Source organism: Anopheles cruzii, chromosome 2 (assembly GCF_943734635.1).
Source record: "Anopheles cruzii chromosome 2, idAnoCruzAS_RS32_06, whole genome shotgun sequence".
NCBI lineage: Eukaryota > Metazoa > Arthropoda > Insecta > Diptera > Culicidae > Anopheles > Anopheles cruzii.
Window position 1 is genome coordinate 2,973,715 of NC_069144.1, and position 67,355 is coordinate 3,041,069.

The following is a 67,355-nucleotide window of genomic DNA, read 5'->3' on the forward strand; positions in this document are numbered from 1 at the left end:
GTAAAAACCTTCAACAAGGTCATGTTGTGGCCATTGGTGGCACAGGACAAGAAATTTTAACCGAAATACTTCTGTTCCCTTTTCCTACGATGAATAATTGAACTCCTTACGTGGCTCCAGTGGTTGCTATGGGACGTTGAACCACTGACAGCAGATATTTTGTCCGAAACCTACTACGATTAGCGTGTAAGTTCGTTCTCCGGACTTTTCCCATCATCGACCGAATATAGAAATCGAAATTAAATCTAAACCATTGCATAGAATAACAAATCATGACATGGCGCTGAACTGATGAACACAATCAACAGGGACCGTCTCCATCATCCACGCGAAACTCGCCCCATAAAACGGTCGTCCCCTGGCTGAACGAACAATGAATGTCGATGGATGAAAAACAAGCGAAAATCACGATCCACCACACACACGCACACAACCGTTGCTTTAAAATTCTAAATCCGTTCCAAAAATATTCATCATCTTTGGCTCACGATTCTGGGCGGCCGTGGGCCGTGGGTGTACCGAGATGGTACGCCATCGCCCGACCCGGGCTCCGGGTTGTTCCGTGCCGGACCCTTTTTTCACTCGCCCGCTTCTTTTCGAGAGTCCCGTGAGGCGTGCGTGTCGGTGTGTTTGTGTACGATTTTCCCTCTTTTAGTTACTCCACTTTTTCCCCGATTTCGCTTCATTCGCGCTGCTCCGGATTCGCGGACTAATGAAAACGATCAATTCCGGAACCCGGTGGAATGATGGCGGACCCCGCCGTGCTGCCTCAGCTCCTGCCCTGCCGCCACCTGGCCTTTACGTATGCCCCGCACGACCTCGACTCGCTTGTAAAATGAGCGCGATTTTCGTTAACCACTTTCTGTCAAAATATTCTTATCACACCAAGCCCGGGAAGCTGGTAAACCCTTGCCCCGGAAAAAGCCCCGGCTCGGGCTCGGGCTCACGGAATGAAACAATGGCCCCGAGCACCGGGATGAATGATTTAAAATCGTTCGCGGCTGCCGAGATTTCCCTTCCAGGCATCCAGCGGCGGACGAACGGACGGACCCGGGACCAATTGAAATGCATCGAGACGGTCGGCCCGGCAGGCCGGTGTGTAAAAACCCCCCGCTTGTCCGTTTGCTACAATCTGCAATAAATCCTGTGGAAGGTTTTTCTTCACTCACGCACCGGGAACCAGCGGAACACGCGCGCGTGCTCGCGAGAAAAACCCAACCCCAGCTTCCCAGCTTTTTCCAGCCATAAATAAAAACTCGGCACGTCGTCGACGTTCGCCTCGCACAGTTGCAGATCGCAAACTTACACGCCACATGCATCACGATGGCGTCGGTGGCCGGCCCAGGCCTCCACGACCAGGATGTCACTTTTCCTGCACGGCCACAGCAAGAGCCGGGTCCGGTCCAGGCCGGGTAAACCGAGCAGCAAGGCGCGCTCTGCCTTTTGTTGTTCATTACAATTTTTGTTCACAGCTTCAGCAGCCGCCGCGTCGGACGACACGAACAGGCAGGAACTGCAACGGCCGCGCTTCCGGTTCGGCCACCCCCCCGAAACGCCCCAAAAACAACGCTCCCGGTCCCGGTCCGGAAATCGGAAAAGAAAATGGATCCTGCGGCCCGACCTCACCGGATCCGTTTGATGCGAAAACTTGGCCCATCCTGGCTTGGCCGCGCGCGCGGTTTGGTCGTTTGGGATTTGCATTTTGCGATCCCACCAGATTGCCAGCAACGGGGCGTGTGTGTGTGTGTGCGTGTTTTGGGTGGTGGCAAAAAGTCAATCCAACAACGACGACGACGGCGACGGCGACGACTACAGCTGCAACCGGCCGGCCGCCACCTCCGGCGGCGAGTGGTGCATAAATCGCGCCGTTACTCTCGGAACCCAGCACTTTGGCCGGCCGGTCTGTCCGTAGCAGTTGGTTTTAATATTTATTTCTTGTGTAAGCCCAGTCCGTGGCCATTATCTGGCCGTCGGGCGCACCACAAGCGGCCGCACGAAACGGGACGCGCGTTGCACTAGATACGCCCTGGCTACGCCATGGCCCGGGCGCGGTAAGTTGAATTTATTTTACATAAAATTAGGAGAAACACAATTTGTCATCTTTCCGCAGCCGGCCTCCCGGTGACCCGGCGAGATGCCCAGGACCCGCACCACGCACACCGACGACAACTGTCGAAGCCGGTTGTAACAACGCAACAACCGGAAGGACCGGACACCGGGAAATAGGAGGCCAACCCAAACCGACCCAAACCGTTCCGTTTTCCAATTTCGGTATATTTCGCGCTTCAACGAGTGTGCTGTGGAATTAATCCGGTTTACCTTAGCACCGGACGGACGGACACACGGGGACTGGGGCTTAGTTTGGAGTTTTGCCTTCGTTATCTGGACCCTCCCCATCTTCTTCGACATCTCAGCAGCAGCAGCAGCAACAAACGGTTCAGTGGTAGCAGTAAAACGTTGCCGGGCTGTTGACCATAATCCAGTCCAGGAACTCGGTGACCCTGGTATTAACGCTCGGTTTGTCGGTGGCACAGGCGAACCCGAAGCTTACCAAGCCCACGTTGTACAGCAGCCCGGTCGACGGGTTCGTGTAGAACAATGGCCCCCCGGAGTCGGCCTGTTACGGAGGGTAGCAAAAGGGTACCTTGTAGTCGCGGCCTCGATCGAACGGTATCCCCGGTTCCGGGGACCCGAACTTCCGGCGCACTCACCTGACACGTGTCCCGGGCGGGTGCGAAGGTGCACAGCAGCTGATACGGGACCGTGGTCGAGAGCCGCTGCGAGCACTGGCTGTTGCTGATGACCGTCAGGTTCACTTTCTGAAGCGTGTCCGTCCGGGGTCCCCCGAAGTCTAGGTCTCCCCAGCCAGTGGCCTCAACGATTGCACCGTCAAACGACTGACTCGTGTAGCGCCACGGAAGACACGCCGGACCGACCGCTACGTTGTACTGAATCGGCTGCTCGGTGCGCACCAGCGCCACGTCGTTCCGGGACGGATTCATGGTGAACCCGGGGTGGCCCAGCAATTGCGCGACGACGTAGACCTGCGCGTACGGTGTGTCGGCCCCGGTTTTGATATTATGATCGCCCACCAGCAGCACCGTGTCGTTGGTGGTACGCTGCAGCAAACAGTGCGCCGCCGTAAGGGCATAATTATTGGCAACTTCGCCGCGACAAAGAGAAAAAGAAAGAGAGAGAGAGACCATAACACTTCCTGGGGGTGGGGGGCCGCGGGTCTACTTACTGATAGTGGCACCACAAATGATGGTTTTCGTTTTGACATCGATCAGGGCGGCCATCATCGGGAACTCGTTCACCGCCGTTTCCACGCCGTTCACGATGCGTCGCTAGAAAAGGGTGGAGAGGGCGGTTGAGTGTCGGGTGGTCGGAACCGGAATCGGCTTACCATTTTCTTCCGGCCACACTCGCAGCTCTGCTCTGGGATGCTGAGCGTACAGGCGTACTTGCCGCCGTAGCTGGTCGCGGCCGACGTCAGCCGAACCGTCATCTTGTTGGCGACCGATTTCTCCTGCAGCGTGCCCAGTCCACAGTAGGTGTATGCATCGCCCAGGTCCATCTGACCGGTGCGCGAAATCTTCAGCGAGTCCAGCTGGCAATTGGTGCTCTGTGGGCGGGTAACGTAACTTCTTGTGAGACACCCCTTGCAGACCTGCCTAAGTCCGATGCAATCTTAGTAGTCCGTTCCGAGAGCCTGTGACAACTTCTCCACGGTCTGCACGTATCTTAGCAACACACTTTGATCCGAACCATCGAACTGTCAAAATAGCACTCCTCGGAACGGACTCCTTCGATTGCTGCAGTCCAATAAGTAATTGTTCCGGGTTGTAAAAGCCCCATTCTAACCACCAGCACCACTAGTAACGCCAAAGGTAGACCTTACGCTCGGGATCTGAAACGTGGGACAGTCGAGGGTGATCCGGTAGCCGTACGGGGCACGGATCACGTACGTGCACTGAACGTTCGGTGGGTAGTTGGACGGATAGCCCGGTGACACCATCTGGTACGTGGAGCCAAACTTCATGTCGAGCGTAAACGAACACTGACCGCGGACCCGGCTGACCACCACGACGACGAAGCACACCAATTTAAGAATCATCGCGTTTCGACCCATCACACGACTAACGTGGCGCCCTCGTATTTTGCACACTTAAATACAATCCAATTTGTGCGCCGAACACACGACGGAGGTCTCAGCACCACCGGCATATATAGGGGACAGCCCCGTCCGTGACTCGCGCCCGGAAGCATAAATATTCGCCACGCCAAACCGGGGTCGGTTGGTGGCACTCGATTACACACTGTAGCACTGCGTGGATACCTGTTTTTGGTGGTTTTTTGATTAGTTTTTGATTGACGTACTCGAAAATTGAACCCCGCCTTATCGCACGCCCGTTCCCTGGTGCCAACACCCCGGGAACGGCTGACATTGTCAGGCGGGCCCCGTAAGTTTGGGGCTTAGAACTGAAACTTTCGGTTCGACTTTCGGTGCAGCTAAGCCTATCGCTTCACGGCGTTGACAGTGGCCGTTCTTTTTGCCTTCCGCCCCCCTCAAATAGTGTCAGCATTTTTTAACCTCGGGCAGCGGCTTTTGTGGTTCGCGCGGTGAATTAATCGTACGGCATCGGCCGTTTAAAGCGAGGAAGGGCCGTGCTGCACTCGATGCAACCATTTCCGGTGCCCCGCTCCAGGAAGCCCCGGGCGATGAAAATGGCCGTGCGGGCCATTTCATAAATCATGACCACGTCCAATGGCGTAATGCGACGGGTTTTACGCAACAATAAGGGGCGAGATTTTTATTGCACCGCCATCATTTACGCTCCACAACGCAGCAGTAACCGAAACATTTAAAAACGCTATTAATTAGCATTCGTCCAGCCCATTGGGTCGGTTGGTGGCTTCCCACACACGCACAGTTGCCGATCCTTTTCCGGCATCCCATTCCCCGGGTCGGGGTTTAAAATTGATCATGACAAAACACCAGATCTTCGGTGTTGTTGCCTACCTTCTGCGGACTTTTATGACGCGGGCTCCTACATTAAATCCAATATTTGTGGTCTCGTACAATTCAATCATTGCCGGCCAATTTCACTCAGCGCTTCAATACTTTATTTCCATGACGGGCGACTAGTATCGAACACAATTTTGAAAATGGTCCACAATGCTTCTATCGGTTCCAATTGTGGATTGCCTATCGTTGGCCCCATCGTTGAAGTTTCAAATTTAACCCACTTTGGATTGCGCCTAAAAGTATGCAGCACGCACTGTGTATGCGTTGACCTATATAACGCGCCGAATGGCCCTTAACTGGCTTCGAAACAAAAAGTGCTTTTCAATGGTTGCTGTGGCAACGCAAGGCACGGCACGATATGGGCGGTACTTTCGGCGAAGCGTAAAGCAAAAACAAATGGAAAACTTACTAAACAAACAACGGCATTGTAACGCCCGGGTGGGTGAACACTAAACAATCAGCTGCTAAAACCACACACCACGTACGTACGATGATATGCAAAACGGGCCAATCCCGAACCCTACTGGGCACCTGGCCGGTGTCAGAAATTTTAAGAAACGCCTTATCTGTTTACGAACATGTCCCATTTGTTTACGATGCACACACTCACACACACCTACCAGTACCCTGTTCTACTTCATTACGAAGTCCAGCTCGACCGTTGTTTTTCCGCTCGATTGGTTCGCTACTAAACACTGACCCTCCCGAAGCCGAAACGAAACTAAACCGTTAGGAGCCAACGAGTGCTTAACGGGTGAATAAAAATAAAACCAAATGGCGATCGCATCCCTCCAAAGTTCAAGGTAACCAAAGTTTCCGGGTCGGGTAAAATTATCTCACCCTCACCCGGGGGTCCCGAACGTGATAATTTATTTTGTGGAATGTGAGCGCGTGTGAGTGTGCGAATGGGGCACCCACTCGGCCTTCTCGACAACACGAGGACAAAGTTTCAATCCCTGACCAGCAAAAAAGGGAAGCTCAAGCTCACCTTCTACGCCCGATATCAATTTGCTCGTTTTATCACTGGGCAGGAAGCGGTGCTACTGGCCGGCCGTCAGCAACCTGCATCCGATCTGTACCGCCGATCCGGACCTTATCTGACCCGTTATCTTCCAGGAACGCTCTTCGTTGCGCAACAGAACACATATAAACGCAAAAGAACGCATCTCGCGCTCGCCAGTGTGGACACAACGGATTGCCTGAGAGGAAAGCTAATAAAAATGCAATTAAAGATGACCCTCGGTAAGCTGTTGGTCGATCGGTCACCACGGGGCGTTCCATTCACCTGTTTCGGTTCATTTCTGCGGACGCGACAGCTGCCACGTGTTTGCTGCTGAGCGCAGCACTTCGGACAACCGCGGGACAGTACGGTGCGTGCGACTACTCTCTCGAGCTGGCGGCCAGCGGTGTGTCGTACTCGATCTACTCTCCAAACTACGGTGGCTCATATGTCGGCCACACCCAGTGCCGGTGGACACTAAGCAGCACGCAAGGTTCCCGCATAGCGCTGTCCTGCAGCGACGTGACGCTCCCCTGGGTAAATGCCCGGCAACCCGGCCCAGCGAGCTAGCACTCTGAACACTGCTGTTTTCCTTTCCGCTCATGTCTAGAGTCCCTCGTGCAACACCGATCGGTTGGTGGTGTCCAGAGGCGGCCACGCTGAGCTGGCCGATGGACAAGCTTACTGCGGAACCGGAGCGCTCGAGGTCGAATCGTCCTCCAGCAGGCTGGTGCTAGCGCTACTCGTGCCCGGTGCGACGTATGGCGGGCGGTTCTACTGTATGGCCACCAAAATCGACTGCCAGTGCGGCATGCGTCGCAAGGTCCGTCCGAGTCGCACGGGTCTTCGCAATCCAAGCTTAACAATCGCGTTGTCCGTCCTCTACCCATCCAGAAAAAGATCGTCAATGGCGCCGAAACGCTGGTCAACGAGTTCCCGATGATGGCCGCGCTGGTGGACGGAACCAGCGGGGAAGGAATCTTCTGCGGTGCTACCGTCAGTAAGTAGCCGTCCGGTCGGCCCCTGGCCTCTTTCGGAAGATCAACTTCTCTACCATCGACAGTCACGAACTATCACGCCCTCACGGCTGCGCACTGCTACATGGGCCGATCACTGCCTAACCTGGGCCTGTTGGTCGGTGACCACAACATCAGCACCGGCGGCGATACGCCCTACTCGGCGCTCCTGCTGCTGGCATCGATCAAAATCCACGAACACTACGATCCCGCCAGCGGATCGAACGACATCGCGATCGTACGCACGCGCTCGGAGATCCTGTTCAACGCTGGGGTCGGACCTGTCTGCTTGCCGCTGAAGTACGCCGGAGCCTCGTTCGTGGGCATCGAGCTGGAAGCGGTTGGCTGGGGCACCCTGGACTACGGAGCTCCAAAGTCGAACGTTCCGATGAAGGTCGGTCTCACGGTGGTCGGTGCGGCACAGTGCGCTGCTCTTTATCCCAACTTTTCGGTCACCGAGCAACTGTGCACACTGACGCCGAACAAGGACACCTGCCAGAGCGACTCCGGCGGCCCTCTGTTCTATACGGACGCCAACAGCGGCGGCGGTCGGGTGTATCTGGTCGCCACGATTGGATACGGCATCGCGTGCGCCACCAACCGACCGAGTGTCAACACGAACGTACTTCGCTACCTAACCTGGATTCAAACGAGTACACCCGAGTGGAGTTACTGTTATCAGTAAATAAAAACAAAATAAAAACCAACCAAGCGAAAGCGGGGTCTTTTATTTGGCGCAGTATGCAGTGTCTGGCGTTTGTCGGCGAATCCAGTTCAGCTGGTTCGTTACGCGCGTGTTCACGGATGGTGTCGTGCCGCCGCAAGCCGATCCGTAGCTGATGATACCGATTGTGTACATCCTCTGCGCCCCCCGCAGATACAATGGTCCCCCCGAATCGTACTGGCACGAGTCCCGCCCCGCGGCAAACGTGCAAAGTTTCAGATCGTTCAGGTACGGCGCGGAGCAGTCGGTATTTGCCAGAACCTGCACGGTGGCCTTCCGGAGCACCGTGCTCATCGGCCCTCCGAAACTGGTCGTGCCCCACCCCGCCAGGTCCACCGACAGGCCGGCGAAACTGTAAGTGTCGTAAAGGATCGGCAAACAGACGGGTCCAACGGCCCGATTCCAGTCGATTCCGGATGCCGTTCGCAGCAGCGATACGTCGTTATCGCGCGTCCGCTCGTCATACCCCTCGTGGACGATGATCTGTTCGATATTGTAGATCGCCGAGTAGGGTGTTTCCAACCCGTTACGATAATCGTGGTCACCAACCAGCGCCGAAACACGGCTGACATCCGGAACGGGTTGAACGCAGTGCGCCGCACTCAGAATGTACCGGGAGCTGACTGTGGAAACGAGAGCGCCAGAAATCATGATCGTCTTTCGGGTTTGGGAGCAAGGAGATGGGTCCCGCACTCCCTCCTCTATCTCCCTCTCTACCTACCGATAACACCGGAGCAAAAAACGTTCGCTGTCGCCGGGTCTAGAAGGCCCACCATAGACGTAAACTCGTTCACTGCGGCTTCCACACCACCGACAATCTTGGCGGTTCTGGACCATCCACAATCACACGACGCCTGTTGCACGACGAGCCGGCACGTGAAGGAGCCCGAATCGGTCGACCCGGCCGAAATGTACGAGATGGTCAATTTGTTGAACAGTGACCGACGGGCGACGGAACCGCGGCCACAGAAAAACTCGCTTCCCACCGGTGACATGAAGCCTTCGGTGGAGACGTACAGGAAATCTGTGGAGCAAGAACCGCCCCCGGGCATGCTGACGGTGCACGTCGCCTGAATAACGTAGCCTTCCGGGGCACGCACAACGAACCGGCAGGAGCTGCCCGGTGGATAGTTGGCCGGATAGAACGGGGAATTCAGCGTTACGTCAGCCACACTGGTGAGCTGAAACTCGCGATCGCACGAATCGAACCAATCGGCCTCGGCCAAGCCCCAAACGATCAACGTTAATACCACCCGCAGCTGCATCGTTATGACTGGGGACCGGTGGAGGGAACTGTTTTTTCCCAGCAAAAGCGGAGCATCGCAATTCAGCCATTACTAGGTGCGGTGGTCCAGCTGAGTCAACAAGTTCGACCGATAAAAAAAGTCCATCCTAAACTGGAGCAAGTTCATCGCGGGACCTAAAATTATACAACCAAATGCTCGTTTGAAATGCTTAAAGCATATTTTGCATCCGACAATGTTTGCATTTACGACGTCGGCTGCTTCTCCGACATTCTCAGAATGGAGAATTGGTTGGCATCTCTTCGTACAGTTCAAAACATTCGTACTCCAGTTCAACAGTTCCGTCGCTTACCCATTAAACACCGGCAACTGTTTAACAAAATCGGGTATTTTTCCCATGTTCCTCCTGCTGAATATGTTTCGGAAATAGGCGTCGTGATTCTTTGAGCCGGTTACTATTTAAACTTACAGCAAACATTTGCAATGCTGTCAGCAATACATCTGTCAGCTGTCAGTTTTTTTCCTTCAACTGTCAAAAGCGCCGCGTTCGTGTTTACACACAGAGCTTAGAAGGCTTGGCGTTCAACTTCTCTGCTTTGTTAAAAAAAAGTTAGTTTTGGCTGCAATAAGGCCCTTCGAAAATGGGTGACCGCTACAACATACACAGCCAGTTGGAGCATCTTCAGAGCAAATACATCGGGACGGGCCATGCGGACACCACGAAGTACGAGTGGCTAACGAACCAACACCGGGACTCGCTCGCAACCTACCTGGGTCACTACGACATGCTGAGCTATTTTGCGGTGGCCGAAAACGAATCCAAAGCACGCATTCGCTTTAACATTATGGAGAAAATGTTACAACCGTGCGGCCCTCCGCCGGAAAAGCCCGAAGATTAAAATAAACTCGTCGTCCGATAGACTCCGATCGCTTGCGAACGTGTTCGTTGCATTTATTCTCCATCATCGCTCCTCCTTCACTGAAACGCCACCAAGCGGTTCCTCATTTGGCTTCTCTGTCTCTAGCTCGTTCTCCTCATCGCTCGCGATATCGATTTCCTGCAGCCTGTTCTTTACCTTACTAACCAAAACGTACTTCACTATCGGAATCAGCTCACCACAGGCCCCACTCAGCTGCCGACACGCTTCCCACAGCGTCCCAACCGAAACGTTACCATGCTGCCGAATTTCCGACACTTGGTCAAGCGTCGGTAGCTTCGCAAGCAGCACGAGCCCGTGGTTGTCCAGCGCAGATCCTTCCTCACAGAGGCGCTCTTCTTCCGCCGTCGGATCGACCAAAACACGGTCGCCCACAATGCCGGCATTAGTGGCTACCACTATGTCGAACATAGGAACGCACGCATCGGCCAGCGCCAACCCGGCTGCCGTTATTGCCACCGCCAGTGCTGACCCGTCGTCCTCCAGCACGTTTGCAAACACATCAATCTGCAGGTTCGGAAACAGATGCCGGCAAACGGCCGGATTCAAAGCACTGGCCAGGGCCGTGGCCATGCTACGCTCCCGGGAATCCGGCTGTGGTGCTTTCCGTTGCAGTGACGCGAATGGAGAAAACCGGAAATCGCAGTACAGCTCGCCGACCCCACAGAATTTGCTTTGCTTCGGTATTTCCCGCGGATCAAATACCGACACGATGACTTTCGTGTTGCCCAGCTCGATGTACGCCGAGCCTTTTGCAGTGGACACAACGCCGATCTTTGCAACTACAAAAGGCACTCTCATCAGTAAACATAACAGGAAAGAGCAATTGCCCCGCGAGCTTACAATATTTACGGCTTCCGCTTACGCTGCGCCCATCTTTGCGTGAGCCGCCTTTACCGATGGCTTGCTTTAATCGTTCTTCGAAGCATTGCGCTGCGTTATCCTTGCAGAAAGCTACATACGACGTGGAACTGTCCGGCCCATTTATCCGTTTCGTATCCTGTGGCATTATTGTGTGTGCGTTCCGAATTTTCGTGGCAAACTCTAGCTCTTAACACAGCACCTTTCTGCCGCACATGTTTACGGCCAAGTTTGACAAATTGAAAACAAACGCGCCGGCTACGATAGAGATCCTGAGACTGAAAATGAGCAAAATGTTCGAATTCAATGCAGCTGTCAACGTTCGCACCGAACGGAACAAACCGAAAATACAATCTAAAACAAATGGATCAAGAAATCAATAGCAAATGAACACAACACAATGCGCTCAAATGTTTCGATATATCTGAATGATGCGATCACGAAAGAAATGATCGATGCATTAAATCTTGCCCATTTTTTTGGAGAAGGACCCGCCAAGTAACTGGCGATCCTTGCCCTTCTGTGTACACTAATTTACATTATTTAATCCAAACTAAAGTACCTATGCACAAGCATTACATACTAAGTAGCGTTACATTTGACCAGCAGTTGTAATAGAATGCTGTTGTTATGAACAAAACATTGATTTTTATGTCGCCCGACCGTGTTCACTAGCTAATGATCCCTTCGCCAATGCAATTGAGACCCCCGGGTCTTACCAAAATAAGGAGGGTGTCCAAGAGCAAAAAAGGAGGTTCGTATTGCAATAAACATTCAAAAACGGATTTATACTCTTGGAAAAACGCAGTTTTACTGGAGTATTAAATTTATTGATCTGATTCAGGTTACAGCTGCTTGTGAAGTTAAGAATGCTTACTCCTTGTCCTTGTCGTGAATTTGCATATGTTGGCGCAAGTAGCGTGCCGCATGGAACGCTTTGCCGCATACTTTACACATGAACGGCTTTTCGCCGGTATGAGTCCGAATGTGATCCTGAAGACGGGTGTACACTGCGAATTTGCCAGAGCAATGAGGGCACTGGTGTTGGTCCTTGTCGTGAGTTTGCATATGGACGCTCAGGATGCGTGCTGCATGGAACGCCGTGCTACAGACTTTACAGACGAATGGCTTTTCGCCGGTATGAGTCCGGATGTGATCCTTAAGACGGGATTGCAGTGTGAATTTGCCAGGACAATGAGGACATTTAAGTTGCTCTTCGTCGTGAGTTTTCATATGTATGCGCAGAGTTTGTGCTGCATGGAACGCTTTGCTACAGACATCACAGATGAATGGCTTTTCACCAGTATGAGTCCGAATGTGATCCTGAAGTTGGGATTGCCGTGCGAATTCGCCTGGGCAGTGGGGACATTGAAGTTTGTCGTGAATTTGCATATGGCCGCGCAGGTTGTTTAGCGAATGGAACGTTTTGCTGCAGACTTTACATTGGAATGGGTTTTCGCCGGTGTGAGTGCAAACGTGAATATTCAGCTTGGATGCGTTTGCACAAGTGACGGAACAATGAGGACACTGGTGTTCTTGCTTGTTTCTATGCACATTACGAGTAACTTTTGGGCTCTGGATTGTAGACACTGAGGACTCTGCAGCGGTGATATCCTTTTGGGAACTTCGTCGCTTATTCGATCTCAACAGTAGCTTCTCCCAGACTGCGGATTGATTAGCAGGGTGTTCTGATTTTTCTTCACCATTAGTATCCATTTGATTCAATTTATGGCCTGCGATGGCATGCTTGATACCCAAATTGTTTAGATCGGAAATTGTTGCTGGGTCGTCAGGATCCGTGATGCTCTTCACTGCCATCAAAACTTCTTGAATCAGATCTGCTTCCGATGACTGAGGCTGCTGCTGGTCGTCCATTGGTTCAAGTTTCAAAGGTGTTTTCAGCGATCCTCCCGCTGCCTCAAACAAACGGTCACGATGATCATAGTCGTATGTACTACTCATCTTTTGTAAATTAGAAACCATTTGACTCGATTGATAATCCTCTTCCGAGTCTTCTGCGACAACCTCTGTTTTGACCACCGATTCAACGCCTTCGGTTTGCTGCGTGTCACCGTCAGACTGCGCTACAATTGTTTCGGAACCGGTCAAATGGGTGGTGTCCATTTCTTCCTTAAACCGTTCGAGTTTTGCATTGTTTAGAATCCATATCGAGCGCAACTTATCCCGAAAATCAAACCGCGATTTGCACGCCGAACACAAATACGTCGGAAATTCTGGCAATAGTTTCATCTGCAAAAAGATGAGGAGCATGCTATTACGAAAGCATGGGAAAATTCAATTTTGGAAAGTCATATTACCTGAACATTTGTACAGGAAAACGTTTGTTGTAAAAGATATTCGCCCCGTTCGTCGGAAGTGACCGTCTCCAACGCGCCTTCAGTCGACAGGCAGTTTCGACACATAGGCGTGGTTCTAGAAAGAAATGCGCTATTAAATATATTCACTCTTGTTTACCGTCAACGTACTCGGATAATTTTGAAGCTTTAGACCGTTTCGAAGGTGCCATTTTTACTCCAAGTGTTTATTACAGACGAAAGTAAAATTGTCCGCGTTCGCGTTGTGATTGCTAGATCGCGCTAAAACTGTTTGTCAATTGTCAATAGGCTATTTTTGACAGCTTCTCGAAGGAGCAAAAATACGGTAACTCACTGATGCTGTGAGTTAATGAAGGCTGTCGATTTGTTATTCGACCTTTTTTTTAGTAAACAATCAGACACAGACAATTTTGCTTTCCTCATCTTCTAATCCTTGGAGTCGGAATGGAATCTTCTCATCCTTCTAAAGATTCCTCATCAGTCGAGTGAGTTGACGGTGAACAAGAATAAATATGTGTAAAAGCGCATTTCTTTCTAGCACCTCGGCTATGTGTGCAATGCGACAGTCGGCTAATGGTGTTTTGGAGCCGCCGGCTTACGACCAGTCGGTGGCCCCTGTTGGCGATATACAGCAAACCGATGGCATAGAATCGGTGTGGATTAAAACGGAGATTTACACAGAAGATCGAGAGAATGTTCATCAATCGAATCAAACGGTTTTCAATTCTCATAAGATAAGCAGCACATACGATTATAATCATCATGACGACTTGTTTGAGGCAGTGGAAGAACCGCTGGAAACCCGTATGAAACGTGAACCAATGGACGACCAGCAGCAGCCTCAGTCATCATCGGAAGCAGATCTGAAACATGAGCATAATGTTCTCAAACCCAATCCTTTCGATTTCAACCGTAAGGACCAAGACGGCGGGGACCGAACGACAGGGAACACCATCACGGGTCCTGACGAACCGGCCTCAATTTTTGATCAAAACAAACCTTGTATCAGAAGCCCTACGTTGAATCAAATGGATCCTCGTGGTGAAGAAAATGTAGAACACACTGTTATTCAACCTGAGTCCGTAGTTGACGAGCAGCGACTGCAGTGTCCAAAAGGTAAGGGTGTCCGAAAGAACACCAGTGAAAAGCAATTCAAGTGTAAAGTGTGTGACAACGCGTTTCGTTCGGCAGTCAAACTGCATATACATATGAAAATGACTCACAAGGACAAATACTATCAATATCAGTGTCCTTACTGTCCTGCCCGGTTTGCGACGGCATTGCAGAAAAAGTTTCACATCCACACGCACACCGGCGAAAAGCCTTATGTGTGTAAAATTTGCAACAAAGCGTTCCACGCAGCTACCACTCTGACGCAGCACAAACGAATTCACAACGAGGACAAACATCACCAGTGCCCCCACTGCCCGTCCAAGTTCCCACAACCATCTCAACTAAAGATTCACATTCGCACGCACACCGGCGAGCGGCCGTTTGTGTGCAAAACCTGCAACAAAGCATTTCACGATGACAACATTCTGAGATATCATACCAGGACCCACAACGAAGACGACGGGTTTCAGTGCCCTCGATGTCCGGCTCACTTTGCGCAGTCAACTCAGCTAAGGATTCATATCCGCACGCACACGGGTGAAAAACCCTACGTGTGCAACATTTGCCAAAAAGGGTTCACTTCATCCACCTGCCATCGAAAACACATAACAATTCACAACACGGACCTACATCACCAATGCTCTTACTGTCCGGCAAAGTTTGCGCAACCCTCTCAGTTGAAGTTTCACATCCACACGCACACTGGTGAAAAGCCATATGTTTGCCAGTTTTGCAACAAAGCGTTCCATTCGGCCACCAGTCTGACGAAGCATAAAAAAATACACAACAAGGAGCAGCATCTTCGGTGCCCTTACTGTCCCTCCCGGTTCCCGGAATCGTCCCAGTTAACGATTCACATCCGAACCCACACCGGTGAGAAGCCGTTTGTGTGTGAGGCTTGCAACAAATCGTTCGCTTCGTCAAACAGCTTGAATAGGCACACCAAAACGCACAACAAGGACGAACATCATCAGTGCCCTCACTGTCCTTTCATGTCCCCACATCTATCCCAGTTACAAGTGCACATCCGCACACATACCGGTGAAAAGCCATACGTCTGCGAAATCTGCAACAAAGGCTTCTATGCGGCAAACACGCTGAAGAAGCACAAGAAGATTCACAACAAGGACCTACACCATCAGTGTCCTCACTGTCCCTCCACATTCCCTCATCCATTTCAGTTAAAAATTCACATCCGAACTCATACCGGCGAAAAGCCGTTTGCATGTAAAATGTGCAATAAAGCTTTCAGTTCGCCATGTCACTTGAGTAGGCATGTTAAAAATCACAGCAAGGACAAATAGTAACAGCCGGCAAAAGGTCAATAAAATTGAATGGTCTCAGCAACCGGGCTTTGAAACGAAGCGCAAGATATCCGAAAGATAGCCAGGGGAACGAGGAAAGACACAGTGGGTTGTCCCCATCATCAATCAAGGTTGTGCGTGCTAGCGAACGGGCCAATTGAATTGTAGAAGTTCGCAATCTCCGCAGATCGGTAACTATGCTAAGGAAGTCAAAACTGTTTCATTTGAGCATGTGGCACCGTCGTCATGGCAACTGATCTCAAGATTCCAGCATTGGTTGCGTTTAGAGCCATTTGTTCCCGTCTGGAGCGTTACGATTCAGGCAGGCACGATTCTTTCAGGCAGTCATGCCCGACGCACGGGCATGCGCCCTTCCGAAAGCATCCTTTGCCAAACGTTCGATTTTCTTTCGCAGTTACCAAAGTTGTCACTTTGTCCCCGTAGAACGAACCGCAGTCCAATTGGAGCCAACACGAGCTGAGTGTCGCTGGTGCGGAACTATGTAATCCGGCGATTCATTGAGGCAACTTCATTCGACCCGCCCGCTGCTGCCATGACGGTTTTTGGCCACCATAAGCTCAGCAGCATCAAGTCGATGAAATTGTTCATCTGCTTAGTTGGCGTGACGTCGTTTCTGCTGCTGATATTCTGCCTGTACACTACAATAAGTACGCCGGAGAAGGAAGTGGCACCGCTCTCGCTGCCCAACGATGGGTACCAGAATGTGGTCTCGTACGAGTTGCGGCGCAGCCAAACGATCGTGCCGGAGAAGTACAATGAGCACCAGGTGAGGGAACGCATCATTCGCGACAAAATCAAACGACTAGTGGGCAGCAACAAGCCACCACAGGCCGCCACCGGGGGACGGTCCTCGTCTTCGGACCATCGGAACAGAACATTCACCAAGAGCCGGAACGTGCACATCTTTTACCACGGCTCGGTGGCGTGGTACAAACCGACGGAACCGACGCCGCATCCGCCGGGCGGCGGTAAGCTATTGGCGCGCATTTACGCAAACAGTTCGGTTTCGTTTCGACCGCACGATGAACCCACCGTCGTCAATACGGCTTTCTATCCGAAGCGCAAACTGTACAACACCAGCGAAGCCATCGTGCGCGAGCATTTCGATGAAATTCAGAACTGTGGCATCGGCACGGTCGTGCTCGGTTGGGAGCCACACTTTTCCGAGTACCAGCTGCGAATGATCTTCAAAGTGGCGCACCATTTCGATCTCAAAGTCGCCATTGAAGTGCTAGAGTACCCAGATCGAACGATCGAAAGCGTGCGAAGCAACATCAAGTACTTCGCGGACACATTTGGCGACACAACCGGGCCGCTCTGCTACTACCGTGTGCTCTCGAAACAGCGTAATCTGCCGCTGTTCTACGTGCGAAAAGCGTACCGCATCCCGGACTCCGACTGGAAGCGACTGCTGAACCGCAACGGAATACTCTCGATCCGGGGAACAAGCTACGACGCGATCGTGCTAGCACACATCGCCTCGGAGGAGCACAAATCGATGGTCCGCCGGGCTGGGTTCGACGGGTTCTACACGTATCTGCCCAGCAATGGTGCCAGCTATGCGTCCACGTGGAAGAATTGGAACGATCTGAAACGGTTTGCCGACAGCTACCGGCTACTGTTTGTGCCCACGATCGGGCCCGGGTTTTACGATCGCAAAAAATACCAACGCAATGTACACCAAAACCACGGCATAACCAACATCAAACGGTACCGCTCGAATGGGCAGTACTTTGACGTGGGGTGGCGCACGGCCCTGAAGAACGGGGCCCAGATCGTGACCATCAACAGCTACAACAACTGGGTCGACGGTACGCAAATCGAGGCCGCGATTCCGGTGTTTGGCTTCCGCGACTATCTACCGGGGCCGCCGGAGAAATATCTTGACCTAACACAGTCCTGGGTGGAGGAGTACATAAAGTACAAGCTGAACAACATAAGGATCAACAAGAAGACGGAGCTCACGCTCAACTGTTACGAGTTCATCAACGCTACCATATGCTAGGTCCCACAAGCCCACAAGAATATTAACCTGCCCGCCTAGATCGTAGGGCCTTTTAGACGGGATGGTCGACGGTTATTGTTAGCAGAGATCAGCAGGGGTTTTAGCCCTAGGACCGGGTGTAGCGCTGTGATGCCGAAGCATCGTTTCCGCTGCGGAGGCACCCTGTTCAGTATTGCGCCGGAAACTAATCAAATAACTAACGCGTAGGGCGCGTCGTGAGAATGTTACTGCGTTATTTTATCCACACGCGCATTAGGTTGGCGGTTTTAGCGACGATGTGCTGTTAGTATAGAGTGTAAATATATTTTTTGAACATTCAAACCCCCGGTAATTCGCCAATCCGAAAAGCCCATTTCTCGCCGTTTATTTCCCGTATCCAAGGTGATCGGAGGGATGGGGGGCAAGAATGCTGGGACTGAGCAATTTTGAGCACAAATCAGCCCCGAAAGAGCCCGGCGCCGACACACTGCGCGAACTGTCAGAATAATCGATCGCGCTGAAACCTGTCAAAGGCAGCATTGAGACGTTTGTGTTTACAAACTTCCACGAAAATGACTTTCGAGGAGCAATTAATCGCAAAAGTTCGTGCAAATGAAGTGCTTTATAACGTAAAAAACGTCAACTATCGAAGGAAAAACGACAAGGAACGGCTGTGGCAACAGATCGCATACGAGCTGCACTGCTCAGGTAAAAACCAATCGGAGTACCGGTTAAACGGGGCATGCCATGCCAAATGCCCGTCACCAGCAAATTACGTGAATCTGTTGTTGCTTACTTTCTGTCTTTCTACTCTGACCTGGGTGCTGGGCTTGGTGGCTTCCGTGGCCCAATAGTGGAAGTTTGCAAACGTAGGTGGAAAAGTTTGCGGGACAAGTTCATCAAGCTGAGCCGCATCGAACAGTCCGCCCGAGGGACATCCGACGAAGAGCAACCGAAGAAGTGGCGATACTACGACAGCTTGACGTTTCTGCAAGGATACAACAAAGCCTCGGTGTAAGTGTCCCACGTACAGAGCGGCGAGACGGTTCGGTTTTAACCTGTATCGTTTCCACAGGTCCACAACATCAACCTTTCTGGAAGGAATGTTCATGGGCGACGAACGGTACGTGGACATCAAGTGTGAGCATCCCGGCTCCCGACAGCAGCACCAGCACCAGCAACAGCAGCAACAGCAGCAGTACGTGCGCAACGATACGACGGTGGCCGTGGCAGTGGAGTGCAGTTCCGGTATCGTCAGCACCGACCGCTTTGCTGCGGACGGTCGCGGCGGAGCCACGGTTACACTGGACATACCAAGCAGCACCGTAGGCGGCAGTGGCCGGAAACGCTCGTCGTTGGATCTCATCGAATCGGAATGTGTGAAAATCATCCGGACGGCGGCCGAAGCCATCCAGCTGGAGGCCAGCTGCAATATTCGCAAAAGTAGCACCCAGCTCCTCTTCGAAGCCCTGGCGCTTCGCATCGATGAAGCCAATTTGCCAGCCGCTCGCCTGAACGCCCTGCAAACCGCTGTAACCAACTTGGTGTATTCCAACTTATGAACGCCAGCGGGCCGGCCGAACCCACACCCGTACCATATTGGCAAAAGTGGCCGGCTTTAGCTAATTGTCCTCTGCTTGCAATACATAACAGTCGGTACTGGCAATAATACTAGACGACAGGTATCGGCGGCGGACCACGGACCGCGGTCCGATACAGTGAGTACTACCCATTCTCCTCATGCTCTCTCTTTCTTTCATGTGCTCATGAAAAGTGAATAGAATCGTTGGTAAAATAATTGAATATATAGTTACGTTAACAACACCAGAAAGAGAGAGAGTGCGGTCCATAAACAGCCGTACTCTCGGGATGCGCTGTGCGAAACAGTGCCGCATGTTGTCGAATAGGTCTCTAGGTCTCAGAGCTCGTCATATAAAATAATATAAACGTTACTTATCGCGCTTCGTTAGAATAGGAGAGTTTTCTTTTTTATGATCAAAATCGGTTTTGTCGCTTTCTGCAAAAATGGTATGGTTTTGTTTAGGAGAGAAAAGAAACGAAATGTAGTGACAAGGTTCTGCTACGTCCGGTGGCGCAAATTCGCTAAATTGCTTAACCGCTCGTCTCATATTGTGTCGTATTGAAAAAATTAGTTTTGTACGCATAACTCACGGACAAACCAATAAACACTGAAGCATTGAATGACTCTCTCTCTCTCGTTTGTTGGGCGTTCGGAATGCAGCAGCCAACGGACGCCGATTTTACCACAGTTTATCCAGCATCGGTTCCATTCTTTTTCGGATCGTTAGTGTTTGCAGTTTTTAAATCAAATCCATTCAAACACTCGGGGGGGAGCTCGGGTTTAGTATCATATTTCATTCGTAGCCATGGCCGACGTGATCAAATCGTCAAATTGTAAAACTAGCGACACTCTAGCGTGGCCCTTCAAAGCCAACTGCGAGCCAAACTTTGTTTCCGTGTGCGAAGTATAGAAGTATCTGTTTGTCTGTGTGTGGTTTTCTTGGGTTTCTTTAGGATTTTTCGAAAACCACACGACGGCTAATAATGCTAGTTTGTTTGTTTTTATTTTCCACCCCGTTTAAGGTGGCGCTAACCAATCAATAACAATCGCAATTCGCAGTTTGTACTCAATCTCAATCTCGTTTGCACACCATCCGGTTGGTGTTCCTCACTCGCTCGTTCCGGAAAACAGTTTCCAATTCGTGATGTGGCCGTACACACCGCCTAAAAGCAACCGTTGCTCAAAAGTAATCCTGCGGCAAAAGCAGTCCAAATGGGAGTTCTATCTATGGGCTCAATGGTTGCTGCGATTACCCTCTTGTTTCTTATGCAGCACCCGTCGTCGCTTTTTGTGCCACAGATAAATATGGAGTTATCAAGTTGTCGTTGCTTTTACATGGCACGTGGCCTTTTGATCATCATTATGTTAAGTTCGTACTCTCCGTACCCTTCGCCTCTTGCATTACTTTGTTAATACACGAAAACTGGAATCACGGACGCTTACAAGGAACGCAACCAACCGAACTCAAAAGATTGCCCACACGAACCACCACCAGGGGGCACAAACAGGAGAGCTTTCACTCACCGTCCTCTATTCCACCGGGAGATTGTCAACAACATCTGATGCTGATTCCTGGCGTCGCTTCACCTTGTAGTGGAAATGGATGATGTAAGGGAACGGGAATAAACATATCGGTATGCACAGAAAAGGGCGATTCTCTTCATACAATTCCATGCTCTCTTAGATTCGATTTTGTCACTTTGTTTTATCAATACTACCTTCAGAGTACAAAATGATATACCAATAGAAATCGGTTCACCCCCCTCTCGCGCTCGTCAATTATCACGTGTCAGTCAGCAAGCCATGGCAAAACTAATCTCCTGCGAACTGGCCAACGGACCTGGCCCGGAAGTCTGTGAAAACCTTCTATAATAGAACGATGTAAAGAGTACAAGCACACTGTCTCGCTTCACCTCTGATTGTAACAGTTGTGTGGGGTGTTTTCAGCGAGTGAAACTGTGTTCGAACAGAAGCGAACGTATCTAAGAAGGCCTGCTGCTAAACGCGCTTCACAGCAACAGCCTTTCGCACCTACTCGGATGGTGCGCCTCACGGTGCCTTGTTCGGCGCTTAGTTTCGTGGTGCTTATAGCGTAGCGCGCGTTGACTAACCTCAAACGGTACTTAATATGGGAGAGAAGGTCGCACACTCACTCGCCTCACCTGTCCACCTCTTAATTTGCCGCCGTTCAGTGCGACAATTCAGTGCGTTGCAGAATGCAAAAAACGTGCTTATATGAACGCGTGTCTACGTTTCTATCTAAATAAAAAAAAGAGGTAAAGTGCGCAAGTGCGATCTTTTGTAGAAAAGTATGTATCACTTTTGTTTGCCACTTGCCAGGATAGCGAAGAAACTTGTGTAATTATCAATATTGAGTGAGTGGATTTCTCTCTTCGCTTTTATCACTGACCGTGTTTTTGTTGCATTTTTGTAAGTATAGTTTACAGTTCGATCAAATTGGTTTTTTTTTTCGGAAAATGTATGTTCTAACATATCATATTCGAGCACGGGTACGCCTCGGTAAGTACAATTGTCTTAAGCCCCTAGCTAACCGCAGATCGTTGCTTCTAACGTTCGTTCTATCCTCTGCACACACTTGGCTACACAGTTCTTTGAGTCGTTCCGACCTTGGCCCGCTTCCGTCTGCCTGCAGTAGAGTACACATTAATAAAGTCACACTCGAACGAACGAACGAACGAACGTTACGGGGACACACCACGTGACGGTAGTATTGTAAACTCCCATTCTATACAACGTACAAAAGTGTTTGCGTACTCAAACAACGCGGAAATTCACCGTTCAATACAAGAATCAATAAACAGAGTACCAACAAACGGAAATAAACACGACGCACGCTTGTTCGTACTGACAAATGTTTGGAATTCTGAGGGTCTACATAATAATCATTGTACACTGAGATTGGTGTTGAATCCATCTTCCTTCGTTACTCCGTGATCACTTCGAATACGGTACCGGCATGTGTGCTCTCTTGAAGAAACAACTAAAATAAGCCTTCCTTCCTCCCGGCGGCCGACAGCACCGACAATATTGTAATAAATTACTTCCTATACGTAAGACTCACCAGCGAAACGAAGCGATCGAACCAATCGACAAACCGAATCTTCATCAACCGCACGTTGATGAACTCGATCTGGTTCAACCGCATCAAGCTTTCGTTGATCATCTCCTTCGCCTTGTCGGTACTACTGTCCACGTGCTCCTGCAGGAAGCTCTGCACCAAGTCCTTGAACGTCTGCGGAAAGCAGCAAACGACCGCAAACATGGCCTTATACCAGTCGGTCGTGTTGTTCCAATCGATCTTTTGCCCAATCGTCATATCCAGCATCAGCTTCAGGAACGATTGCAGCAGCTGAGCGACCTGCGATTCCGGGTTCTGGTGGCACAGCACGACCTGGGCGAAGGCCTCGATAAACTCGAGACACTTGAGCTCCACGTCCGACGTGAACGATGTCAGTCCAAGCTCTACCGATGATACCATCTGCTTCAAAAAATCCGGATGTAGCGTGGGAACCTGAAACAGTTTGGTCAGTTTCAATCTATTTCCCGTTTCCACGATCCCCGACCACCACTCACCACATAGGACTTGGACTCCACGAACGTCGTAATGGTGATGTAGTACTGATAGCAGAGCTCGGGATAGCGAATCAATTCCACGGTTATCAATGGCACAATGTTTGTCAGCCCGTAGATACACACGTCCGACGCCTGCTGGATCGTCTCTTCGTCGTCGTCGTTGACGACATTGCGCATACTGAGACCGTTGATGAGTTTCAGGATGAGGATCAAGTCTTGCGGGTCCCGCTCGTTGTTGGTCGGATCCAGCGAGATGCGATTGGTGTTGTTCTTAACGTACACACTTATCACGTCCATGCTGTACTGGTGCACCGCGATGCGGACCATCTTCACATCGGCCGATTGCTCCAGCTCGTTCAGCAGTTCCAAGACAAGCTCCACAATCATCTAACACCGGAACGGTATGGAAAGGGGACAGATTGATAGCGGAAAAGGAGCAAAAATCATGCACCAAACCAGCAGCTTCTTACCGTGTCGTTTTTGTAGACGGACATAAAACTGGCGAGCTGCTTGCAGATCGGCTGTATCTCGTGGAACAGGATGGTCATGAGGCTGCCAAACGCGCCCTGCACGCAACCGATCGTTTCCTCGAGAACCTCAACGACCTGCTCCTTGAACTGCTCGCTCTGGTGCACGTGCGCCTGCTGCTGGAACGTGGTCAGCACGACGCCGTACTTTTCCTTCGTCCCCTGCACGATGCGCGTGATGTACTCGGTGCGTATTTCGTCGCCCTCGACACTGGAAGCGATCGTCACGAAGCCACGGAGCAGCTTTCGCTTGACACTGGCCTGCAGCTCGAAGCTCTTCAGATCGCAGATCGACCGGAAGTACTCGGAGTTGAAGATGGTCTGCGAGCGCGCCTTGTTGCGCTGCAGCGCCAGCAGCAGCTCGATGCTCTCCTCCATCACGCCCTGCTCGGCCCGCAGGTGCTGCGCGTTCAGACAGATTTTGTTCAGCAAATAATTGATCACCCACAGGGCGCCCCCGGTGCCGATACCGAATGCGTTCGAGAAAATGTTGTTCGCCGTTGACTTGTCGATCGTCATCACGTACGAGTCGCACCAGTGCCGCAGGAACCACAGCAACGTGGTGCTCAGCTCGGGACTCAGAAACTGGTACATGCGCACCTCGATGGCCGTCTTCTCCAGCTCGCACAACCGAAAGCCGGCCGCCATCAGCCGCAGCACCGGGTCCACGTTTGCCTCCGCGTTCGGCAGCTCCTGTATGTCCTGGTTCGGGGAGGCCAGCAGCTTCAAGCTGGTCGACACATCGGTCACTCCGGCGTCCACCTGCTGGGCGCAGATGCTGAGGACGGCATTCGGAATGGACGCTACCTCGCCCACCGATTCCATCGCCATCACGTGCCCACTGATCAGCAGCAGCCAGTGGATGTCCTCGAACAGATTCACCAGACTGGCCACGCCCGAGATCGACAGCGACTGGGAGGCGTGCAGCATGTGCAGGTGTGTGCCAAGTTTGCGCGTTCGGTCCTCCAGCAGCCCGGCCAGCAGACCGAGTGCGTGGAGTAGTATTTCGCGCCCAAAAAATCCCATGATCGCCAGCTGCTCCTTGAAACGCTCCCGGTCCGGTTCGTCGATGTCGGTGATCTCGTTCTCGCGTTCACCATCGTTCTCACGGCTCCCGCAACCACGCACACCCTGCGGCGGTGCCAGGTGGCACTGGACGTACTTTTCGAACATTTGCGTAATGTACGGTAGCATCGGTTCGATCGGGTAGTTTTGTTTGTCGTTCAAAAACGACAACCATATACCGAGCATGTTGCTGAGGGCGTCAATGTACAGGGCTTCATCCGGAGAGGCCGACTCTTCGGCGGCGGACAGCTCAAAGAACTTCATCGTCATCGTGAAGCACTGCTGCATGGACGCGTCGAACAGCGAGTTGGGCAGCATCTTGAGCATCCCGGCCGGTAGGAACTGGAACAGTTTGCGCAGGATCAACGAAAAGCTGTACGCTTCCTTGTCCTTGATTTCGATGCTAGAAAAAACGCGAGAATTAGCATAAAACTAGAAGGACACGGTGCGAACTCGGCGTTAGGGAACTTGTTCTTACTTTGTCAGCATCGACAGAAAGTGCGTCAGGTAGTTGGCCAGGTACGCCATGCTTTCGTCGATGTTTTCCGTTATGATCGGACCCCGCAGTGTGGACAGTTGCAGGATGCAGATCAGGGCTTTCGGTTGCAGATCGTCGATCTCGCGGGTCTTCCAGTACGTGTGAAAAAACACTTCCATCACTTTCGGATCGAGAATGACACTCTTCCACTGGGCCTGCAGCCGGAGCGGAGGCGCATGAAGGGCCTTCGTCACCGTTTCCGACGTGTCAATGATGCGCTTCGAGAGCGTGTGCATGACGCGCACATTCTGCAGGTTCGGCAGTAGGAAGCCCCACGTCAGAACGGTTTCCATCACGGTGAGCAGTTGCTTGAAGAAGTACATCTGCACGCTGTTGGCCGCATCGAACGCGCTCACCACCTCCACCATCGCCTGCAGCGTCATGACGAACGTTTTCAGCAGGTCCGAGTCCTCGAACTGCTTTTTGGCCTTAAAGTGTTCCAGCGTATTCAGGCCGGTATCGTCCGAGCGCACGATGTTGCAGTACTCCTCCAGCACCGCCAGCATAATGCTGCAGCTCAGAATCTGCTGCTTCAGGTCGCCCGAAGTGAGCATCTTTTTCGTTTCCTCGATTATCTGGCCCCGCTCGATGCCGTGATCTTCGAGGCTGGCACGCTTGATCATGATCGCCACGACCTGCAGCAGCTTGTCCCGGATGAACACCGGAATGTCACGGTTGATGACATAGTTCAACAGGTACTGCCGCAGGGACACGCGATCCTGCTCGGCGATAAACTTCCACTCGCCGACGATGGCCTTCTTGAGCACGTCGGCCGCTTCGAACAGCACCAGGTCGACGGATGACTTCTCCAGCACCGTCTGGCAGAGTGCGTACGGTGCCTTCGTTTTACGGAAGTTCGTAAACAGGGTCTCCGATTCCTGCCGCTGCTGGTTGGTGATGGAGTTTGGTGGGGCCTACGGATAAACGACAAAACCAAAATCGTAACATTTTATTACTTTGTTGCAGCCTCCAATCAAAACAAAGACTGGCCGGCAGCGGTCGGGTGGCAAACGGGACGGAAAACAAAGCCGATCGATTTTCGTTGCGCCAAACGGACCCCAGAAAACACACGCATCGCGCACGCATTCCAAGGTCCAAGGATTTCTTTGTGTGCGTTTTTTTCTCCCCCTGGCACCATCGCTGCATCCAGATTTTGGATGGCCCTTCCCCCGTTACTCACCATGATAATGTGGGCCGCCGTTTCGAGATTCTTCAGATATGTTTCGTCCATTGTTGCGCCGTTGCTGTCTCCTTTGCATCAAGGCACGGCACACTGCGATTTTTCACCCAAGTAAGTGTGTGAGTGTGTGCACGCACGAAGAGCACTATGCCAACGGGAGATGTTGTATCAGGGCACACGCGAAGAACTTTGGCTACATCACGACGTACTTCCAAACGGCAGCCGAAACACTACGGGCCTGTTTCCCTGCTTGACGGAACTGACCGTTCTTTCGGGTGCGGCTCACTTGAGTAAAGCAAGTGATGGATTCGTGAAGGTCCCGCACACCTGTGCGAATCTTGTTGGACACTAGGAACTACGAAAACACGAAAGAGGCCCGTTCGTAATCCACAACACACATCTGCGACGAACACAGCCTACTTCGCCATCAATATGGTGCGAGGGCTGTTGCTTCGATACTCACCTTTCGAGACTGTTCACCGTGGGATCACGAAATCACGACACACGACACGAAATGCTTTGCTTGGTGGACCAATTTTCTTTCCGTTGGCTGATCACACTTTCTTCACAACACGGCACGACAAGTTTTTGCGCTACGGAATGAAAAAGGCGACTGCCCGAGGAGCTGTCAAAAAAGGGAGCGACAGTGCTGCCAGCGAAACTGCGCGCCAATCTGTCAAACTGGGCAAACTGTTTGACGGCAGTGATAACAAAACAGACCGATTGTTTACTGATTATTATTTTATTTTGTTTATTTCGTCGAGCCAAATGTATTCTGCTAGCGAGTTAGAAGAAGAAGTTTCCGTCGAGACGAGATGGGATGTGTGCCGGTTTTGCTTGGAAGCGAGACCTAGTTTTTTGTGCGTTCTCTACGAACCTCTGGGCATGAGTGTTTCCACCGTTAGCAGTATCATCAAAGAATCTCTTTTTCTGCTGCAGATTCAGGTGAGTAGCTTTCGTCATAGCAGCCGGCGTGAAACTTACATCTGTCTTCCCACGCCTTCTAGATTGCGGCTGGTGATGGTTTGCCGAATTGGATATGCAGCCGGTGCAAAGAGCTTCTGTACGCCGTTTACCGATTCAAACGGACGACACACCAGACCGCTGCTCGTTTGGCACAGTATAGGCCGCACAGTGGGACAGTTTCCGAGCCACTGGAATGCGCCGATGTTCAGCAGGAGAATCTTCAACCAATCGAGGAGGTGGACTTTGATTCGACGATCGAATTCCTATCATCAGCGGGCTCAGCCGTGGACGATGAAGAGCTTCCATATCTACAGCAGCAGCTCTTGGTGGAAGAGAATGCATCCGCCGGCGACGATGACGGTGTAGATACCAACCATTTGGACGACGGTTCGGAGTCTGAAATCACCTTAAGCCTTAAGATGGAGATTCTGACTCAACCGCAACGGAGACCACCCCGGTGCCCGAAGTGCGGTGTGCAGACGTCTGCCTTGTCCGTCCACCTGTGCTCGGACTCGAACGAACGTCCTTACCAGTGCACCGAGTGTGAGAGATGCTTCACCACGGTGAAAAGCCTCCGAGTCCACGTCGTGACGCACGAGTTCGAACGGCAGCACGTGTGCTCGATTTGCAACCGGGCCTTCCACTACCGCTGGTCACTGGCCAAACACCTGCGTACGCACACCGGTGAAAAACCGTTCCCGTGCCAGCACGATGGCTGCCCGAAACGGTTTGCCAGTTCGTCGAACCTTCGGCAGCACGAAAAGGTACATATTCGCCTTGACCAATGGGAGTATATGTGTGACATGTGCGGAGTCCACTTTACGAACCGAAACGGGTTGGAAAGCCACCGAAAGTACAAGCACAAGTAGTGAATGGGGACCGAGGACACGTCGTCCTTGTGGGCAGAACGGCACGTAAAACCAAGAACCGAATAAATGTTGTTGGTACTTTGTTTTATTCATTGACTTTTATTCAGAGTTTCCAATTTCAGATGCCAATATATGATGCCGCGTATGTGTGTGTGCGTAGTTGTGCGCTCTAGGTATGGTTTTAACGCCCAGCTCACCGGTGGGGGTCACGGCCACGCTTATTTCTCAAAAATGAAAAATAACATCAACGAACCTAAAGCACAGAGACTTGCGTCTAGAATGTTAGTCCATTGGACCCGCGGCGACCCGGGTTAGTCTTAGGTTTCTAGGGCAATTCATTCACACGCCAACGGAACGGAGTGGTCCGGTGGTTTCGAGTTCTCATTAAAAGTGCCCCCTCCGCATAATTCGCTACAAAACGCTGCACGGTTGCACAATTTTTGTCTCGTTTTCTTTTGCTTATTTATTGTACATAATAATTTTGGATCGCTCTACCGGTCGCTACTGATCGCTAATAAAGACAATGACTAAGGGATGATGCTAAATAGTAGATGCGCGCGCAACTCCTCTCGAGTTGCGCGCCCCGTATTTCGATTAGTGTTCCTTTTGCTAGGATCACCCCCCAATAGTCGCCATATATTGTTGCTTCCTGACGTTCTCTTTGATGATTTGGCTTAGCAATACTCCCCACTGGAGGATGTGGTGTCCCCGAGAAAAACTTTCTCTTCAATTTATCATCACTCTCTCTTTCATGAATATTGCATCACCCCAGCACTATTCTTATTGCGGCACACTTCCGCTCCAAGACTTCCGCTCTTGGTCGGGCCGCCATCCGCGCGCGCGCCCCTACTACCCATGCACTAAGAAACACTGCTCTTAACTTATTGATCGAACGCGATTTTTTTGTGACGATGCTGCGCGGTGTGTGCGTCGGTGGATATGTGAGGATGTGTCCGGGAAAAACGCAGTAAGGAAACATGGAACTCAGTCTTTTGCATCCCGTTATGACGGAGGGCACCTAAGGGTGCGCTGACAGTATCGAAGCAAAAATGAGGTGGAAATGAATCCGATCGGCCACGATCGGCTTGGAACGGTGGTGGTGGTGGTGGTTGAAAGAAGTTCCATTTTGCTGCTTTTCCCTCGCGCGCGCGCGCGTACACACACACTCGCTTCGCTTACTCCTTAAAGTCCCACACGTTTTAGTTACAACAAACAGGATCATTAGGTCAGTCTTTTCAATAACTATTTAATATTGGTGTGTAACACTAGGGGTGTGTGTGTAATTAATAACCGTAGTATATAGGGGGGCGGCTAGCGCATCTTAAAAGAAGTAACTTCCGTTCGGTGATCCGCCTGTCCGGTCGTGCGCGTGTCAACGATATATTTCCATTCTAGTTTGATACTCTCGCTCGTCTTCTTCTCGCTACACTTGCTACTACTACTATTACCTCCCTCTCTAGTCGTTAGGAGAATGTTTATATGGCATTACTTTTTGATATATTTTTATTTACCCTTTTTTTTGAATAGTTTTTCTTTTCTTTTCTTTTGCTCATTGGCGGCGCATTAGATCTACTAGTTGTGTGTCTGCGTGTGTGTGTGTGTGGATCAACATTCCATGCTACATGCGTTCTACATAGGACTACTAGGATCTACTACTTGCATCTTGTCTAATGCTCAGCTGCTATCGAGGAGAGAGAGATAGAGAGAGAAAGAGAATTGTATATGGCTGTTGCGCAATAACAGTGACCAACAAAAACCAATCAGAGTATTGTTTAAGATTTTTGCGTTGTTTGCTGCTGCTGCTTCTCTCGCTGGGCTCTCTCTTTGCTCTAGTTGTTCTAGTCAAAATATAATTTTAATGACGACCGGCGACGAGTCTCCAGCGTTCAGTGTTGCGTTGTTTTTCTGATTTTTTCATTTTTTTCTTTTAACATTTAATCGGTAGGAATCAATAACTCTATAGAGGCACTCAGTGGTGTCGCAGCGCACAATGTTCGCCCTTAACATAACCTCGTAACTCGCTTAACATGCACTTACGGCTCAACTAGTCAATTAGATTTTTCAGAAGGCGCCAGAAGGATTTGCCACCTCCGGTTTTGTCGGTGTTCACAAACTATAATATAGTGTGTCGCTAAGGAAGGAAACTTAAATTAATATTACACACACACACACACACGAGCACACCGTTTAGTGGTTAGAAGTAAGTTAGAGTGGGAACACCCAGAGTTTGCTTTAAAAATGCCGGACCACTTTTTGCCGCCCGAAATAAGGATCATCGTTTAGGTTTAGTTTCGTAAGGTTCCGAAAGAAAGTATGCCTATTTACATCTGGAAACTAAGCTTAACTTTAGATGCCTCTCTGCATGAAGAGGCCTTAGTACGGACAGTGCACGACGTGCACACACACACACACACACAAATCAACAACAACGCGTATTGGGTGTGTGTGCCGATTAATAATAAGGGGGGCCCTGCGCCCCTTTCTGAGAATTCATCTAAGATGTCCCGGGAAAAAAGGATTCCGGATTGCACACACACACACACACTCGCTCTCTCTTTCGTATCCGGATCCGGACTAAAACCGAGAAAAAATCTATCTCCTCTGTGGTAACTTCTTCTGCTCAGTCTATTGTTTTTCTTTCGAGAGGGACAGATTAAACCGTTTATTCTCCCTCTCGCTCTCTCTTGCACACACACAGGATTCGGTCCGGAGCGGTTCTCGGTGGGGATCGGTGGGCACAACCATATGGTTGCTGGTAACTTAACTGAAGGCACTGCCCGCGAATCGGGCAATCGGCCAAGGAATAACAATCGCGAATCGACTAAAGCCGCGCGCGTGTGCGTGTGTGTGTGTGTGTGTCAGATTACACACTAGGCGAGGGGCCACTGGAAACAGTGGAGCCGTCCATCGGATCTCTGGATGGTGGGAGCGAGTAACAAAGGTCAAACAATATTTACAGTTCAGGATACGGTGCACGGCGGCGGCACTGGCGGCGGCGGCACTGGCGGCGGCTGTGGTAGCGACGAGGGCGGGGACCTTCTCCCCGCCGGCCCCTACGAAGACTCCGTCGTGGGGCCGACCGCGTTGCTGCTGTCGTTGGCCATGATCTCGCGCTTGATGGCCAGGTTGTAGTCCTCCTTTAGCTTGCCCGGCCCAGGCACTATGACCCCTTGTTGTGCTGGCTGTTGGGGTACTGGTGGCGGTGGTGGTGGCGGCGCGGGAGACGGTGACCTTGACGGTAGACGGCGCACAACGTGGCCGCCACTGACGGGTGACAGCGAGAGACCGCGCCGCTCTTCGGACGAGTCGCGTTTGGGGCCCATCGAGAGGTCCTCCACGTGATCGTCCGGACCGACCCCGCCGCCGCCGGCACCACTCGAGGACGCGCGACCCCCGGCACCACACTCACTGCCGGTCTCGTCGATCGAGTCCTGCTCCATCGGCAGTTCGTCGGCAAGGGCATCCCGCCGCCGGCCGCCATTCTGATGGTGCCGGTCACCGGCCGGATGGTGATGGCCGTGGTCACCGGGTACCTCATCCGGGTGCGGCCCATGATGGTGGTGACCGTGGTGATGGTGGTGGTGCCCCCCATGGTGATGCAGATCGGCCGCATCCTCCGGGGAGCTCATCGAAACGGAGCGCATGTACTTCATGAGGACGTTCGGGCTGGGTGAGCGGGCGGTGCCGTGGGTTCCGGGTGACGTGCTCATCCCGTTCACGGCGGCATGGGCGGCCGCGGCAAACGCCATCGCGTGGAGTGCCTCGCGCCCCGCAATGTCGCCACCACGCGCCTCCAGCGCCTGCTGCAGGAACGACGGGTCGAGCAGTGCGGCCGCCGGGTGTGGTATCGTCGGTGGCAACCCTCCGTGGTGACTGCCGTGCTCCAGCTTAATCATCCGCCCGGCCGCTTCATGATGGGCGAGGGCTGCGGCCGCTGCGGCGGCTGCTGCTGCCGCGGCCGCTGCCGCCGATGGCCCCGACTCGTCGTCATCCTGCTGCTGATGCTGCTGCGAGGACTGCGACGGAAGCTGCTGGTGTTGGTGCTGGTGGTGGTGTTGGTGAGGGTCACCCGGTGCACCGGCACCCCCCGTGCCACCGGGGAACATGTGGCTGTGCGGGTGGTGCGTCGTCCCGCTCAATCCGTACGGGAACGGAGCCGGACTGCCACCGGAACTGGGCGATCGCTTGAGGGCCCGGTTAATCGGACGGCCCGTCGTGATGCCCAGCTTCTTCACCTTGTCGTAGAGGGTGCGCGAAGGGACACCGAACTTGCGCGACGCCTGCAGCGCACTCATCCCCTTCCGCACGCAGTCGATCGCGTTCAGGATGTCCGTCCGGGTGTACTGCTTGTAGCGCTTCCACTCCGGTTTCTGCTGCTGATGCTGCGGCACGTACGAGGCGAGCCGTGGATCAGCGCCGCCACCGAAGCCGCCGCCGCCGCCACCATGGGGCGACTCTAGCAGCTCGTCCTCGAAGGACTTGTCCGCGTACGGTGAGTGGGGTGGTTCCTTGATCAACTGAAGGAATGAAACCAGTGTCAGACATGTCGGGAAGGATGGTTACATGGGGGCAGGAGGTACTTACCTTGCCGTAACCACTACCGTTCGAGTGGTGACTGCTGGGACGCTCCGGGTGCTCCTGGACTCCGGAGCCACAGACGCCGCTACCGGCGCCTCCGCCGCCGGATCCCTTCAGATGCAGGCTTCCGGTTTGGATGGTGGCCACTGCGGCCGCCGCCGCCGAAGAGGGAGAACCACCGACGAGGGGTTGCGACGAGTCGGGCGGGTTGGCTTGAGCGAGGACATTCCGCAGGATCGGGGTGTCGCGCATCATGCTCGACATCGACTGGAGTTTCTTGCGCTTGAGCGGGTTCATGTCGGTGCTGGAGTCGTACGCCGAGCTGAGCATACTGTGGAGCTGGGTCTGGGCGAGCGTGACCGGAATCTGGGCGCCAAGGGCAGGCCAGCCGGCGGCTAGGGCGGCGGCGGCCGCCGCCGATGACGACGATGTGGAGGCCCCACCGCCGGCTACCGAGCCACCGATCTGTTGGATCGTCGTGGCGATGGCGCCGGCTCCGCTGGAGGAGGCTGCGTGTGGTGAGGACGTGGTCGGAGTGGTGGTGGAGTGCGAGAAAGAGGCAGACCGGTCGCGGCTGCGTTCCTCGCGCTCGCGGTCCCGCTCCACCGCACCCGGACTGCGCGAGTACAGGCTGGAGTAGGGTGACTTGTAGGTGGTGCAAGGTGGTGACGAGCTGCTGCTGTGCGCCTGCGACACTACGTTCGTGGCCGTCGACGATGTGGCGATGGCACCGGGTGACGGGGCCGACTGAAACGCGGACGAGGAGGATGCGGCCGCCGAGCTGCAGTGGCCAGCGCCGCTTCCGGCCTTGTTGTAGTTGTTGTTGCTGGCCAACAGCATCGTGGCCGGGTCCCGATGATGGTGGTTCTGCAGCAGCTGGTGCTGGTGGTGGTCGATGTCGAAGCGTCCTCCGATGCCCCCGCCACCACCGCCGCCGCCACCTCCCTTAAGGTCGGCCATGTCGTAGAGGCCCTTCACCTCCAGCTGTTCGGCGATCTTCATGATCCGAGGGATCTGCGCCTGCGTCACGCTCACCTCGCCCGTGTACATGTACTCGAGCAGGGCGCGCATCTCGAACTCCTGCACGCCCGGGAACAGGATGCTGCAGTGGTCCATCGGCACGTCCTGCAGGATCGACTGGAAGTAGGGCGAGTTGGCCGCCAGCACGACCCGGTGCGCCTTGAACTGGACCTGCTCGTCCACGTAGATCGTGCAGTCGACGTAGCACTCCATCTTGATTAGCGCGAACAGGATCTCGACCAGGTTCGACTTGTGGTTGTTCCACCGCAGACAGTACGTCTGCCCCTCGCTGCTACCCATCTTGCTGCTGCTGCTGCGTGACGGCGTCTGTGAGGCCTTCCCGGCTGTGACCTTGAGGCGTCCTGTGGAAGAGTTTTGCCAAAACGCAAAAAAACGCGCGTCCCACGGGGCCGCGTATCAGTATCATCGTCGCCATCGAGATCGAGGGTGGAAACAACAACAACAACAGCCGCTACACGCTTCGCTCTTTATCGCTCGGACCTTCGAAATCGGGCGGATTGGGCCGGGCGGAAGGGCACACATCACAGAGGGTTGTTTACTAGTTTCGCGCGCGTTCCAGTGGCGATGGCGACACCGTGAATCACACACGGGTGCGTAAGGGTTTGATAATGTTGGGTCCAACCAAAAGTCTACCCCAAGGTTCGCGAAGGGCAGAACTCCCGATTTATCGGTTCGACCACAGCCAGTTCATCAACTTTGATACAAATGCCTAAGAAGGTGATAATGCGGGGCTTGGTCCGTTCCAACAAAGAAGATCTTTGTCCGTTAGGGTGGTTACGGTGGTTTGGGTTCCTAAGAAAGGGTACAAAATTGTGTCAGTCGCTGTATGCATTTCTGCAAGCGTATCGCGTCCCATTTCGTAAAAGTCATAGTTTTTACTAAATGTTTACAATTTCCAGAATGAAGTTTGACGTTTTAAATGTCAAGTAATCGGCAGTTTAAAATCCAAACACTTGATAGATCCAGAAACCCAAAGAGGAACAAAACAAAGATGGCTTTGGATACAGAAGTATTGCCAGATTGCCCACTTATTGCGAACAGCAACACCATCTAGCGATGAAAAATTGCGGACACTTTTTGTATGACCCAAGCGGAGAGCCCCGCATCGGCCATCGCTATCCCCTACACACTTGCTCACTCTTTCTGAATGGTCTCTCAACTCTTTACCTCCGGCAGGGGTTTACTTCGTCCGGTGGCTTATCTTCCGTCCGACGGCCCCACCATCACACCTGGCTGGCCCGACCGGCCGGCCGTGGCGTGGCATTTGCGAATAACGTGCAAAATAACAACAACCATCTTCCCCGAATCGGAACTTCCGGTGTTTCCCGTGCTTGGCCGACTTGGTGGTCAGTCGGCTTATCGGCGTTGTCTTTCGGACCAGCGGAACCGCGGGCGCGCTCCGGAAACGGTGTCCAGTGTGCGCTCACGAACCGCGCGGATTTATCAGATTTCTTTCATTCGTTCCAAAAAAAGAAACTAGCAAAGGTTACTCTAAGGTGACCCACACACACACACACACACACAAACAGTAAGTCGTCCTCGGACCGGAATCGCGTGACCACCCTGAGGGGCCGTCGCGCCAATTTGGGTTCATCCCACACGTCATTCCTAAAGGGTTTCCTTCGCTGCTTTTTTTTGGCGCACAATTCTGGGCACTCCGCCGGAAACGGAGCTCCGTCCGGAACACCCTGCTGCGGTAAGTAGGTTAAATTCTGGCTCAGGGTTTAACAGGGTGCACACATTGCCATTCTTTTTGGCTGACCCGAAGCCGGAGTCAAAGCCCGTTAATAATCCTTGACACTCTTCCCACCATCATCGGCTTTTAGGCTAGATGTCCTAATTTGGGCCAGTAGTGGTGATCTCCTTCCTTTGCGAAAGAAGCACGCACAGCAAAGCTCGGATAAGCTCGCTAAGGACCCCGGAGGAGATTTTTGCACTTGCACACGACGGCTGCCTGCAAGGATCGTGCGCCGTTCAGGTCAGGTCGGAGAGCCACGGGTCGACCCATTGTGCAATATTGGCTTATAAGGTGCCGGGAGAGCCCCCGGGCTTGCTAAAGGCCCGGAAGGTGCACCCGGCAGGTATAAGGTATCGTGCATTAGATCTTCACTAAGCGAAAAAAACAGCGCTGCTACACCCCAGGCGTGTAGGTGAACAACGACGACGGCCGTCTCACCGTTTTCCCACCGGCCCCGTAAAAGTCATGATTTATTGACGGCCACGACGAGGAGTGCCTCTTCTTTCGGTTCCCTTCGCAGCATCCTTCTGCGCTCTCTTGACTTGGATCCTGATACTGCGTGTTATCGGGGGTCGATTAGTTCGCGCTGCCATTAATCACACACAATCCCGGGTCGCCGAAGAACCGATCAACTCTGCTCGAAACTTCACCGGAAGCACCTTACTTGCGGGTCGCAGCGATCCCAAGGACAGACACTGTGCTTTCCCACGACTGCTTCTTGTTTTCTGTGTCCGAAACTATAGTTGACCGAAAGAAGATTGCATTCCTCGCTCGTCGGACCTCCCGGTCGGAACTGATAGTAAAGCCCTAGCACAGAAAACCGTGCAAATAACGAGGCCAAGATTGCTGAATTCCAGAGATTGCTAGCAGCATTTCCCGTTGCGTAAATAACCTCTCCCACGGGCCGGCAGATGATAAAGGCCTGTTTGCGCCATCAATGCACCATCTTATCGCCGGAGGGGCTCAGCTGGGAACTATCGCGACGGAGCGAAGGCACCTCAAGAGCCTCGAAATTGCAGTTGCAGTGCACGCCATTTTGGTATCGGCATTTCGCTCGCCCGCAGCCAAAAGATATCGAATGTCTGGTCCGTTCCGGGAAGCGTCTGGACACATGCATGCGTCCCCGCGTCAACAGAAGCCCACAGCAGCAGCAGCAGCGTGCTCTGCCGTCTGCAAAATAGCCGTCTGCTTTGCTAGCGAGACTCACAGCAAACACATCCCCGGCGTGAACCCGAGAGGAAACATCTGACCAACAAACGAGCGACGCTTCGGTCCCTTCGGGATTTCTACGCTCCGGTGTTGTGCAATGTGCCACATGTGGGCCGGAAAAACTCTGGGTATTGGGCCGATGCGAACTAACTCTGTCACTTGATGCGCTGCCGAACGAAAGAGGATCGATCGATGCTTTGGGAAGCGATATTCGCACAAGTCCGCAGGTTCCGAGTACGATACGAGTCGAAGCGATCAAGTAGGCGCTAGCTTCGGGAAGGGGTTCGAAACATTGTACATACCTGTGCCAAGGACTTTGCGGCCTCTTCTGCTGCTGTTGCTGCTGGGGTTCTACTAGTAGTCTAGTAGTCTAGTAGCGATCGTGGCCTCGATGCTCAGTGCGGCTCACGATCATCACACTGAACGGGCGCCGTGGTGTACGTATGAGACACACTCTCCACACGAGAGATAGAGAGATAGAGAGATAGAGAGAGCGCTGACTTTCGCGTTGCACTAAGATCACACGTTACAGTTTCGGGAATAAAAAAGGCTCCCTTCGTTGGTTTCGCGAGCGAGTGGGTTCCGTTTGGTCAGTCAATTGGAATGCTGGTACACGTAGATAGGTGGGACACACAGGATCGGGATTCGTTTTTTAACCCGATTTGGGATGTTTTTTGAAAGTGAAGAAATAATTTTGATAACCTCAAGCACAGCAAGTTCCGAAAGAGTTATTGCAAAAATTGGGACTTCGACGAGTGTGTGTGTTGGATCGATCTCGATCAAAGTTATGTTGCTGCTGTTGCTGCTGCTGCTGTGCGAGGTGCGAGGATCGTTGTTGCGGTTGTAGCGGTGGGGCGCGCGCCCTGTACTACGAACTACTGCGCGAGAAGTAACGTAGTAGGCCTGCTACTGCCGCTGTTGGCTACTAGAAGAGGGTTGACGGCACTTTTTACGACGCTTTTTGCGTCGCCTTCTTCGCGAAACTTTTCGATTCACTTTACTACTCGATTCACACCGTTCTTCGTTCGTTCGTTCGTTAGGAGGGCTGTTAAGTAGTGTCACTGTTGGTCGCACACTGCACTCTGGTGCCGCATGCCTCTACAGGCGAAGTTCGTGATCGACCCCCACTCTCAGTGTCAATCGATCTGGGGTTGCACTACTAACTGCATCACTTCCGGCACTGCATTCTGTTGCGTTTGGCACGGGCGCACGACGCATTTCCGGTGAGAGGAGCCCCGGGGAGGGCGATCACCAGCTCCCGGGTGCACTGCTGGCCGCCTGGCGTTGGGGCCTTCCTGCCAATCTCTGCCACGCCGCGTGGTGGGGAAAGAAAGAGGATCACACTTTAGATCACGGCTCGGATCACCGACGCTTCTTCCCGGGGGGCGCACCAAAAACACCACAAGCGCGTATCATTCGCGTAACTATCGGACACTCCGGATCACTCCTACTGGGTCTTATTGATGGAATTCCTTCACCCTCCAGAACGAGAGAGAGGCTGGCAAAAAATGGCAACAAATTCGAGATGTTTGCCAAAAGTTCGTTCGTCGGTTCTCGTTCTCGGGGAAAAACAGGACGCGACCGCGTCTCTCGGGACGGCAGGGACGGCGGACGACGACGTGTGCTTTCCAGCGAGCGGACTTTTCGCTACTGACTCCGATGCGGTTTCGGCCGAAACCAAAGCGCCCAGTGCGCCGCCGAAAAATCGCCGAAGTCGCAATGTTGTCGTCGGTCGGCCGGGGCCAGGGCCAGGCGGGTCAGTGCCGGACGGAACGGCCGAGGCCGTGTGTGTGTGCGCCGCACACAATGAGAGCCCTCGCGCCGTCTCGCTCCGGTCCAGGCACCGACCTCGCCTTGCCGCGTGCCTCTCATCGTCGTCGTCGTCGCCCTTCAGGGACCTTCGTCCTCTAGGCCGATCCTTTTTCCCCTTCTCACTCACGGTCTCTCCCTCGCTCCCTCGTGCGGATGCGCTCTGAGAACCTTTCCGAAAACCCTTTTGCAGAGTGCAATCCCCGGCCGGAGTGCGCTGTCCCGCTCGCTCCCTCCGTTCGTCCGCCAAAAGGCAGGCCATTTTCATGCTGCACCACCACCCCGGAAAGGGACCGCCTGGCCGTCTCGCTCTCGCTCCCGGGTGACCCTTTTCTGATTGCGTTTTCATCTCGCAAACGAAAGCCACACAACCGAAAATTCTCGCAATCGCGCCCGTGGCGCTGTCCCTGTCTGGCTCCCTGGTAGGGCTTGGCCGGCCCGGCGACTGTCTCGGTTTTTTTTTGAAAGGGCCCACAACGACACTCATCTGTGTGTAGGTCGCACCCTTGCACCCTTGCACGCCACTCGCGCCCGCTGCAGCCTCTGCCCAGCGATATAGGATAGGGCTCGGTGTTGTGTGTATCGCAACGCGAGGCCCTTCGCGATCGCGCCGGGCCTGCAGCATAGAAAGGTGGGGGAACCGCGAAATGCGACCCCGTGGTGGTGGAGGGGATGATGCACTTCTTCGAACGCGGCGGTGCGTGAGTTCCACGGCGCGGAATTGCGTGAACGAAAGAGCGAGCAACATATAGAGCTGAGTGACCCGAAAGGGATGCATTTTTCGGTTAGCCTGCGCTGCGAATCGCTGCTTGGCGCGATCGTGAAGAGCAAACACACACACATACGCTGCTTTACCCACACACACGTACACACGGTGTGTGAGCCAAAAAGTTTGTTGTCGGAGGCAAGTTTCATCATAACAACGCCCGGAACGAACGCCCGTCCGCACAGCGATCGATAGGAGGCGAAGATAGAGCGAAGAATCTATTTTTCAATCTTCCGCTACACCGCCACCGCGTTGCGCTTATGCGCTTCCCTCCTTCTTATGCTGTTTGTACGTTGGCCCCGTGGTGTCCGTGTTATGCTCTCGCAGCGATTGTGGCGATCCCCGTCATGCGATTGGCACGATTGACACGACCACGCAACAATCGAAACTGAGAATAATGCGACACGAATTTATGGTATTTTGCAAATAAAATTTTATTTTAATGTTTCATGCGAATTGCGAAGCGGACGCCTGGTGCTTCACGCCACCCCGAGCAGCCGGTACCTCATTTAATTAATTAAATAATCAAGAAAAGATGTTGGCCGCCTCCGATTGGGTCCTTCGATTCGGTTCGTCGGATCGCATGAATGAAGTGGCCCAATTTTAGGCCACTGAATGGCGGCCACTCTAGCTCTAGCGGACTACCCGCACCGCATACTGCTGCGTCGCCCTCTGTGAAAAGCTTGTCGATCCGGGATCCGGGCTTAGGTACGCTTTTGGGCGGTTGTTTTTTACCTCTCGGAAACGATTACCCTGCTGACGTAACCATGAATGAGAGCAATAAACAACCTCGGGTCCGGAACGATTGACAAATTGAGCGATCGAGACACAACCCACGACTGAAGGCGACACAAAGGGTTAGGGAATTTGCCAAAGAAACAATAAACCATGGAGTCCGGAATCGGAAAAGCCTTCGCAAACAACAATGGCAATGGTTCGCTTCCTTCGACGACGCATCCTCTCGAGCACTGCACTCTCCGCCGGTTGCCGGTGTTCCTTTTTACGGGGTTTCGGGTGTTTTTTTGCTCCGTCCCTTCTTCGGAGTCCTTTTTTGCTCATCCCCGGGCACGGTCCAGGGTCCCGGGGGTGTGGGTGCGGCCGGTGGACAAAGGAAGAAATTGCACACGTACGCATCGCATTCCCGCTTCCCATTGACGCTAAATGGCCCAAAACAGCGCAGCACGCAGGGCTGTGTGTGTCGATTATGCCCTTAAGTATAACCACAATAAAAGAATCAGCAATCAGGATGCAGGCAGGCAGAGCTACCAGCCAGGCGCGCCCAGCGGGCTACCTTGCTTTGCCTTCCTTTGCGGTACCCGGGAGTTGACAACACTCGTTTCACCCCGCGAAACAATGGGCAAGTGGAATTCCCCCTTGGAAAGCGATCTTACCACGAGGCAGAGGCTATTCGTTTCCAATTTGGAACCAATTCTCGATCGATCGCTTCTTCAGCGATCCTCGATCTTCGCGTTCTTCATTCGGTTCTTGGCCAATTCTTCGAGCTTTTACCGGACTCGTCGTCGTCGTCGTCGTCGTCGAGCGAACGCACTGATAACGACGCCATCTTGCGCCGCGGATGATGCAGCAGATAGCAAACCCGGCCCCGGTGGTCGCGCCCCGCGGCAACCATAATTGCTTCCTGGGGGACCGATAAGGGGCAGAGGGCCGTCCGTCCGTCCGTGTACCTATATCTCACACGCATCGGTGCACCGCTCTGGCCGCTGTCTCGCTCTCTGGCCGCCCCGGTGGGGTGCAAGCGAACCTACGCAAACCCACTGACTGCAGAACCAGTTCTAATGTCGGGTGGGACGACGACGACGGCGGCGGCGCGCGTGATGCGCTCTCGCACACACAGCCAAGCACGCACTCTCTGGACATTCGTCGAATTAAATTCAGCGGTCAGTGCACTCGCGCCCGCTCTCTGGGTGCGCTTTTTGGCCACCCCAAAAAAGGCCGACCCAATGCGAGAGAGATCGAGAGCGTCCGATAGGTGGTGGTGGTGGTGGTGGTGCATGGGAGTCGGCGACCGAGAGGGTCGTCGCCGCCGCCCAACCTTGGGTTGGGCGCGCGGACTTTTCACGCCCGGCCGCAGCTACGTGCGTATCCAGAGGCCAAAGCCACCGAAACAACTATCTGTGCGTGTGCGTGTGTGTGTGTGTGGGTGCGTGTGCCACCAGCATAACGAGATCATTGTATCAATTGGGTGCATCGCGCGAAGAATGCGAAGAAAATGCGCAAACTTGAGTCGACGGCGACCCTCATAGCGACAGAAAGCCTCTGACAGCGATCAATAATTCTCCGCCACACCGTCTATTAATTGATTGAACAAAGTTGGCTTCGGTTTTCCTATTAATCAGGATCCGCAGGCTCGCTCAATTGAGCGGAGCTGCAACCGGCGTTAGCAATAAAATGGCCTGCACAGTCCTAGGCCGCCCTCAGTGAGGGGAGTAATTAATTAAATTAATCAGAAATAAGATAGATAGCCGAGTGGCGCGCCATCGGCCACCGGGGAATCGTGGGTCACACGAAGGGCCACGCAGAAGACGAGGGCCTACTACTGCTGTGTTGCAGTTTGCTGCAGTGTCCCCGCCCGCCGTGCTTCCCAATTGACACTGGTCATAGCGCGCACAATAGCGAAGCAGGCCACGCCGGCCGACGATGTGAGTGAATTCGTGAATTGCTTTATGATTTTCTTTTCTTGCTTAAAGATGGCAAGCAAAAAAGCTGTGCCGCTGTGAATTGGTGACCTTTTTTTTACTTTCTACCAAAAACCCTTTAGCTGTGTCTGCGGGCAAAAAAACTTGGGCTCCTTTTCGGATTTTATGGCCGCCCTAATCGATGGTCACATCCCTCCGTTTTTGCAGCAGCCGACGCGACACGTTGTCCGCTCTTTACGGTGCCACTACGGTGAGTCCTCTCGACATGTACTGGCAGCAGCAGATCCTTTTGGCACGGCCACTTTTATTGCAATTTCCCTCATTTGGCTGTTGTCCGCTGTTGGTCCCTGTTTTTGTTTTTTGGCAATCCTCGGGAAAGAGTTAAAACTCGTAAATCCCAAGCATACGTTGTTCCGCCCAGGTAGGCCATCATAAAGGAAGCGGACCTACGCCCTGCAAAAGAAGCTTGAAATTCGCAAAGGACACCCTAAAGGGTTCGCTTACCCCGCCACCGACGTATGGTGGTTCGCATCCTTTCGCACAATAAACGCCAAATAACAACAACCGAAAGGCTTAAAACAACAATCCCGGATGGACGGTTCGGTCGCGATTGCACACCTACCTGCGTGTGTGTGACCCCCGTGCGCACAAACGGGTTGGCAAAGGGTTTTTCTTTGGTATGGAAATGGGCACTATGTTGAGTTGCATAAATTTGCGCCCTGCGAGTCACAGGTACTGCCTTGCTCCCGGCTCCGGTGAGCCGGTCGTGCAAAAAGACACACTGCGGACGTCTTTAATGGCCCGTCTTCGGTTAATAATGCAATAAAGGGTTACACTCCGATGCTCCCAAAGCCCCGAGATGCAGTTGAGTTGTCAAAAGTGTTGAGCCCAAAGCCAATTTGCGATCGGCGATACTGTTTATGGCGCCGGATTCAAAGGTTCAACTATAAACACATTTTCCAAAACGCGGGAAAAGAATGCGCTTTTTGCTGGCAACAAGACTGTGTTCTAAGACTATCACTACTGGGGCATGGTTGAATGGCCCCCCTCCGTCATTTTTGCAGGTTCTTTGTTCACTGGGCTGGGTTCAGTTCATCGAACTTCGCTACCGAAACTCCGCACGCTCCGCATTCGGTGCAGCCAAAAAGTGCATCCATAATGTGTCGTGTCAATAATACGGGTGGCGATGTCCATAACGCGCGACACACCACCGCCACCGACGGTCGTCCGACCGGCTCAGGAAGCGCCCGATGCGGATTTGTCGGGGTCATTCGGGAGGACCGAAAAACTGGTCCAACGGTGGTCGGGCGGGGTGCGTTTGACCTCGCAAACCGCACAAACAGCACATCGTATCGCACTTCGGACGGACCGCACGTTGGGCCCCGAAAACAAACAAAAAAAAACAGGTTCGACAGGTCCCGCACGTTGCAAACCGTGCGCGAGGTCAAACACTGCGACAGAAGTGCGATGATAAGACGCGAGGCGAGAACGAGCTTTGTCCCCCGGAGGAGTACGCACTTGACAGGGGCGGCCCTGTCTATGCGAGTGGCTTCCCGCTGGGCAACAGCAGAGACCCGCACGGGCATTAAATCAAAGCGCAGCGACCGTCAGTCATAACTCTACGGCTTATGCAAATAAGGCCCGGTGTCCTGATCACCGCCAGGACGATGGACGGAGCCGTGTCTTCGCAGCAAGACATCCGGACGCCCCAAAGTGCGCCCCTTAAGTGCACCATTATCGTCACTGGCTTCTGGCAGGATTCTTGGTAGTCGGTTTTTTAGCCGATTCGGGATTAGAATAAAATTGGCACGAAAGCTTAGTCACTGTCGGGCCTCAAATTAGCGGCCCGGGGGTGTCGGGGCGCGCGCTCGCGCGTGTAGCTAATAACGCCCCACGTCTCGGCAGGATCTGTGCAGGGCTGCCAGGATGTCGGCACCGCCGTCGCCGTGTGCCCTCTTTCGCAATCGCATGCAATCCGAGATAGGTCCGTTCGTGTTTTGCGCGCCCCCAGCAAGTGGTAACCTTTCGACCTCTGGCGGCCCGGTGCCCGCTGGTCACTCCAGGGCCCCGCCACACGCAACCCGACCCGACCACCACCACCCGACTTCTGCACGACAAATAAATTGCCAATTTTCGTGCCCCCCCGAATGCAAACTTACACTTACACGGGCACCGGGCCACCGGGTGTCCTTTTCCACCGGCCGCAAACTGCACCCGGTGGCCGCCGCCATTACGCGATCCGTGTGGCGCGAAACGATGATGATGATGGTGGTGGTGGTCCGTGGGTTCCTTTTTTCGTGAATTTTTTATGGCCCGAGCTTCAATTACCCTCCGCGCGCTGCACTCCCCACGGAGGGAGTGGAATGCGAAATTAGCATGTTTTCCGCGACCGGGCGCCACGGGCACTCCGGGAACGGAACGCGAAAATCACGAGTCGACGCCGGGTCGGGCCCCGGTCCAGGGACCCGGCCCACAGTGTGGAGTTGTCTTTTTGATTTATTTTTCAACAAATAATACCACACCACTACGGCCATGGCCCGGCGCGGGCTCCATTAGCCGGAGTGAGCTTGGCCGGAGCCGGACCACCCGACAAATGACATTCGAAAGGCAAATATGTGCACTCGGTTCGCGTGTGCATTCCCGAGGTTTCGTGTCAGGGTTCCCGAGATCCACGAGATCTGGAGCTTGGATAGGGCAGGGCAGGGCAGGTGAACAAACTGGTGGTCGGTGGTGAAAATTGGCGACAAACCAAATTGGCGACACCGAGTTCCTCGGCTGAAGCTGTTCAAATGGAACCTATTTCGTAGTGTTACAAGTACCGGAATGCAGTGCCTCTTTTGTCTTCTGAAGCTCCTTCATGTGGTCTCTTCCATCTATTTACTGTGAATCACATTCCAACACCAATTCTTGCTCATTTCTTGGAATCTAAGATCATGCGATTTGACACCGTTGTTCTTGTAGGGCTACGCAAAAGATCGGGCCTACAATTTCGCAACTTTGAAGCATTTGAACAATAACATTCGCCAAGTTGTGGCCGGAATACCGCCCGAAATGTGTAAAAAAGGCATCGAAAGTATCGCATCACAATCGACTGTTGTCATAGATACCGAGGCGGCCATATGAACGATATTTTGTTTGACGTATAATAGCAAAGTATAAACTTTATGATGAAAAATATTTCTTCAAAAACTAAATTTTAATGTGTTTCTTTAAAGTTTTCTTTTAATACTAGAAAATAAATCACCCTGTGTAGGAAACATCCTGCGTCCGACAACCGAGTAATAGTCGTCAAGTTACTTTAGTGCTTTAGCTTTAAGAAGTAACAGCCAAGCGACCATCTTCATAGTGCATAGTGCCTTCCTACACCAATTCTTGGTGTTTTCGAGTTGAAGTGGTCCAAAACTGATCACTGATTGAAACATGGGTTGAGTCGAAGTGGGTTGAGTCGATCATAAAAATCCACAAATAATGAACTCTTTTCAGGGTTCCCTCAGTTCTGCAACTTAGCCGCCGCACTGCACTGTGCACTTTATGGTAATTAAACCCGATCCACTTGATCCCTTCGGCCCTTGCGGCGGCTCTGGCGGCGGCAAAAGCCACTTCCTGCACCACTTCCTGCAATTAGCGACCGATCCGACCGACCAATCCGGGCACGTACCATGGGCGCTCTGCTAATTCCGGGGTCCTCTCGAAGTAACGCGGCTAAATAAACACATCCCGGCGGCCAACGAAACAATCATAATCCCATTTTCACATCATTTCGGGCGGCTGCCGTTGCCGGTGCTGCGGTCGGCAAAAGATTAGAGAGACGGAAGAAGACGGCCAGCCACTTCTGGGCACACGGACCGAGCACAAAATGGCCATAAAACCCCTGCTGCGGGGCTCCCGTCATGGATGTGTAAGCCTTCCGCCCGCCTGCCCGTCCGTCCGTGTGTGTGTGAGTGTGTTGGCTAAACATTGTGCGAAAGGGAACAATGCGGACACGGGCGTGAATTGCACGGGAAGCCTCTTTTTGAGGTTCTCCGGTGCCCGATCCTTCCCTTCGATTTGATCTTTTGTAGGCCCATTGTTTCTCACAGCACGTCGCACTTAGGCCAACCTGTGTGTGTGTGTGTGTGTGTGTGTGGGTGCTAATGAATCCCACGTGGGAATGATAATAGGTCGGCCGCCTCTCTGTGTCCCTGTCGGTTTCGGCGCACGTTGCGTAGCAAATGAATGCTTCGGCGAAACTTTGTGCGACCCCATTCGAAGGCTCCTGCGTCGCACCTCACCGAGGTCCTGCCGGGGAGATAATCAACCTGAAAAAAACGGGACCACCACTCGGTCCGCTTCGGTAATTCGTCGATTTCGATATCCGCTGATGGACAGCGCCCCAGGCCACCCCGCAGTAATGGACGTTCCTGTGTTATCCTTTCCCGGCCCTGTGGGTTGTCTCATCACAAATTGAGTCCTGGCGGTGTGTTGTGTCCTTTTCCGTTCGCGTTCGGACCTTGAAACACGCACAATTGGGTCCCTCCCTCTTCGCAAGGACCCGCCGCTGCGCGCTGTGCGTATGCCGCCAAACGTCAATATCTTGCTCGCAATTTGGGTTCCGTTGGTGGCCGTTGGGTTTCCCCGCTCCCGGTGACCACCGCCCGCCCCCGGGGGAGAGCGGGCCGGGCCAGTTCAATTGATTTTATCATTTTATACCTCGCCACGCGACGCAGGAAAAAGGCCGACGTAGTTTTCCGAAAGCAATTTTCATGCCACAGGGACGTGGAACACACACACACATACACACACACAGGTTGAGCTGACGAACCCCCGGGACAGGCAGCCGAAACAGGCGGCGGTGGTCCGGCGATAGTGGCGCCTCCGAAACCGAGCCATTTCGAAATTAATGTCCGGTTTTCGTTAATAATTTATTGCTTCATGAACTATCAGCATATCCGCGTAGTGGCCCGGGGGAGGGGTCGGGGATCGGGTCCCCCAGGTGACACTGTGCCGGTGCGATGTAGAAATCGGTCGCCCGGAAGTGTCCTCTTGAGCAATCTCCAAGATCTGAGGTCGTACTCCATCGCGCCAAACACGGGAAAACTTCCTCTGAAGGACCTTCCGTTTTGCAACCCGGAGAACCCGGAAGGAAGAAGGTCCCTAACCGGGCCCGGAAAGAAGCCTGTTTGCGACCACCACACAAAAAAGGACAATGGCCTGCAGGTGGCCTGAATAAAGATCCGCCCAATTGATTGCCGAAAAATAGCCACCGCCGTGCGGGAGGACCGTGTAGCCAGGACCCTGGTTCCTGGTGGGCGCCGGTGGCCCAGGGGGTAAATAATCACTATTAAATTACTATCCGCGGGGTGGCCTCACTATCCTGTATGGGCTACGCGAACCGCTACGCGCGTAAATGTATCTTTCGCGCGAACGCAACGCTATTTGGACATACTTTATTCATTTCGAACCGGACCGGACCGGGACCGCGTGGCATGCCATTCACTTTCGATTGCCAGCCCCCTTCGAAATGGGTCCTGCGGCTGTCCGGTTCGGGTTTTCCCGGCCACGGACCGGTGCGCGTCGGTTTTGGGCAGGACCCACCGGCAACGGCGACGGCGACATGTGCGTTTTTCGGGGGAACTATCCCAAATAAATTATTGACCACGCGATTATTAACTACCCCATCGCCACCGACCTGCACCGCCACCGCTGTACTCTATTGATTACCCGATTTCGATTTTGGCCCCCCTCCTGGTTGGGCCATTACCGATTGCGAGTCGTCCTTTCCCGAAACTTTTGAAGCCCCGCGAGCGAGTGACACGCATTCCGGGCGCCCTAATGGAACTGATTCTCGGTCGCGGCGTGTGCTGCGTAAGTAATGATGGTCGGCTCCCGAGAACGCGGCCAGTTCCCCTTCTGCGCCACGCCACATGACGCAAATAAAGTTGCCGTTTGGGTCATTTTTCCGTGCCACAGTCCACCCAGCGCACGAGGTCATTAAAGTGCAGAACGGGGACATTCATCCATCCCATTCGCTCGGGGTCCAAAGTCCGGTTTTTTCCGACGGACGGTGGACGATGTTTACGAGCGAAAATAAAAGCCCCAAAACACAGGGTGATTCGGAAGGAAGGGGCATCAGAGATTCCACGTCAGCACCTGTCCACCTGGCTTAGGACCGCTGTTCGAAACTTTGCCATTATTTTTATGTTTCCGCCCCACCGTGGGCCGGGTTATCGCGCCTTGCTAATCGATCGAACCGCGGAATGCTTTTCCCACTTCCGGCCGGTGACCGGAAGCCCGCGCCCGAGCCCCGACGGTCCGCGACCCGGAGCCGCCACCCGAAATCTGTTTTCCAATCAGCCAGCAATTTGCTCGGGCCGGTCCAACCATTTTCCCGCCCCGTCGCCACCCCCCTAGCAATGTGACCTACACGGACTACTGGGCTTTTCGAGTTATCAAATTAACATAAATTCAGTGCGCGGCACTGAAGGGTGCCCAATCGGGAGTGCGAAAGGAATCGCACTCGGTGAAGGACATTCGAGGAGGTCGGACCGAACGGACCGTCTTGGAATGGAATGCGCTTTGTTTGGAGGTCACCCAGTGGCGGATGGTCACCGACCACCGGGTGTCTCGCGGTGAGCTTCTAATCACTTCATCCGCTAAGGGCTCGCTACAAATCCACGCAAATCGCCCCCCCCCAAAACGGGGTGTCCGGGTGCCCCGAATACTTCCAGCCTTAATACTGCCCATAACTCAACCGCTCCGTGCCACCACCACCACCCGCCCGGTCACTTCCGGTGGCTGGCGGTGAAGTGTGAGCAAAAATATTAGCTTAATTACATTTGCTTTTTATTGCTTATTTCTCACATATTTCACCACGAGAGCCGTCGTCGAGGGCCACCCGAGGAAGAGGTGACCGTCCCTTAAGATTATGCAACGCCCCACCGACGACGACGACGAAAGGACGAACGGACGAACGGAATGTCTCAAAATCGCAATAAATGTGCCGATGATGAATGGAAATAAAATGGTTATCGCCTGGCAGCCACGACGTTGTTGCGTGCGTGCTTTGTTGTTGTGACGTGTCACGGGGGTCACAACACAAGACCCCGAAAGGGGGACGCTGCCAAAAATGGCCGCGCCGAATGTCATTAGCCAAAAGCCAAAGAGGCCATTAGGCAGCCCCCGCCGGGGATCCGGATCCCGGGGAAGAGTGCCGATTCCGGGCCGCTGCTTCTTCGACGGTCGTGGAATGTGATTAAGTGATAAGGCGGCAGGACTTCCGGATTCCGCGAGCGACAGCAATCAACCGAAACGTTGTGCGAATGTCAGCAAATCGAACCGTAATTCTTCTTCTGGCTCGCGAGTGTTGAATTATTTATGGAGTGTCCTTATTGTGCCAAAACAACAGGGCTAAACCCTTGCATCCGCAGGATGTTGGGCAGGGCTAATCGTCGTCATCGGGCCACTTCCGGCCATCAGCCGGACCGCCCGGGAGGCAATCGGTGGCAATTTGTCCATTATTAATGCGCCGCAGTTGACCACCGATTGCTTCGGCAATCGATTAGAAAAAGACCGTGGCGCGAAGAATGTAAACGACAATGTTCGGCTCTCTAGTAGCCTACTTGTGACTCCTTAAGTGAGCCTCCTTCAAACTGTGTGCCGTGTGTTTTGACGTGCGAATGACAGCAGCCGTCAGGCGGAACAGCAAGTTGGCGTGTGTCCCTTGGAATTGCTGCGATTGCGAAACATGCCACGCGGAATGCGGCCCTTGGAAAGGACACGGTTATGCCGTGTGACCACCGTGGCCCCAAAAAGCAGAGCCCGACGATTAAATGCCAAAACAAATTTGACAACTGAAGAGCTCGAACCACCGAGGATTAAGCGAGCGGCACGAAAACGGATTATCACCCGATTCGCCCGATCAGCAGAACCGGAAACGCTGCCAGCCTTATTTTCGCGTTGTTTTGTTACCGAAATTTGCCAGCCGGAAACCAGCCGGGCCGGGCCGGGCCGGGCGCCCCCGGAAGGCCTCGGAAGACTAATTTTGTGTCTGCACGAACCGTCTGTTTCGCGCGGAAAGAAAAGAATTCTTGGCGAAGACCAGCTTTCTGCGCCGGGATTGTGCCGGGCCGAATCAATAAATCGTCCGGTTCCGGACAACAGATGGGATGGGACCAAACGGCCATGATGGGTCATGAATTATTTATGCACAGACCTACGCGTCGGCCGGCCAGCGAACCTTTTCGTGCTGAAAATGCGTGAATTTATGATCGTTTCGTGGGATCCTCCGGTGGCGCTTACAATTATCGGTTTATCCGACTTTTGGGGGCTTGGGGACGCAAATCGCCATCGTCAATTGCAATCACACCGGGGGTTACCTGCGGTCCGTGCATTTCCATAAAACTAAAACCTCTTCTACCGCTAATCAAATCAAACAAACTCCTCCGGCCCTTCGATGGCGGCTGCCAATATTTCCCGAAGGTGGACTTCATTACCGCGCACCCGGCCACCATGGGGTCATAAAAATCAAAATGGCATAAATCGTCACCTCACACGGGGGCACCGGCACAAAAGCACACCGTTTTACGGCCTCTCCCCCGAACCCACACCGAACGGAAAATCTGATCGGAATTGGGCAAGAATCGGAAACCACCGAAATAAATCCTCCAGCGGCCCCAGAGTGTTCACTTATCTTTGGAACCTTTCGGCCTGGCCTCCGCAGGACTTGCTGCTTCTGGGTTCCCGGGTTCCTTGCAAACCGCTTTCGGTGGCCAACTTGAGGCTAAAAGCTAATAAATAAGCGCTGCATTAGTCACTCGCCCGGCGGGACCAGCTGGCCGGGCGGGTGTGGTCAACCCGGGCGAGGGGCTTCTCACCCATTTGCGCGCTCCCATTTTTCATACTTAACCCTCATTATCATTCGTCGGCGGCCGCGGCGATTGATGGCCACTCGCGATGGCGACGTCCGAAGCCATCCTTAATCGTGAACGAATCGCACGAATCGCGCCCCGGCGACGTTTGTTTCACCGTTTTTTGCCCACCTTCGGATCTCGGAGATTAGCTAAGCAAAAAGGACCCCCCTGGACTCCGGGCAACCCTTGCCAGCACCTGGCTCCTCCCGCGGTGGGGCGGGGAGCCATAAAAACGGCAGTCTAATGAAAAATAATAAAATAAACTTCCCCCCCGCCACCAGGACTTGGGCGCTCCTTTTCGGAGTGGCACGGCCGGGTGGGGCTGGATTCCGTTTTTGCCATTTCTCGACCGGGTTGGTGGCCGAGGGGGCCATCGCCGTCGTCCGGTCGTCGTCGTGACGATCGGCACACACTAAATGAATCTTACGACTGTTTGATAGTTTTTGGCACGCAAATACGGCCGGCACTTCGTCGTCGTCTATGAAGGCGCCTTGGACGTGGACCGTTCTAGCCCCACAAACAAACACACACATACACAGACCCAGATTGAACCCCAATCCGTCAAAGGCGATGAAGTAATGGACGGTTTTAGCGACACCTCCTGCCGCGTGGCACGGACCTCTGACGGAGACCGAGCCCGAAGTGAAATGTGTGCCGTTTGTTGGTAGCATTCTTGATGAGGATAAAAAGGGAGATACGTGAAGTTTTGTTACGATTTGATCCTTCGCTTTCAGCCATGTTGGGCGAGTAGTGCATTTCACATGGCATGCTACGTCGGTCATTGAGTATTTGAGAATGAAGCCCACTGTGTGGAACTAAACAGGGACTGAGGCTTAAAGGTCCATACTAGGTGTGTGCGTTGAGAAACGAACTTTTAAAAAGATGGCTGTACCTGCCGATTGGGACTTCCCAGTTAAGCGGTTCATTCATCATTACCTTGTTTTGACATCAGGTAATCGATTTCAGGTCGAAGAAAAAAATATTTCGGTTTGCAACCCATCTTTGAAAGGGTTAAACTATGTCCACTTTTGTGCCTGAAAATGACGGTTTGCGGGGATTATTATTTTTCTGCCCCTGTTGAAGAAAACTGCTTCGGAATCGCACCAAATGCTTGTCGGGACTTGTATTTGGAAGATCGCAGTGCTTGAAGTGGTTTAAAAAAATTTAAAATGGCGATTTTGACTTAACAAAAAAAAGCGCCGAAGGACTCCAAAAAATGGAGTTTCTGATGAGACAGAAAGGTGTGGTGTTTCACAAGCTCCTAAAATCTGATGCAAACGTTAATTCCGATCGCTACTGATAACAAATGTCCTATTTGAACCATGCATTGATCGAAAAATGACCAAAATGCAATTCTAGTGGGTTTCGATGGGGGCGCCTGGTGGCCCGTGGAATCAAGCACTAGGCGCCCAAAAAAGCAAAAATGTTTCAGGATACTATCAAATCACTTGGATAGGAGTTGCTATCCCTCCCCGCGTTGTTCACCAGACTTGGCTCTTTCCGAATATCATTCATTTTCATCGATGCGACACGTATTGGTTGAGCAGCCCTTCGTTTTTCTACGAGGAAGTCGAAATGGAATGACTAATTAGTTTACTTAAAAAGTCGAAGAATTCTTTCGTCTGGGACTCCATGATTAAGCAGAGAGATAGGAGAAATGTATAGCTAGCGATTGCACATACTTCGAATAAAATAGAAATTTGCATAAAAATTTTATAAACATTTTTGTCCGTCTTAAAAAAGTTCGTTTCTCAACGCACACACCTAGTAGTCCCTGAAAGGCAACTGGCACTTGTTTTCAAACGAAACGAAAAAATAGAAATAGTTTATAAATTACAAGAACAGAAATAGAGTTAGATTAGTATATAAAAAGAGACAAATTTGAAGCTATTGCAACTCGAAGTCTCTATAAAACAAAACCAGAGACCGACTGTTGTTTGAAGTCTGTTGTTACATTGAAATATTGTCGACAGTTTATAAATCGACTTACATCCGAAAAGGTCAAGACAGCATCAAAAGTGATCGATATTACACAAGCACAAGCAACTCGTGCTCTGGAGAACACTGCCACCGTAGACAATCTGCTGGTCCTTTTCAGGGCCAGGGCATAAACCAGAATCGCTAACTCCCTAAGAGTCGGTACTTTCGCGAGCTCGTCTCAAGGTGAATAAGTCCACAGAAACTTGGGGCCCACCGCCCAAAATCGCTACAATGTAATTCCCGAATGTAAGTCTCACTAAGTCTCTATAATTCTCTAACAACTTGGACGGTTCGTCTTTCGCATTGGAACCGCTCTGAATCCGTCCCGCGGATGATCTACGAACTAACAGGAAAATGGTCTCAAAATGTTTCGTGTTTATCGCCACACACGGGGTGAGGCCACCGTTTTTTTCTGTATTCTAATTCGCCGCGCATCCGAAAAGCAACCGAAGAATGTGTGAAGGCTGCGTGGAAATTTTTACGTAACGTAATGTCTGTCGGCGCTGAAAAGAGAGAAGTCGCGCCGAGTGAGAAAAGGGACGGAAAATCGCGCGCCGTGTTCTGTTTCACACAGCCGGCCGGACCGCGGACATTCGCGCTCTGTTTACCGGAACGGGGGTCTCGGAATGTTTTGACGAAAATGTATATCTAAGAAGTTAATCACTTATTGACCGACGTGATAACCGTTGCCCATCGCGTGAAGATGATCACGGCTTGCCTAGATGGTCGCCCCGCAAAACAATGGCATCAATGCAATGCACTCCCCCCGAGGCGCCGCTTATCGAGGTTCGACCCTACACCTGCGGACGTGCGGGTTACTCATGGGCCAAGATTGCTGCTGGCCGCTGATAGGTTTACGCGCAGCTCGCGCGCTTCCACACGGCAGATCCGGTGCGTAACATGCGTAAGTCACAACACGGCCCAGAGAGCAAGCGATGATTTGTTGACTTCATCAAGCGAACCCCTGATGGTGCTGGTGGGCTACGCACACACCTTGACGGCCTACGCACCCCCCACACACACACAGCGAGAGGAAGAGGTGTTGGCCACTATTTTTTTGTGGCCGCTTCCTCGGTTCGGCGAATTTTTAGAATTCGCTAGCCGCGCGCTGTTCACGTCATCGGCTTCTTCTCGTTGGTGTTTTCGCTTTCAGTTCGCCCTCTCTCGCTCTCTCTCTCGCTCTCGCTATCTCTCGGCGGTGCGTGCGGTGCGTGTGTTTGTGTGCGGCAGTGCGTGCAGCGCTTTCGCTCTCACTCGCGCTCTCTCGCTCGCTCTCGCTCGCTGTCTCTAGAACGAATGCGAGATTATTCGCGCATGGAGTGAACGGACACATAATGTTGGGCCGCCCCACCCCGGTCCCCACGGCTCTTATGCTCCCTGCCCTGATATGCTGTCGGGGCACACACGGGCGCGCGCGCGACACGGGTATGTTGCCTGCCTGTTGGATTCGCACTTTTGGTGTTTGACGTTTCAAATTTTCGCCCATTTGATTGCACCATCACCCAGCCTCCCAGCCCCAGGTCAGTCCACTTCCGACCGACCGCCGCGCCCGTCCCTCGGAGGAGCTTGTTATTTGGCCCGCTGTTTCGTTGCTCAATTTCCCTTCCCTTTGCCGTCGCTTCGCCTTCGCCCCCAGAAGCCGTACGGCGTAACGCACTTTTAATGCCCGTGAACCAAAGCAACCGGCCAAAAAAAAACCTCCACTCCGTACTTTTGGGGCGTTCGTAGTGTTGGTGTTATGCGCGATGGGGCAGCATTCGGATTTTATGCTTCTTTGGAGGATCTTTTTTGCGTTTTGCGCTCTGCTGCTGCTGGATGCAGGCACACAGACAGAGAGCTGAGAGAAAATACCTCCTCGAAGATGGGGTCGATGGCTGCTGGGGCCACACCACCATCTTGGCTGAGGCACGCACAGATTGCGGAGCAGATTGCAAAACCTTCACCGCGAAACATGGCGCACCGGAAGCCGGCCATAGCCGGCTTTGCGTGGTGCGTGAGTCAACAGAAAAATCGGCCTGCCCGGAACCGGATTCTACACCGCACACGGCGCGCTGCAGGATTAGTGTTTGCAGCGAGTGGTGCCGGCTGCAGAACCTGTTCGGCCATCAGCTGGAACACGCACAGAATTTGCACGGCCATGCCATTCCGGTTGTCTGGGCCGGCACAATCGATTGGAATGAAGAACACGCTAACTCACTCGCACGTCGTACTTACGCCTCTATTGCGCCGCCCAATGCACAGGATTCCCTCGTCGTACGCCATGATGCCGGCCGGTCGGCCGGCCACTCGACACTAAACCCCCCGCGGGACACTTGAATTTTGGCTTCACAGTCGAAGGATTTGCATTATTGTTCGCATCGTCGCGGAAGTCCGGCAAACGGCCACTTCCGTGTCCGTCCGGCCACTACTGCACTGCGCACCGTGAAAGTCCTTTGCCCGTGTCACTGTCACTGAGGTTCCGAGGGGTTCACTTCGTCCGTGCAGGGGTTCTGCACGGTTCACTTCACGGTGTCGTTGGAGATCGCAAAAACGCTGCACAAAAATCTGAACCCGTGTTGGGGTCCGTCTCCGTTCGTCCGTTCGTCCGTCCGTCCGTCCGTCTCCGATTCCGCGAGGTCCGTTCCCGATCGGCGAGCAAACTGCGACTTGCGACGCGCAACCGGCGCACGATGCGTATAACCTTGACCGAAACCTCGTTTTCGGAGCTGAATTTTGAGACCTTCCGTTCCCCCGCACGAACGGGGGGTGGTGGGTGGCGTGCGGGGGGACGGCCAAAAGTGCGTGCGCGAGCGAGAGAGAGAGAGAGCGAGCTAAAGTCAAAACCTGTGTGTCTGTGACCGCGCGCGGACATTAGTTTCAAGTTCTCGGTCACTGCCAAGTTCTGCGAGCCGGCAGCAAAGGAAAAAAAACAGGGAATCGCCACCACACGCACATGCGTACGGAGTGCGTGGCGGGTGTGCGTCGGTGTGCGTTGGGTGCGCCATTTTGCTACACATTTCTTGCCAAAACCCTCCGAAACCCCCTCCGCAATCCGATCTTCGCGCGAAGTCGGCGCCACCACACGACAGGGCTGCTCCGTGCTTGACGCACACTCTCGCACGCAGGACCCAGGACCTGATGGGGGTACAGGAGGCTGGCTCCCCCACCGGGGGCTGCGTAAATATCGCGGTGTTACGCACAATCTGCCCCAAACCGGGCGGCGACACCAACACGAGCGCGGGAGTTTGATCGTGATCCTTGCACAAACACACCGCCACCGGTGCTGGGCGGGGACCACCCGGACCAACCGACCACTTCCTGCCAGCCATTCTGCGGTGCGTGAGTGGCCTGCGTCGTACACGCACGCACACACGCTGCGGACTACACATTATTTTTGCGCAACTCGCGCGCGCCGCGAAATGATAAAGAAACAAACGGCCCGACGGCGAATCTGGATGCCGCCGAGTGCCGAGTGTCGAGAGGGTTGCGCGAAATCTGAGAGCCCTCGTCCGCGACTTACGCACCGCGCGCAAGGAACTGACCTACGCCAACGATCGGGGTGCGCGAGATCCTCACGGGGAAAAGAGTGTGTATCCTTGACCTGCCCCAAAACTGGCCTTGGCTCCCTGTTGCTGCTGGTGGTGGCGATGTTTTGCCCGGCCCGAAAAACATCGCCTCGGTTCGGCTGGGTTCTCTCCCCACTCCTGTGCGGTTCGCGAATTTTTCGCCCGCCACACCACGAATCGCAGAAGGCCTCGCAGTGTGTGTGTGTTTGTGTTTTTTTGGTGGGGCTGTGCTTTTTTTGAAGCGAGTGTCGCCCGACGATCGGGATGCGATGTTTTTCGTAGAATTTTTTGCCTTTTTTCTCTCGCGGTCGCTAATTTGCCATGCCGTTAATTTATGTTTTTTTTCGGTCTGTCTGGTGCGTCACGCATCACAGAGCAACGAGCGCGATGCAGAAAAGAAAGCTGCTGCTGCGATGTTCGATAATTGGGTCAAAGTTTGGCAGTTTGTTTTTATTTTGCGATTTTTGACGTTTCGTTCAGTTTGCTGCTTGACGCTCGATCGTAGTAAACATTGCACCGATTTGACAGGCGGTCTAAGCGAAGATCCTTCACAGGCCTCAGCATTGGCCAAATGAACGGAAAATCACGGAAATATAACATAAAACATGCCAAATTAACCTAATCAACCATCGCTCCGTACAACAGATGCGTAGCGTGCGCGGAAGACCGACTCCTAGCCGCCATCTCGCTCGCACCCGCGGGAGGTCGAATAACGGGCCGCCGGTGACCTACTTTCCGGAAGCCAGTTGTGCGAAACACACACATTCGCAACACTCGGGGGTTCGGGGGTTTGGCCAACGCGAACAACACATCGGTCACTTTGGTTCGCTCACCGGATGAATTCGCGGCTCAGCCATTCGCGATTTTTCCCCAGCACCGAGTGAACGTGTGTCCTCTCCAACGATCGGCGGCGAACGATCGCCATTTTGTGCGAAAAATTTGCCCGGCGAATTCACTGGCCTCCCCCCTTCCAGTTGGCCAACGAATTCGCGAGTGGGGGAATCTGCGAACCCAACGAGCCGCGCAGATGGATGGCTCTTTCGCACTCCCGGGGCCACGGCGCCCCGACGTCAGGATGACAAGGATGGCCGCCAAGGATCCCTCTCTCCAACGGTGAGTGCAAAAAAGGCCCGACCTTCGGCGGGGGGCCTTTGGGGCCGCGAATTCGCCATCGGCGGTTGCCGAATGCGCATTCGGTTCGCGATTGGCGCACGAGAAAGAGGTCGTCCGCCATTTCTTTTGGCGGAGATCATTCGCATTTTGGCAACCGGCGCGAGCGGTCCACTACCCTCTGCTGACCACCTGAATAATCCGAAATTTTGCATCCGAAACCCAAAGACCCAGCGTGGATTATTAGGTACCCATCGAATGTAGCAGTGTAGCTGAATGGTATGTGAAGTGTGATTCGAATATGGTCACGAATAGTCGATTCTAAAGTCCTTTGGTGAATGCGTGGCGTGGCGTGTGACGTGAAGTTCTCGCGATCTAATTTATGTGACCTTCTTTTGTGCCCGGAACGGAACGGAACGGTGGGATCGGAACGACGTAGCGTACCGACGATCGCGGCACGGTTCGCTAGGGATGCAAGGATTACGATCGATCGGCACCGAGGATGCGAATCAACGCGCTTCCCACCGAGACACGCCGGGAGAGGGCGAATCAAAACCTGACTTTGATTGTTCCGGGGTTGGGCCAAAGAAAACCAAACGGAAAAAAAACACGGACCGGATCGCAATCCAATCGCAGGCTCGCTGCGCTGTCACCTGTCCCAGAAAGGACGAGTCGCTCGGCGCTGGCAAACTCCAACGCGCAACCGAAAAAACTTTCTCACGATTTGCGCCGACCGAACGAGCGAATCGAAATGCCCCGCCGCCGCATAGTTGCGAAGGATCGGGCCAAAAAGGATCAAGGGAAAAGCCACTGCGCAACAAGTCCCGATACCGGCGCAGCGCGCGCGTGCACCACCTCTCGTGTGCACGTCCGAAAAAAGGATCCGAGAGTTGATTTTTATTCACGTTGCAAATAAAAGGAAACTCGGGCCAGATCCTTCGCCCGAGGGTTTAATGAAATAGATCCCCTCCTCCGGCAGGGTCCTGCCGACTGCCGATTGCGATCGCGGCCAAGGAGACCGCAGCAGGCGTAGGCGTGGGATTCTTCTTCCCGCCCGGATCGCATCGCGCGCGCGATCCTTTCTGCCGATATCTGCCAAGGATACGCCTCACGCGTGCGTGTGTGTGTGGTTCAATGTAACACTTTTGGATCGCCCTTGGAGACGCAGAGCCAGTGCTAAAGTGGCAGCGGCGGGCCGTGCAGAAGAAGAAGAACCGGACGAAAGGTTACGAATCAACGTCGTAATGATCCCTTTCGATCCCCGGATAGACTTTATTCGTACCTGTTTTTCGTACCACCACCGATTCCGGGGCCGATTAAATGCTCGATCGGGCTCGAGGGTCCCGGGGTCCCTTTTGACCGGTCTTCCTTGTCTGGTTTTCTCCCGCATCCTTTTCGGTTTCGGTTCCATGCCGGAGGGTCCCGAATTGATGGAGGTGTAATTTTTATCGTCCGTCCATTCCGGGACCCGGACGAGCGGATCGGCGGACCGGACTAGCTTAGCTGGACCGGTTGGCTGTGGCTCGGAGGCTGCGAGGAGACCAACAACAAGTGGCCGGTTGTCGCGTCCCGAAAAGAGGGAAAAAATGGACGCTGTTTTTTTTATCTCCCGGGACACGGCCCGATAGTCCCCCGAAGAGTTGTGTCCATTTTTATCCGAATCATCCACACGGAGTTTTGGGTCTTCTTACTCCTCGGACCCTCGGCTTTCTTCGGCCTCGAGAATAAGAAAACCACTGTCTGAGTCCCACGGAAAGTCGGACTCGGGATGCTTTATAATTTGTTTGGTTTTTGTCGCCATCGCGACCATAAATCAGGGACGCCCCAGGACGCTCGGAGGGCCGAGGCCGGCGGAGTGTATTTTGGTAGCCGATTCCGCCGATGCGTCGAAAAAAGGCAGGGCACGCTCTCTAAAGGCCCTCTATGAGTCACGCTGGTGTCGTTTGGTGTGCAAAACGCGCCTCGAAGTGATCGTCCAGAAAGCAGCAGCGCTGCTCGATCAACCCTCTCTGTTTCGATCTCTCAGCCTTTCTAGTGTCACACCGCAGCGATGATTGATGGCCGACTGCCGACGACGATCGGACGATCGCGGCCGGAAACCAAACCCGAGCACCCGCGGCCCGTTCAAGTTGAAATCAAGATCCCCGCGATCGGAGTGCATTCAAGTCCATTCGCCTCCGGCACCGGCCCGGAACAGGAAGTCTGCATTAGGGTTTCGTGACGCAGCGATTGGCGATAAAATGTGTGCCCTGGGTGGTCCCCGGAAGCGAGCGAGTGGCGCCGCCGCCGCCGAGACCTCAAAAGTGTGCGCCTCGCTGCACTTCACTCGATCGGCCGTCGGTGGGCCATCGGATCGAAAAATGTTCCCTCGTTCCTGTGAGCCGTTTGTGATCGCCTTTTTATCGCGCTTCGTGCATCGCGGGCGCGATCGCGGGCGATTCTTCTTTTGACTCAGACCGACCAGACTGAGCATATTTAGGCGAACCAACGATCACACGCCAACGGTGCCCAAGGGCCCCCGGGATGGTGTTCCTCCTAACCAAACACAGAGCCCAAAAAGAAACACCGACGAACGTGTTGAAAATCCAAATTGCGCAACAAAACGGACCCGCACCGAGCACGGACGCGAGACCCTTCGGGACGCAACACAGCAAAAATCAACACCTAAACGGGCAAACCTAGGCAACAGGGCACAAGAAGGCACATTGCGCAATGCTCTTCTTTCGCACGGGACCTCTGACTGCACCTGACGGACGTGGTCCTGACGGAGAGTCCGAAAACGCAGAGCCCAAAACCCGAACCCGGACCCAAGCTACGAAATGTGCAACCTTACGCAACGACGCGCACTTCAACTTTTTGCCTTTTCCCATGGCAAAGAGTCCTTTTTTGTGCCGTTTCGTGCCGGCCATGTGCAACGGGTCTCCGCTTTGTTACTTCGTTCCGTGTCTTATCGCCAAACCGCTTTTTTGCTCGTTCAACCTGCGCCGTAAGGATCGGACCAAGTATTTGGACCTTACGTGGACCGGAAACGCAATAATCTCCCGCTGAAGTCGAGGAGGGCAGCCAGCCCGATCTGCCTATTTTTATACAAGATCTGGTCGCAGATCCCGGCAGTAGCAGCGCCCTCCGGGGGCCAGAGAAGGCGATTAACCTTTTCGATTGGCTCGACGCGCCGCCGAACGCATCTGCGGGTCTGTTTACCGTAAAGAGTTTATTCACGTCGTCGTCCGGAGGAGCTATTTTCGTAGCCTGGGCCTGGAAGAGCGCGTTCCGCCGTTCGCCAAGTTCGACCGGATGAGCGCGTCCGTGGCCGGGGTGTGTGCATTTTTCCGACCGCCGACCGACGAGACCGGTGCATCTGTAAACACGCAGCGTGCGTTCCCCACGGGGATAACGGGGCGCGGTATGGTGCGCGCAATAACGGCGACGGAAAGTGCACGGCACACACACGGGACCAAAGATGTTCTCTGCGGAGGGGTCTTTGCTGCTGCCGCTGCGCTGTTCAATGAACTCTAATGTAAACAGCTTCCGGCTGCTGGCGGCGGGAGACCTGCGTGCGTCTGGCATTTCGTGCGTCGCGTTGAGCGCACTCGCCTTCGGTTTCGCCTTCCTGATTCCTGGCTTAAGCCTCCCGGTTTCACACAAACTGTGATCGAGTTCGGCGATTCTCGAATTCTTCGCCCTCACCGAAAGGCAATTGCTGCTGAACACACTATCTAAATGGAAATGTTGCGGGACTGGAATGAAGGCCGAAAACTGCAACTGGCCGTTCGTGCCGGTGGCGCCGAAATTCATTCATCATTAGCGCCGCTTTCGCTGGGGCGATGCAACAGAGAGAACGTGGTCCCTAGACCCGCCGAGAAAGGTGGTCCATTAATCCGAAGCAGCGACCACGGCGGCGAGACGGATTCTTGAAAATCATTGCCATCATTTCGAGGGATAAGATAGAGAGAGCGAGAGAGGGAGAGAGAGAGCAAGAAGGAGAGAAGTTAATTACAAGACGCCTGGTTGCTACGTGGTCGAAGAAGGCCGCGACCCGCGATAATTAATTAAAAGCCCGTTTTAATTGGCGGTAGTATTTTAATCAGCCGCTGCAAAACATTTATCAACCCTCAGGCGGGGCGACCTCTCTGTCCACCGACCTGCGCGCGCCTTGAAAATTCCTCTACACAAGGCTCCGGCCTTTGCGTCTTCGATCGATTGCAATGGAAATTCGTGGCCCCTACGTATGCATTTCATTACGCGCATTGGCTGAGATGCCTGAGCCGGGACCCTCTCCGAGACCGCCGCGCCCCCCAAACCCCCTCGGGTTCCTGTGAGTTTACGAGTATTGTTTTCACCAAAACAAATTATGCTAAACATGTGCGCCAGGGGCCGTCGTTGGCCGCAGGCTTGTTAAGATTACCGTCGCTCGGCTCTCGGCGTTGATTCCGATTCCCCAGAAGCGGCCGGCTCCCACAGCAAGAACCCCGCGAGAGGCGACCGCTAAAATGTCCGCCGGTCGTAATGGCGGCCGCGACACGCCAAACGCACACCAACGCGAGGCGCAGTGCGTGAGCCACGGCGCGACGTGACGCGTGTTCCGCGCATTCGAATGCAACCCGGGCCCAGCGGGACGCGCTGGGCGCTCTCCTCTTCGCGCATTTGCGCCTCTTCTTCCCGATCTCTTCTCCGTGCGCTTTCTTGGAACCCTGTCGCACCCCGTGTCGCGCATTCTTCACCCGTTTTCGGGGTCGGCCGTTGAGTCGCGAGTCGGCTCGTTTCCAGTTTTTCTGTCACACAAGCGTGGGTTTTCTTCCCACCGAGTTCGCCTTCCTTTTATGTCGTCCGAGAGGGAGTGAGAGAGAGACACAAGAAGAGAGAGAAGCGTGGTGCGAACCGCCCGAGCACCTGTGTGACTCTTATAACAGAGTCCACCGGTCGACCGGCGATCCGAATCCGCGGCGGCGAATGACGCGGCGACACATAGAAAGCATAAATAATGCGCCGTGTTCGCTGGCCACCACCGCCGACCCCTGCCGAAGAACGAGTTTCCCCGCGAGGGAGTTCTTGGCGGTGATTTCCACGTCCGTCCCGCGAGGAACCCGGTCCTACGCCAACAATTTTTCCCTTTTGCCGGCGATCGGATCTTCGGTGACAAGCGGCAGCGGCGGTGGCGGCGGGCATTCCAGGGCCGTCCGCCTACGCCGCCGTTCTTGGGCGGCACCGATCCGAGTTCGGCGGTTTTATTTTCGGTCGCGCTTCGAGTGTTCGATCGCTGCCACTTACCGGGGCCCAGCACTCGGATCCCGGACCCCGGGACTCACCCGCGTTTCATGGTCACTGTCATCTGCGAGCGGCACCCGAATTGGTGGCTTTATTTATGGAACACAGGCACGGCGAGCGTCTCCTTCCGGTGGCCTCCGAATTGCAGGAGCATTCAGCAGCATCAGCTATGAGGATGCGATGCCGGAGCCCAAGGCCCTACCTCGAAACCCGAAAACGGGCGCAGTGCAGTCATGTGTGCCGGGGCCACAGACCACAGTGCATAAATTGTACGCACCCGCCCGGAAGTGTGCGACCGGAAAGCCAAGCACACACACACACACGCGCGAACGCGAAAGTGAAGAGGAAAAGTGTGGAAAATTAACATCGGCCGGGGCGCAGCGAGGGCGCGCGTTTTTGGTTCAGTAAATTAGAGCTAATAATAATTTTGCGGAAGTGAGTCGAGTCGAGCCCGTGTGTGTGAGTGTGTGCCTTAGGCTCTAGTGCGGCCAGGGGTCGCGCCTATCTGCTGCTGTTCCGTTTGTTTGTTCCGTTCGCAATGGAAAGCGAACGCCCGCCACGCACTTCATCGCGGAATGCTGAATGGTTTTTTATGCCGACAGCAAAAGGCAGCTGAGGGCCAATTGGCCTCCCTGTGCGGACTCAAAACCCCCTGCGTGCGTGCGTGCGTCAGACCTCTCCCCTCCCCGGGGTCGGGAAAAACTGTCGCCCCCACCGGAGAAGTGCAGTGTGTTGTGCTCTTAAAGTGCAACGCTGGCAAACGCTGGCGGTCCGAAAATAGATTTTCCCGACCCGACTGCGGGGCGCTCTCTGGCACTGGCAACTGTCCTCTGGCACCATCCCCGGGCGGGCCGGTAGCGCAACTCCTCCGCGCCTCTTCTGGGACTGTAGGGCGTTAATTAACAACTGCCAGCAGCCGGTCGGGCCGACCGGGAAGAGTTTGCCCTTTTTTGCTATTTCGTCCCATTTTCCCCTCAGGCTCAGCCCGTGACAGGGCAGCTGCCACACAGGGCACCGCAGGCAAAACGTTCGTTCGAGTGATATCTTCACCACCACCCCAAGCTCTCTTGAGACGGTTCGCGACGTTCGCGGGTCTGTTGGCAGAGCGCAAAGCGAACGCATCTCAAGTATTTTTTTTATATTGTAAAAGAATCTCTACCTTTGCCATGTGGTATCTGGTATGGGGTGTTGATATTGGGTGTCCTGAATGTGACGTCAAAGTCTACTTCGATGATGTCTCACTGGAGGATGATTAGCAGCAAGGCTTCAGTAGTTTTCGAACGGTTATTCGCCTGCTAGATTAACGCCAAATGAATAGCGCTCGTTTGACAGCGCGAAATAAAACTTTTTAACATTAAATGTCAGATGGTCTACCATAGTTGCAAAAGTATCGAGCAAAACATGTTATTTAATCGAATTTAACCGATTGATCGGTGCCGCACAGACGTATGATCTACGCAAGAGTCACAAACATGGTCATGGTTATTTAAGCTTTATGAAACAACAATAATTTTAATAATTATAAACAGTAATCTGTAAGGGAGATTGACCCAACAATATCGGATATTCAATGCTCACCCAGTGAGCTCAAAGCGCGCGCAGCGCCCTTATCAATGGACCCTTATGCATCCTTTATCCTTTATTGGAAAACGTTTATTGTCAAACAGATTACAATACTCTGACATGCCCATTTATTGGCCCACCAAAACCCATCGGCCTAATGCTCGCTGCACAGAGCGGATCATAAAATCATATTTCGGGATTTCGGGTTTTATTACGCGAAGCGAATCCGCTTTGTAGGTGCATTGGAACGCGAGAAGAACGAACGAACATAAAGACGGCACGATAGGCCGCGTTGCGCAATCGAAGAACTGGTGGTCGCCCGCTCGAACCTCGCTTTCCTTCTCAGGGACCCTCTTAGACCCCGGGGTCCGTGTGGATGGGTTACGCCAGCCTCAGGAGAGGCCAGATTTCATGCTCTCTGCGTGGTGCACGGATCCTTCTCCTACATTTACGGATCCCTTTCGGAAACAAAGCGCGCCTGTGTGGTGGTGGTGGCCGCACGGACAAAGGGCACCATTCTTACATGACGGCGACGACGGCGACGACGCCGACGCCAACAAATACCCACGCAAAAGGACACACACACACACACCGAGGCAGAGCTCAAGAGTAGGACGGGAAAAAAGGAAGCCAAAATCCAATTAGAGTCCAGTCCGTCCGTGATTTCGTTGTGTTTCGTGTTCCCGGTCCCGAAGCAAGTGTCCCAAGTTCCGAGCGGGGCGAGGAGCGGGGCAAAAAACCTGTTCTCGTCCCGATTCGACCCACTGTGGTAATCCTTTTTTTTGCTGCCTCCGATTTATCTAGTTCCCTTCTAGCGTGGGCTAGCTAGCTCCGCCACGCCGTTGCACTTGCCACACCCGGGTCTGTGGGACCTACATTTTCTCCGGACCTCCAACACCGACAGCGAGGCCCCGAGGCTGGAAGGAAGAAACGAAGGAACGGAACGAAATTATCGGGCCAAAGGAGGAAATGAAAATGCATCTCACCCTTTTTTCGCCGCGCGAGTCCGGAGCCGCGCTGATTGCTGCCGGCGGTCTCGGGGTCCGTCCCGGGCGCGGGGGGACTGGCGCAGATTTTGGTGGGGAAGAACGTAATCTCCGGGACACGGCTTTTTCATCTCGACTTTTCCTTCTTCTTCTTCGGGGCCCTTTTCGCTTGGGTAATAAAATAAACCTACAAATTTATGTCCAGATTCCTGTTTTGTCCATTATTTGATCCCTTTTTCTTCTCCCGCGGGCAGCGGGCAGCGAGTCGCCGCGACCCGCGGGATTGAAATAGGATAGGCCGATCACGGCGATCGCCTAGTTGGGGACCTTATACATTGTATCTACGTTATGCCTTTCGGTTAAGGTAGATTGGCCTATTCTATGGCCGAATCGAGTATTTGGTGGGATCGGCAGGGAGCATTCGACTATTAGCTGCAATTATTTGGACCCAATAAATTGTGCCTCGAATTAAGCCTCAAATTTTACACCCAAAAAGGTTCCAAAAACATGCAAATAACTTCATCATTAACATTGCAATGAAAGTCGCGCCTCAGAGCTCATTTCACCGAATTAACTTCGTCCCGTAATCCTAACCTACCTTCTTTGCTTCCTAATTTGTCGTCGACTTGACTTTGACTCACCCCCGACCCCGCGATTGCCGCGTCCCGCCCGGGACCGGCCCGGCAGCGACCGCAACATCCACCGCCGGAGCAGGAGGAGGATCGAAAACGCAGGGCCAAAAACCCTCAACCCTCGTGCCGTCGTCGTTTTCTGTCGCTGTCGAGCGCGCCCTATTCGCTCACTCCCCGCTCGGCCCACAGCCCTTTCGCCGCACGTCCCTAGACCGCGCGAAGACCGCTCTCCCCGGTCTTCGTGGTCCGTAGAATGTTAAAAAGTTATGTAAACTGTTCCGCGCCGCCACCGTCGCCACCGTCGCTGCCGCACCGGGAGGATGACAAGTTTTGAAATGCGCTGGAAAAAATGCGTTGCCTCCAGTGCAAGCTCTCACACACACGCAGACGGAGGCAGCCAAGGGCCTCCTGCACCCGCCCGCGCTCGCCCCCGTTTGTTGGGCAGAATTTTCTGTGCCACACGCAGCACACCGCCGACCGGGACCGAGGAAACCGGCACCGTCATCGTCGATTGCAATCGCACACACCCCGACCTCCCGCGGCAGTCTTCCGCGGGTCCTAGAGAAGGGCCCAAAATGCGCAACGGACTGGCGGTGAGGAAGGCGAGGCGAGACGACCGAACCGAAAACCGGCTGCCAAAAAGACGGCAGAACGGTGCGGCCGGAGCGATCCGAGACGCGCTCAGGGTCTTATGACTCCGTATGGAATCCGAGGGCTCCCGTGCCGGAACTTCCTGGCCGCACTGCCCTACCTCTCTCTCTCGCTCGACGCATACCAAAAGTCGGCTAGAAATTCTGTTAAGAATCCTACGCATAACCTCTACCTACGCACTCGACCGACCGAGGGACCGGCGGAGAGAGCGAGAGAAGCTGGACAGAATAAACATTGCCCTGCCGTGGCCACCGCCACCACCACCCTCAGTTCGGGGCCGGTCCCAACAAACTGCACATTGCACTGCTGTCCGTGCCTGTGTGTGTGCGTCTAATAGGGCCTCATCTAATCCACTTGCCGGCCTCCGGCCTTCTCTCGGCCCACTTCTCTGTTGCCTTCTCTGCCCGCTAGTTCGCCTATCTATTTTCTCGCTATTGCATTTTCTATCTATCTTCCTTCCCATCTCCCTCTCTCTCTCCCTCATGCGCCGGTTGCCAGTTCCACTTACTTCTGCGCGATCTTCGTCGATCGACGTCTTTCGTAGCGCTTTGGTTGCCTTCTCTCTCTTTCTCTCTATCGCTCGTATGCTTTTGTGTGTGTGTGTGTGGGTCCTGCTCTATTCCACCCGCCCTCCCTTCCACCCAACCACCCGCCGCAAGCGCATTGCGCGCAGGGGTCTCTAATGCTGATCATGCTGCTGCTGCTGCTGCTGGCGACGGCGGCGGCGATGATAATGATGATGACGTTTGGGGAGGTAGGGAACGCAGGGAGCATAGGCCCAGTTCCTAGGAGGAGAGGAACCAGCAAAAAGCGGTGACGGTGGTGGCGGTGGCGGTGGCGGCAGCGAACGCATTCGGAAACGCATACGCAAACCCACACGGAGCCAGGCCAGGCCGGGAGCCCGGTCGTTACCCTCGCCCAATTCACGGTCATTTCAAAGTCAAAACGCAGCGCGCGCGGTGCAGTTCGCGCGAATGGCCCACGGGAGACGGTGGCGGGGACGGTGACGAGGAGCACAGTGCACTTCGAGTCCCTTCCCGGAGCAG

At 53.6% G+C, this 67,355-nt stretch overlaps 11 protein-coding genes across 11 annotated transcripts; 6 read left to right on the top strand and 5 right to left on the bottom strand.

The window, feature by feature from the left end:
* Positions 1–2,389: 2,389 nt before the first annotated feature.
* LOC128268213 (venom serine protease-like) lies at positions 2,390–4,081 on the bottom strand. Its single transcript, XM_053005248.1, has 5 exons — positions 3,902–4,081; positions 3,407–3,625; positions 3,245–3,347; positions 2,712–3,163; positions 2,390–2,617 (listed from the first exon to the last, which is right to left on the bottom strand). Exons 1-5 carry the CDS (start codon positions 4,040–4,042, stop codon positions 2,438–2,440), a joined length of 1,095 nt encoding a protein of 364 aa, XP_052861208.1. The 5' UTR covers positions 4,043–4,081; the 3' UTR covers positions 2,390–2,437.
* A 2,077-nt stretch (positions 4,082–6,158) lies between these two features.
* On the top strand, positions 6,159–7,730 carry LOC128268212 (venom serine protease-like). The gene is made up of 5 exons (XM_053005247.1): positions 6,159–6,271; positions 6,346–6,566; positions 6,640–6,852; positions 6,924–7,029; positions 7,093–7,730. The coding sequence occupies exons 1-5, from the start codon at positions 6,250–6,252 to the stop codon at positions 7,728–7,730; spliced, it is 1,200 nt and encodes a 399-aa protein (XP_052861207.1). The 5' UTR covers positions 6,159–6,249.
* A 42-nt stretch (positions 7,731–7,772) lies between these two features.
* On the bottom strand, positions 7,773–9,034 carry LOC128269476 (venom serine protease-like). Its single transcript, XM_053006956.1, has 2 exons — positions 8,491–9,034; positions 7,773–8,392 (listed from the first exon to the last, which is right to left on the bottom strand). Exons 1-2 carry the CDS (start codon positions 9,032–9,034, stop codon positions 7,773–7,775), a joined length of 1,164 nt encoding a protein of 387 aa, XP_052862916.1.
* A 391-nt stretch (positions 9,035–9,425) lies between these two features.
* Positions 9,426–9,933, top strand: LOC128278204 (splicing factor 3B subunit 5). Its single transcript, XM_053016879.1, has one exon. It carries the CDS (start codon positions 9,655–9,657, stop codon positions 9,910–9,912), a length of 258 nt encoding a protein of 85 aa, XP_052872839.1. The 5' UTR covers positions 9,426–9,654; the 3' UTR covers positions 9,913–9,933.
* A 7-nt stretch (positions 9,934–9,940) lies between these two features.
* Positions 9,941–10,995, bottom strand: LOC128278203 (exosome complex component MTR3-like). Its single transcript, XM_053016878.1, has 2 exons — positions 10,795–10,995; positions 9,941–10,733 (listed from the first exon to the last, which is right to left on the bottom strand). The coding sequence occupies exons 1-2, from the start codon at positions 10,958–10,960 to the stop codon at positions 9,976–9,978; spliced, it is 924 nt and encodes a 307-aa protein (XP_052872838.1). The 5' UTR covers positions 10,961–10,995; the 3' UTR covers positions 9,941–9,975.
* A 3,367-nt stretch (positions 10,996–14,362) lies between these two features.
* LOC128269480 (zinc finger protein 14-like) lies at positions 14,363–15,565 on the top strand. Its single transcript, XM_053006959.1, has 2 exons — positions 14,363–14,833; positions 15,086–15,565. The coding sequence occupies exons 1-2, from the start codon at positions 14,363–14,365 to the stop codon at positions 15,563–15,565; spliced, it is 951 nt and encodes a 316-aa protein (XP_052862919.1).
* A 501-nt stretch (positions 15,566–16,066) lies between these two features.
* Positions 16,067–17,591, top strand: LOC128268142 (glycoprotein endo-alpha-1,2-mannosidase-like protein). Its single transcript, XM_053005165.1, has one exon. The coding sequence runs from the start codon at positions 16,119–16,121 to the stop codon at positions 17,589–17,591; it is 1,473 nt and encodes a 490-aa protein (XP_052861125.1). The 5' UTR covers positions 16,067–16,118.
* Positions 17,592–18,142: 551 nt separating this feature from the next.
* LOC128269265 (transcription factor Adf-1-like) lies at positions 18,143–19,756 on the top strand. Its single transcript, XM_053006675.1, has 3 exons — positions 18,143–18,278; positions 18,425–18,584; positions 18,646–19,756. Exons 1-3 carry the CDS (start codon positions 18,143–18,145, stop codon positions 19,130–19,132), a joined length of 783 nt encoding a protein of 260 aa, XP_052862635.1. The 3' UTR covers positions 19,133–19,756.
* A 176-nt stretch (positions 19,757–19,932) lies between these two features.
* LOC128268141 (exportin-4-like) lies at positions 19,933–26,107 on the bottom strand. The gene is made up of 5 exons (XM_053005163.1): positions 26,057–26,107; positions 24,817–25,790; positions 23,217–24,741; positions 22,747–23,133; positions 19,933–22,684 (listed from the first exon to the last, which is right to left on the bottom strand). Exons 1-5 carry the CDS (start codon positions 26,105–26,107, stop codon positions 22,211–22,213), a joined length of 3,411 nt encoding a protein of 1,136 aa, XP_052861123.1. The 3' UTR covers positions 19,933–22,210.
* A 781-nt stretch (positions 26,108–26,888) lies between these two features.
* LOC128269264 (oocyte zinc finger protein XlCOF8.4-like) lies at positions 26,889–27,930 on the top strand. Its single transcript, XM_053006674.1, has 2 exons — positions 26,889–27,001; positions 27,064–27,930. The coding sequence occupies exons 1-2, from the start codon at positions 26,942–26,944 to the stop codon at positions 27,889–27,891; spliced, it is 888 nt and encodes a 295-aa protein (XP_052862634.1). The 5' UTR covers positions 26,889–26,941; the 3' UTR covers positions 27,892–27,930.
* Positions 27,931–30,944: 3,014 nt separating this feature from the next.
* LOC128268265 (longitudinals lacking protein, isoforms A/B/D/L-like) lies at positions 30,945–33,789 on the bottom strand. The gene is made up of 3 exons (XM_053005314.1): positions 32,574–33,789; positions 32,476–32,534; positions 30,945–32,408 (listed from the first exon to the last, which is right to left on the bottom strand). Exons 1-3 carry the CDS (start codon positions 33,787–33,789, stop codon positions 30,945–30,947), a joined length of 2,739 nt encoding a protein of 912 aa, XP_052861274.1.
* Between the last annotated feature and the right edge of the window lie 33,566 nt (positions 33,790–67,355).

Bases quoted from the DNA above. Each gene is read 5' to 3' on its own strand.
- LOC128268212 (XM_053005247.1), top strand. From the start codon at position 6,250: ATGCAATTAAAGATGACCCTCG. The intron at 6,853-6,923 runs GTCCGTCCGAGT...CTACCCATCCAG, and splicing joins AGTGCGGCATGCGTCGCAAG to AAAAAGATCGTCAATGGCGC. The intron at 7,030-7,092 runs GTAAGTAGCCGT...TACCATCGACAG, and splicing joins CTTCTGCGGTGCTACCGTCA to TCACGAACTATCACGCCCTC.
- LOC128269476 (XM_053006956.1), bottom strand. From the start codon at position 9,034: ATGCAGCTGCGGGTGGTATTAACGTTGATCGTTTGGGGCTTGGCCGAG. The intron at 8,393-8,490 runs GTAGGTAGAGAG...TCGTTTCCACAG, and splicing joins TTTTTGCTCCGGTGTTATCG to TCAGCTCCCGGTACATTCTG.
- LOC128268213 (XM_053005248.1), bottom strand. From the start codon at position 4,042: ATGAAGTTTGGCTCCACGTACCAGATGGTGTCACCGGGCTATCCGTCC. The intron at 3,348-3,406 runs GTAAGCCGATTC...ACCCTTTTCTAG, and splicing joins AGTGTGGCCGGAAGAAAATG to CGACGCATCGTGAACGGCGT. The intron at 2,618-2,711 runs GTGAGTGCGCCG...CCTCCGTAACAG, and splicing joins CCGCCCGGGACACGTGTCAG to GCCGACTCCGGGGGGCCATT.
- LOC128278204 (XM_053016879.1), top strand. From the start codon at position 9,655: ATGGGTGACCGCTACAACATACACAGCCAGTTGGAGCATCTTCAGAGC.
- LOC128268142 (XM_053005165.1), top strand. From the start codon at position 16,119: ATGACGGTTTTTGGCCACCATAAGCTCAGCAGCATCAAGTCGATGAAA.
- LOC128269265 (XM_053006675.1), top strand. From the start codon at position 18,143: ATGACTTTCGAGGAGCAATTAATCGCAAAAGTTCGTGCAAATGAAGTG. The intron at 18,279-18,424 runs GTAAAAACCAAT...GTGGCCCAATAG, and splicing joins ATACGAGCTGCACTGCTCAG to TGGAAGTTTGCAAACGTAGG. The intron at 18,585-18,645 runs GTAAGTGTCCCA...TCGTTTCCACAG, and splicing joins GGATACAACAAAGCCTCGGT to GTCCACAACATCAACCTTTC.
- LOC128269264 (XM_053006674.1), top strand. From the start codon at position 26,942: ATGAGTGTTTCCACCGTTAGCAGTATCATCAAAGAATCTCTTTTTCTG. The intron at 27,002-27,063 runs GTGAGTAGCTTT...CACGCCTTCTAG, and splicing joins TTTTTCTGCTGCAGATTCAG to ATTGCGGCTGGTGATGGTTT.
- LOC128278203 (XM_053016878.1), bottom strand. From the start codon at position 10,960: ATGCCACAGGATACGAAACGGATAAATGGGCCGGACAGTTCCACGTCG. The intron at 10,734-10,794 runs GTAAGCTCGCGG...TGCCTTTTGTAG, and splicing joins AAGCGGAAGCCGTAAATATT to TTGCAAAGATCGGCGTTGTG.
- LOC128268141 (XM_053005163.1), bottom strand. From the start codon at position 26,107: ATGGACGAAACATATCTGAAGAATCTCGAAACGGCGGCCCACATTATC. The intron at 24,742-24,816 runs GTAAGAACAAGT...CGTTTTTTCTAG, and splicing joins TTTCTGTCGATGCTGACAAA to CATCGAAATCAAGGACAAGG. The intron at 22,685-22,746 runs GTGAGTGGTGGT...AAACTGTTTCAG, and splicing joins TGGAGTCCAAGTCCTATGTG to GTTCCCACGCTACATCCGGA.
- LOC128268265 (XM_053005314.1), bottom strand. From the start codon at position 33,789: ATGGGTAGCAGCGAGGGGCAGACGTACTGTCTGCGGTGGAACAACCAC. The intron at 32,535-32,573 runs GCGGCGGAGGCG...GTGGCTCCGGAG, and splicing joins CCTGCATCTGAAGGGATCCG to TCCAGGAGCACCCGGAGCGT. The intron at 32,409-32,475 runs GTAAGTACCTCC...TCATTCCTTCAG, and splicing joins ACGGTAGTGGTTACGGCAAG to TTGATCAAGGAACCACCCCA.
- LOC128269480 (XM_053006959.1), top strand. From the start codon at position 14,363: ATGACTCACAAGGACAAATACTATCAATATCAGTGTCCTTACTGTCCT. The intron at 14,834-15,085 runs GGGTTCACTTCA...TACTGTCCCTCC, and splicing joins TGTGCAACATTTGCCAAAAA to CGGTTCCCGGAATCGTCCCA.